The sequence below is a fragment of the Crinia signifera genome, chromosome 4 (assembly GCF_055691185.1).
Source record: "Crinia signifera chromosome 4, ASM5569118v1, whole genome shotgun sequence".
Classification (NCBI taxonomy): Eukaryota; Metazoa; Chordata; class Amphibia; order Anura; family Myobatrachidae; genus Crinia; species Crinia signifera.
In genome coordinates, this window is record NC_139220.1 from 248,094,253 (window position 1) to 248,166,341 (window position 72,089).

A 72,089-nucleotide genomic window follows, 5' to 3' on the forward strand; every position below is an offset into this window, starting at 1 on the left:
TTTTCTCCTGCTAGAAGACCTGTCTGTGGCCCTTATTCTGATTGACGCGGACTTTACCGCGTACTTACGGATCGCGTCTTTATGGCGTCTGCGCATGCGTGGAGAACGCTACGCGCATGTGCCACGCCTTGACTCGGTACCAGTTCGGCCAAATCCCGTCCAAAACTGTTCACCGCTATCAGTCGGGAAATAGGGGCGTATTATGGGCGTCATGCGGAATGACACATGGGCGTAGTTTCAAAGTGGGCAAAACGGGGCGGAAACATGGGCGGACACGGGGGAGTACACTTATGTTGGGGGGCGTACATTCGGAAACCACTCCGAATGCACGCGATCAAAAAGGGCAGAAATGTGCGGTGTCCACAAGTGTACTATTGCTTTGCGGACACCACTCGTTCATGCGGTAGGCGAACGTACGCCTAATGACTACAACCATTAACACCTGAACCCAATAGAATCGACTCCTTTACTCATTACTCACTAATAGGACGCTTGTCAGTGCTTTAATTGAAACCATTGCACTTCAATTGCTGTAAGGGGTAATGTGTGCAATGCATGTGTTAGGCATGCTTGTAAGGATATATTGGCATCTAATTGATTCCAATTCAAAATAAGAAGTTTTTTATGAGGATAGGTAATTGAATAAGTGGGTCATGTGATGTATAGCAGAAGATACTTCATAGTGGGTTGTTTGGCGTAAATACTCCGCTTACGTGCGGTAGCACCGCTTGGCTCCCGTTCGGATGCGGTATTCCCGAGCATACTCTGTAATACTCTGTAATACCGTGCCGAATCGGAGTGTTTCTCCCGCACACGCATGCTTTGTATGTCGTCCGTAAACACGCCCTGTTCTTAAAGAGTGAGTCCGTCCGAATGCGGAGGACCCGTGGGCGTTTCTACGGACGATGGCCGCACGCGGCAAAACACCGTGGCGTGCGGACCGCACCGTAAGAATGCGGGAATATCCGCACCGATCAGAATAAGGGCCTGTGTTGGGTACTGTACCTTAGATTTTCTGGGAAGATGTCAGTACAAGGCAGGCCTATTGTTGAGTAAGCTGAGCACCTACAGAATGTAAGGTAATAAAAATGATGTGATCAAATTTTAGTAGTGACTGTGAGTCTGGTGGTGTAGCACCCACACAGCTTGTCATGCCAGTCAGAGTACACCTCGCCAGGAACTACACAAAGGGAATGTAAATCTAGACCTTTGACATCTGGTTAAACCATGCAGTTTGCCCTAAAGAGCCTGTGATTTATGGCATGGCAAAACACCATGCGTGGTTAGAGGTTTCACCTTACAAACTGCAGTATGATTAATTCCTGTGTTTTGTATCTGAAGACCACGTACCAACCTTGTCCTTTCTACACATACTTCTGGAGGGTATGGGTCATTGGTTCGGCCCACCAAAGGTCAAATTGCATTGGGTCGGCCACATTCGGGACAAAAAAAGTAAAAAGCCCATTTCAACCCTTTCACTGTCAACCTAATGCATGTGTTGACCCATGTCGACCTTAAGCATGTCGACATATTCAGTGTCCCCAGGGACCCCTGTGACGTTTGGCACCAAAATATTCTGATGAAGTCCAGTGCAGGGCCGTTTCTAGACAATTTAGCTCCCAGGGCAAATAAATAAAAATGCGCCCCCCCCCCCCCCCAAATACATAACATGAAATACAAGAAATTGCGCGCGTCGAAGGCGCGCGCGCTGAAATAGGGGGCGTGGTTTATTTTAAAAGGGGGTGTGGCTTAAAATAAGGGCGTGGTCTAGCAGCAAAACAATTACCTTACATCTCACTTTTGCAACCTGCATGTCCAGACATTGGTTACCGCAGGAATTGTCATTGTCCTCCCGCACTTAAGTTGGCGGGCTGAAGCCCACACGGTGACATAAAAATATAAAGCCCCACACAGTTACCTAGTACGCCTCACAGATCAAGACCAAACAATGACAGGCTACTTAAATCATACACTTTTTTATCCGTGATGCCAATTACACATTACATATTACGCCGCACACCATGATGGCAAGCACACAATACTCCCCACAACGTAATGCCTATTACACATTATGCCCAACGCTCCGCTGCCGCACAACTGATGCCGTTTACTAATATGCCCCCACAGTGCCACACATATATGCCCCACAGTCCCAGCTATGCCCCCACAGTGCCACACATATATGCCCCCACAGTGACAGCTATGCCCCCACAGTGCCACACATATATGCCCCCACAGTGATAGCTATGCCCCCACAGTGCCACCCATATATGCCCCCACAGTGACAGCTTTGCCCCCACAGTGCCACAGATATGCCCCCACAGTGCCAGATATGCCCCCACAGTGCCACACATATGCCCCTACAGTGCCAAATATGCCCCCACGGTGCCACATATATGCCCCCACGGTGCCACATATATGCCCCCATAGTGCCACACATATGCCCCCACAGTGCCAAATATGCTCCACAGTGCCACACATATGCGCCCACAGTGCCACACATATGCCCCCACAATGCCACATATATGCCCCCACAGTGCCACATATATGCCCCCACAGTGGAAAATATGCCCCCATAGTGCCACACATCTGCCCCCCTCAGTGCCAGACCTATATGCCCCCACAGTGACAGAGGATAATATCCCAGCAGCAGCACAACTCACCGTTGCTGCTGCTGCTGGGGAGAGCAGAGTCCGGGTCTCCGACTCCGAGTCCCGTTGCCGCCGCTGCTTCTGTTTCCCAAGGGAGGAGAGGGGAGCGCATACCGCATCTCTCCTTCACTGTGACTGGGCTGACAGGAGACAATCATATCTCGCGGGCTGGCTCCTTATTGGCTGCCGGCCCGCGAGCTGATTGGCTAACAGCCCAGTGACACAGCGAGGGGAAGGAGAGACTTATGCGCTCCTCTCTCCCCTCCAAGATCATCTTTTTGGTGCGGCGTACGGGGCGTGCGGGGGGGACAGCGGCGTGGGGGAAGCTGGCGGGCGCCCTGGCTGCTAAACAGAGGTGGACAAGCCGTGCGGCGCCCCGGGCTGCTGCACGGCTTGTCCGCCTCTAGAAACGGCCCTGGTCCAGTCGACCGTGTGTCTGTAAACTATGGTCCTGCCGATCATCCACCGTTGTCTAAATAGCATTACTGCCGCTCTAGAGGCTGCCAACTACCTTTAAAAAATGCAAAATACAATCACTGGTGCTGTGAAGGGCAGCGCTTTCCTATCCCGGAGTTACCTTCCCGGAAACAAATAAATATATACAAAAAATTAAAACAGGAAAAAGCGCCCACTGTGCTTGCAATGCTTACGTTCCACAAGGGTTTATACAGTCAGAGATGCTCTCATCCAATTTCCTCCAATTCAGATAAGAGAAATACAATGAAACAAAAAAAGCCAATGTGTAGTCCTGTTTGTATATCAAAGTTAAAAGTTTGGGGATTCCAGGGACCCAACACAATATTTCTCCTCTTCCCTTGTGTTTTTTTTTTGAAGTTTTTAAAGGTTCACCACGTATCATCAAACATCCGAAATTAAGCATACATGTATGCTTACATATGACAAACGGTTCTAAAACACATCAAGGTATCTTTCAAGCACCGCACCGACGCATTTCAACCTAAACAGGTCTTTTTCAAGGTGGTGAAAAAGACCTGTTTAGGTCGAAACGCGTTGGTGCGGTGTTGCCTTTTTACATTGCATGTCCATACTATGGGCCTTATTCTGGTTGGAGCGGCTGGGCCGTACGCGTACGTCCCGGGATTTTTTATGATCTGCGCATGCGTACATTCGCTAATGCGCAGGCGCGAGCACTCCAAAACGCTTACGGACGGGCCTCTACGTGCGAAAAAACCTATACGCGAGTGTACGGGCATTGGGGGCGGCATAGGGGCGTGAAGAGGGGAGCGGCCGAAATAATGAGGGAAAATGGGCGTAAATATGGGCGTACACGGGGGTGTGCACCAAAAATGAGCGGTGCTACTACCGCACGATCGACTAAGGCACCGTTCATTTCGGACACAAAACAGGCGGCCGCCAACCGCCATCTCAAACCACCCCTACAGATACCGCATGCCAGCGTGCGCCTGGGTTAGCTAATTAACGCTGATTACTACCAAACACATACACCTGAATGTAATAACCAATGCTGCCGTCTATTAAGTCCAAACCATGATTTCACTACCTGCAAGCCACACACATCACTCAAACACATTGGAAGCTTATCTTTCTATACTTCTCGACATTTAAAGGTTTGTTTAATTTAAGGTAAGAATCTTTGTAAGACATGCTTATATATGCTAAGGTAGGTATTTGTTAAACAGTTAGACACATTCACTACGTGCTTTCATAGACTTTACACAGTAGCACACTCAATCTACACAAGTCGACATGTGTCAACGTGTTCACTCTAATACAAACATAGGTTTTGTATTTATGATACAATAACATAAACCACATCTAACACCTACAACGGATGTTTCAGCAATGTTTTAAGCCCATGGCCACTATTTTGCACATTAATTAATTCAATCAATTAATTAATTTTCATAATTATAGTTGAAAGGCAAGATTTGCAGGTCCATATATGTGAAGGGTATGTCAGCGTACACGGACGTACGCTCACTCTCACGAGCGGTGACATAAGCTGAATTTTCTATTGAAAACAATAGGGACCCGTCCGTGCAAGCTGGCGTACGCTCAGATAGCCGCAAGAAGTCGGTGGGAAGACGGCCGAGAGACGTCCGTAAACGGTGGTGTACGCTCAATTGTACGCCAGTTGTCGGAGTGTAAGGGCTGGCCCGTCCGTGTACGTTGGCGTACGCTCAATTGTACGCCACTCCCCTTTGCCGATGTTTCTGGCCGTACGAATGCGGCTGAGTTGTGGGTGGACTTAACCCCAACGGCCGCGTACGGATAGCGTACGTTAATAGCGAACGTACGCACGTTTGGCCGCTACGATCAGAATAAGGCACTATGTCCCTTACTATTGACCTTCAGAACTGTTGAGCATTCCCGGGCTTATACAACATCTATAGTCTCCCAGGGAGGGGTCCCGTGTAATACATAGAGACTGAGACATACAGCTTTTTTACCATTGGAATTGTGCTTTTATAATAAAGAAATATGTTTTATGGAAATCATCCGGGAGTACGTCCATCTTTAAAGAAACCTTTACGTGAGGACCCCCATGCATACGAATGTAAGCATACAAGTAAGATCAATTGCTTGAAAGATACCTTGATGTGTTTTCGAACCGTTTGTCATATGTAAGCATACATGTACGCTTAATTTCGGATGTTTGATGACACGTGGTGAACCTTTAAAAACTTAAAAAAAAAACATAAGGGAAGAGGAGAAATATTGTGTTGGGTCCCTGGAATCCCCAAACTTTGAACTTTGATATACAAACAGGACTACACATTGGATCTTTTTTGTTTCATTGTATTTCTCTTATATATCTGTATTAGAGGAAATTGGATGAGAGCATCTCTGACTGTATAAACCCTTGTGGAACGTAAGCATTGTTCCTGTTTTAATTTTTTGTATATGCCAACTACCTTTATCTATGTCGCAGGCAGACACACAGAAACAAGAGACATGGACAACAATTGCGCTTCTATTCAGGGTGCATATGGATCTGAATTATCATCCAACACAGTTCAATGTAATAATAAAAAGGTTTTTATTAAATAAAAATGAACAGATTTTTAATATTAATTCCAGGTGGTCACCTAACTTTAAAATAACAATACTACAGTATTTCATGAACAGCAGATACAAATTGATTGAACAACTGATATCCTGTATTGGGTTTTACCGACAGTCGGAATCCCAGATTGAATATACCCCCATATATATAAATCGCATTTCGGGATAAATACCACCAAACACATTCTGAGGCTTAGTAAATCTAACTGTTTGGCAATCACCGTAGAAATTGATTCTGCGGTGAGAAATGGAGTGCCTGCAGCAGATATAACAGACATCTTGTGTGGTCCCTTTTATTCCACCTTAGTAATGCCAAGATTGTTCAGGATATGGCACTCCCAAATTAAAGGTTTAGTGAATGAATATGGATATTCATAGGGGATATCTTGCCCCCCCCCCCTAGCCCTTAACATTCTAATAGGCAAGTATGCAAATACACACAAAAAAATACAAATTAAAACAATTTTGAAACAAAATCCGTTCCTGTGTCAAAAACAATCTAGCTTCTAAAGTATGTCACTTAAGTAAACTAGTCTTATGGAGCTGGAGTAAAGGCTAAAGCGTTTGCACGGACTAAAAGAAAACTGTGAAGTCTAGAAAAAGGAGGAAAGCCTAGAAGAAGATTCTATTTAAAGATCCAGAGTGGGAACTTTAACACCTTGTCCAAGTAACATCTAATCCATTGGGAGAAGTATACACAGCTGATGGGGATCATGTAACCTTAAAGATCTCACTGTACAATGTTAGGTATTGCTTATCTGTCAAGGGCTCTGCTAAGTCAGTGAAAATTCCCCAGGTTCGCACAAATATGTTCAATCGACTAAATCTTATTCTTAATATGGAATACTTAAAAAAGTAATACATTATAAAAATGTTGATTTGTCCAAAATGCTAAATGCTAATCATTTATATAATAAATGAATAAAATGTGTGTCCGTGGGCCAGCTGCAGATGTACAAAGTACAGTAAATAAAGGATTCACTTTTCAGTGGAGCTTTATCTGACATGATTATAGGGTTATAATTGTCCAATGCTTGAGGTTATTTTGGATCCATCTTGTACCAAAGGAGGACAAGACGCCAAATTGGCAGCTATTGCAGGCTCAGTAAATTTGGTGTGTGATAGTGAGTGTGGCTGGAGGAATTGTGATGAACCAGCGACTGTATGATCCCAAATTTGGATTTTGTTTTACTTAATGAAATAAATACATTATAGGGAGTTTCATCATATTGGGTATATTCCTTATTTTCCAAAAATAAAATGAGATATAGTACTGTTCCTGTGTGTGACATTTGATAAGACATTTGTATTGTGTGGTGTTCCCAAAACTGCTTTCTGTGTTCTAAGATTTTCAAAGGGGATGCGGTCAATTTGCCGGCGGTCGGGATCCCGGCGTTCGGAATCCCGACCGCCGAAATCCCGAATCTTTCTCCCTCCGTGGGTGTCCACGACACCCATAGAGGGAGAATAAAATAGCGTGCCGAGCGTATCGAGGCACCGGGCCTGCTGCGTGGCGAGCGCAGCGAGCCCGCAAGGGAGGGCGATCCACGTCCCCCCCATGTCGGGATTTCGGCGGTCGGGATTCCAGTGTCGGGATTCCGACCGCCGGGATCCCGACCGCCGGGATTTCGTATCGGATCCTTTCAAAGATGCCCACTGTATTGTGTGGTGATAAAAAAGGATGCCTACTGTATTGTGTATCATTCAAAAAAATGCTGAATACTTCTCAGACAGGGCTGGTAGATGCTAGAGGCAATTTTAATTATAAGTTTCCAGCCCATCAAAATAATGGAATAAGATAATACACACACACACCAAATGTGGACAGTACATGATGGATACTATCAACAAAGAAAAGTAGTTTCAGAGACTTTCTAGATTCTTCCTGCTGAGCTGCCTCACTCATGGTTCTGTAAATGTGGAGAGGGCATCTAATGGAGACTGCAGGTGTGGTCGCTGAAAACATTCCCTTGATGAGAGGAACGTGGGGGGCGAACAGACGTTCCATCAGCATGACTGCATGCATCAGCAGCTACCTGTATTCTGCTGCTGCCTACCTCTCCTCATGATGTCACGCAGCAACATCAAAAGGTGGCTCAGGGCCCGGACAATATCGGAGCCAGAAAATGAGCCTGCCCTGGCCATAAAATGAATGGAAAAATTAGTACAGAACAGAAATTGTAAAAAAAAAAAAAAATGAACTTTTCATCTCTTACAAAGAAAAACATATTTAATAAGTGCTCATCTCTCATAAGAAAAAAATAGGAGAAGCAGATGGTCATATTAGCAACAAACAAAATAAAACATCTGCAAATTACATTCAGCACCTTAAGAATTATTACTCAGCATGCAGAACTGCAGTGAACAGTTTTGCTTGAGGTTCCAATTTTCTTCTCACCGTGATACACACCATAAATCTCTGCGAGCAGGAGGCCACAATGTGCAATAGTAATGTCTACAGTGACCTTACAGAACATGGCAAGGTCCTTTTGTGCTTTATCTGTGGTTGTCTATACAGTATGTGACCCCTGCCATTAGTACAATTATTGTGTTAGCCAATATACTTAGTCACAAAAGTGTATACAACATATTGTAAAAGGGGGAAAAATATATATTTTGGGGGGGTTAATCCATTTTTGGTGGGTTAAACCTTTTTTTTTTATTATTATTTGCATTTCTGTGGCACGGTTTACGCTGCACGCAGGGGCATGGGGCGGCGCTTGTAGATGATGTCATATCCAAGTGCCGGAACCGCCGATCACCACGCTGGGGGCAAGCCCAGCACCAAGGTAAGCTGCTGGGCTTCTTCCAGCCTCCGTGCATGAGGTGAGGTTCGTGAGGTGAATAGATGCTGCACACAGGCATCCATTCACCTCCTCCCTGGCTCAACTGCTGTCTGCACAATACAGCAAACAGCAGAGGAGGCTATGTGTGCCCCCACCCAACCTCCATACTGACCGCATGACGCTGCGGTCCAGAGGTTGGACTCCCCAAGTGGTGTAAAGAGGCCCCAGGTTGAACAACCAGGTATACCCATTAACACTGCCTCACCACCCGGGTCCTCCCCGGGTTCCACCCTGGTCAGGACCTGGGTAGGATTCCTGGGAAAATGGACACTTTTTTTTCAGGTATCCCATTTACACCGCCGCTGACCCGGGTCGATGAGGCAAAACCCTGTGGAATCTGGGGATGCTAAGAATTGTGAGGCTGTAGGTTACAGCTACAATATGTACATTTGACATCAGAAGCACATACAGAATACATGCTGAAGCATAACAAAGTATTTTTTAATGTGCGATCAGGCTCTTAGAGAACTCAAATTAGCCATTACTTTTAGTGTAGAAAAGTTTCTTCATACTGCAGAATTACATATAATTTGAAGGAGCCACTTAGGACAAGCAAACAGATCACAAACGCCTCCGTCAGCCAATCTACCCATGAAATGAGTATCTCTGTATTGGACCCCAGCCAATGAAAACAAATTGATTCTGCTGTTGGGAATTCATAGCGACTTTATGTAAACAGGTGCACATTGAGAATCTATGAGTCAAACCATGTTTTAAAGACTCAGGCTAAAGACTTCAAGTGTTTGTCTGTGCACAGATAATCCTAAGAGACTCTGGTGCCTCTGTGATTCACTGATCCTAAATCACAAACTAAAGAGTACAAAAAAAAAAAATGTGCAATTCAGACATACTGCCATTACATCATATGCTGAACATGGCAGACTTATGTGAGCTCACAAGGTAAGAGGCACCAAGAGGGCTCCAATTGCACGTATAGAACACTGCATTATACTTTACTTTTACCATTCTACCAACACTTCTTAATTAGTGACTTTCTACACAGGAAAGGAAATTGCTAAAGAGTAACATATTGTGACTTCTATGGAAAATATAATTTTAAACAGATCGGCCATACCTCCCAACTTTGGTAAGAGGGAAAGAGGGATGCGGGCAAACGCCTAAGGTGCACACCCAAAATTTGGGCTTGTGGCCTCACAGCCAGGGGGCAATGCCCAACTCCCCTTTTCGTTGCTGTGGAGGCATGGCCAGCACTCTGTGAGCATCTGGCCATGCCCCTCTGTATCCCTGAATAGAGGCTGTGCGCAAGCGCACAGCCTCTATTCATCACTGCTGAGCAGCAATGGGCAGGGGAAGCTGGAAGCTGGACAGTCCCAAAAAAACTGGACTGTTCCGCAAAAATTGGGACTTTTGGAAGGTAAGGATTGACCTCTTTAAATCCCTTTTAATTGGTCATTGTAGAAACAGGATATTTTTGAAAATGTATTACTGTATACTGTATTTAAAGAGGTTTAAGTGAATATATAGTATAGCAATTCTGTTGTCAGCCACATGTGCCACATAATCCCCAGGGTAGTACTGTATGATGTAATAGAAATTGTCTCAGCAGATTGTTGTATCTCATTACACAAATTATCATTCCTCTTTCTGTTTGCTGATTGGTATATCCTTTAATTTTCCCAGACTTCTATAATAAGACCTATAATTGCCAGACATCATCAGCCCCATTCTGATTCTGACACATCACTTAGCACGGGCACCAGAGGCAGTTTGAGAGAGGAGAGGGTCCATGTGCTCTGGGTATCTTCTTCTCTAGCAGATTTGTGCCAGAGTCTACTGCGCATGCATAGGTCTCCAAGAACATGGTGTCCCTGCCACAGTCCTGGAACATGGTGTCCCTGTGATTTAATTTTTTTTAGAATTGCCTGCTGATGTGGGATTATGGACGCAGGTTGTGGTCCCCCTGGACCCAGGGGCCTATGGGCTCCTCTCACCCTGCACCCTCATAGATGCAAAAGGGGGAGGCTCACTCATTATCCTTTTCATATTAAAACATATATGCCCATTTGTTGATCACACAATGCACAGCCCACTGCCTTCTAAAAAATAATCAACATAAGAGCAGATATTTTTACTAATGTGTATATATATATACCAATATCTCATCCTAAGGTCACCATTGAGAGAACGTAAATAGCAACCACCATCTCTTACCGCCTTAAAAGATACAAGATGGTTCAATCACTGAATAGATCATACTGTATAACACGAGTGTTGTTAATACTGCTGATAACCTCCACATGACTCTCCTCTTTTGTATGTTATTGAATATATATTAAGATGTGATAACCCTTATACTTACTTTTTGTTATTGAGGCTGCAGGGAGACACAGCTGCCAGAAACTACACATGCAATGCAGGAGCTGAGGCAAACAGGTAATAAGTGACAGTTATAGGGAGGGCAGGAGAGTCAGTGGTAGGAGAGAGCAGAAGCAATGCAGCTGGAAGTGTGGAGTAAGTCACTGAGAGATAAAGGGGTAACAGGGAAAAGCCCTTTATCAGTGATGCTGTAAAGGGCTTTTCATTGCTTCATCTATTCAAAGAAGGGCTTACCATGGAGTAATTAACATTCAGTATCACTTCCCCCCCATACACTAGAATATGGAGAGCGATTCAGAGCAGCATTTCAGCTTTCCATTTTGCTTATAAAATAAAATCACCATCTCAGGATGAGCTAATGAGACACTTGATGGGGAAAAAGCAGAAAATACATCATTCTTCCTACTGTACCTCATGGCCTTCATCCCCACTCACTTCTCTGACTCTGGGCAATCAGAGGAGCCCAAACAGAAGGTGGAAGAGAAAAATCTACCATTGCATGTGACGAGACACTGACAGGAGAGTATTGGAGGAAGTATATATTAGTGAAGTGACCCGACAGTAAGGATATTGTCAGAGAGATGCTGCCACCTGGGGCTGTAACAAACTACTTTACATGTGACATCATGCACAAGGGCAGGGTCTCCAGCACCCAGAAAATACAGCAGCCTGCAGGGTCCTGGCCTCTGTACCTGCAATACTGCCATGCTACTGTCTACAGAGTGCCATTCCCTGCACACTACAAGCCAGAAGCCTGGGCAATGGGGCGGGTGACGGTGCACCCACAGAACCTCTGATCTCAGAGTAGCATACCGCCCACCCATACCTAGTTATGGCACTACAGCCACCAGCAGTATAGAGGGGAAGGGTCACTGCCTCTGCACAGCGTAAGTCCTTTCATGGACCCATGGGCTGCATTCTAGCACTCATTAATATGTTACTGTATGGGTAGCCCTGGAGTATCTCATAACAGACCAACAACTTCCCATTCTCCTGAGACTGCAACACGCACTGTGGTGAGAGAAATGACAGGAATTTCCCACATACCTTGTTTGAGTATATTTAATAAAATTGTTAAACTAGTACAAAAAAAGGTGATAACACTATGACCACTATTACTAATAATAAGGTGATGAAATACTAAATACTATTTTCCAGACCATTAAAATGACAAAATTGCAACATAACAGTATTGTCCCTCAGTGCAGGCAGGGTTGTGTCTAGATCCAATTCAATTTTTTGACTAGTAAGGAAGCGGTTTTTATGTTACCTCTAATTTCCTTGGGTGTAGGCAGTGGCGTAACTATAAATGTTGCTCCCCCCTGCCAAAACATTTGTGGTGTGCCACACCCCCCCCCCCCCACACACACACCCCCCGGACTCCTCTCCAGCGTGTTTCCCCAGTGTGTGACGTGATGACGTAACACACATAACGGAGAAGCTGAAGCAGGATAGAGGAAGAGAGACCAGCAGACACTGCTGCTTCCCTTGGCTCCAATGCATCCCAGGCTGCCCTAGCATGACCATCCGCCTGCCCATCCTGTACACAGTAGCCAATAGTCGGGTCTGTATACAGTTAATTGAATCAGTGGAGGGATTTGTCATCTCTGCCATGGCCTCCGGTGCTCAGCCAGTGGGCAGCAACAGACAGCAGCATATCAGTGCATCGAGCGGGTGCCGGCGCCCACACAGACCCCACTGTGGCTTGCTCCCCCAAGTGGCAGCTGGGGCTGCCTTACAGTAGTTACGCCACTGGGTGTAGGTTATTTCATTTCAATGCAGCTGGATTGCTCGCCACGCTTCAGGCACGTTGGCTCCCTTCGCTCACCTCATTATTATATTCCCGCTCCAGGTGTACGTGGACCCAGGTATGATGGGAAATGTCGCAATACTGAAGTGGTTCTAGCCACTACCGTGCCACCAGCTGTGCGCACCTGAACAGAGCCACACCTGAATTGCTGCTCAGGGGCGCCATCTAGTGGCAGCTGGCATGCAAAACACTTGAATTCAGCACATAGAGGTGTGAGCGGCATTAGCTGTTTATTATATAGGATTGCCAAGTTTTCAGTCTTTGAAAACGTAAGATGTAGGCTAAATGCCCAAGCTGTTAACAGCATGGTCAGATCTAATTTCACTAGGCCCACAGCATTCCAAATATTTTACAAGACCACAGGGACATTTAAGACCAGTGCAAAAGTTAAATCAACCGACAGAAACTGTATCACCTTTTTACAGACTTGGGCTTCTATACACTGCCTGGTGGCTAAGGCTTGTAAATAACTCACCGCAGAAAACACACTAGAATTACTAACACAAAAACAGCTCCATAAACTGAAAAGCGTAGTTCAATAATTCAAGTGCCAGACAGTTTCATCAAGTGCAAATAAATGCACTGCTGCGTTCGTGCCCTGGCGACATCAGTACTGGTTGTAAGAGCGATTTTATCATGAGTCCGTGAATTTACCTCTTGTTTAGATTTAATAATAGAAGTAACTTTTCTCAGAATAAGAAATGCAGCAGAAAAATAGGTCAGGGGGCAAATGCTAACATGTTGTAATTATTCATATAGACTGGGTTCTTGCCACTCTACTAATTGGAGGGATAGTTGTGAAATAAATAGTGAAATAAATAGCTGCATCGCAGCTCATCTGTTTACATGCCAGCATTAAGTTATCCATCTTCTGGGAAGCTTTAAATATTCAGAAATATTAATGAGTGTGAATATTACAGGATGAACTGGCAATGCATGCTTATTAAGCTGCGGACAGACATCAAGCTGCCAACTATCATTACATTGGATTGGTTCTGAATGATCACATGAGAGCTGTATCAAAGTAATGTCTGCCCTCACCAACAGCTAACGTACATTTTGCTTAGTTAATGCTGTCTGCACAGAGAAAGATATCATTGTCACTCACATGGGCATTTCCATGTTTTCCATGTTTTCCTTAACTTTATCATCTCCCTGTTTTCCTTAACTTTAGTCACATGCCCAGTGCTCCTGCAACTGCTGTGTTGCATAGCAGACTATTGAGCGAGTACCTAGCCTAAACCTACACCCCTCCACCTGCAAAAGCTGTGAAGGCAAGACATTGCCCAAAAAGCAGGACTGTCCTGACAATTAGGGAGAGTTAGGGGGCTAAGTACACAACCGAGATTCTATCGCAGACAAATACTTGCACATCCATTATTTATTCCCCCCCCCCCCCCCAAAAAAAAAAAAATATGTAACAGCTGCATGATATGGGATAGATTAAATCAAGGAGATTGCTAGACTCTTTAGGGAGAGAAGGAGATTTCTGCTATTTCGGGGAGTCTCCTGCAGGAGGGAAGACAGCTATGGATACAGGGCCTTATTCAGATCTGTTCTCTAGGCAGCACATGTTCACAGTGATATTTTAATGCTAGCAATAGGGAGCAAAAGCGTTTTAAGTCTATGGAGCAGTGAACAGTTTTGCGTTAATATCAGGTGCCGTAAACTGTGGCCGCTGCCGCTGTGACTACCACCCATGAGTTCTGTATGTAGAACAGGATTGACCTCTAGGGCTCCTTGACATTATGGCAGGGGAACCACACTGCATGTCTTCCTGCAAGTGTTACCTAATCAGCCTAGTGCTGTTTATACCCCTTTTCCACAGACCTGAAAATCCTGTTTTTCACTTGAACGTGCACCTATCTGGGGTTTTTGTCAGTGGAAATGGCTACAAGTGACCTGGGATTTTTGTTTTGGTCACCAGCAGGTTTTTGCAGGTCTTTCTTGAGTGAACTGCAGTGGAAACAGCTCTTACCTGGGATTTTCGACCCAGGAATATAAAATAAGCTACTGATTGATCTTTCCTGGCCTCTGGTAATGAAGGTGATCGCTGAGAGACCAGAGGAGATGCTGGTAGAGGCTGTTTCATACTGGTCACTGTTGGGCACAGAAAGCTGGCACACACAGGCCACAGATTGGACAATGGGTACAGGTGACAGAGCCCAGAGAGAGTGCTGGTCATGCAATACAAGAGAAGGCAGAAGGAAAGTTGGCACCATGACAACAGTTTTTATTGTGCTTTTTTTGGGTTTTCTCTTATTCAGGGGTGTCTACCTGGGAACAACCCCGGACTACAGAGCAGTGGAAATGGGGACATTGGAGAGTGAGACCCAACAAAATCCCAGGTAACAAATCCTTTGTCTGAACCAATGTTTTGATGGAAAAATGGTTTAAGTGAATCATTGGAAGTTTGAAGGCTGAAGGCTTTTGTGTGATTTTACACATTTTCTGTTGTGTGTAGAGTTTAATAGGTTGACATTAATCTATCTCTACACCATTATTTCCCTGCTTTTTATCTTCTGTATTGTTAAAATTACCTAATTTAAATGACAAAGCAGTTGTGTTGTGTATTTATTTAGGGTCAAGTGTTGGCCAGGGGGCTGATTAAGATAACAAGTAAGGCATTAAGATGTTTATCAATAATTTGGATGGCATGAGCTAGTAAAATTTGTTATTAAGATACAAAAAGTATAAATATATTTCACATCAATGATCATTGGATGATAATCTCCTGGACAACAACAGAGACAAATACATCAATAACAAGAAAAATGAAGAGTTACAAATCCCAAAAATCAATACATTGTTTCTTAGCCCACATACAGATCATAGATATAATATAATTAATAAAATAAAGGATCTCGTCTGCTGCTGGTATCATAATTAGGAAACAGAGACGAGTACTTATCATACATTCACACTTCTATGTCTGGTGAAAACACAGCTGTGAATATGCCGGGAACCACTCTTGTCTCACTGTCCCAAGTTAAAAAAAAGGATGAGAAAAATAATAATAATAAAAAAAAAACTAGAGGGTTTCATGCCCCATCAGGAATAAGGCGTATCTGGGAAGACAAGCTCGCCATGATCGAGAAACTTTCAGTACATATGGCTGAATACTCTATCATTCTGGAGGTTATTAGGAGCTCTCTACAGCTGGGCTTGCTAGTGCATACACACAGCAAGGCAACAGAGAATGAGGTATATTACAGCACCTGCTGGAATAACCTAGAGGCCAAGGAGAAGGCAAGGAGGTCACAGGTTCAATCACAGGCAGAGCCCTCCAAAAGGCTGCTTGCAATCTGCAGCTGGTCAGAGGTCAGAAAGCCAATGTGATCATATCAGATGACATCATACAATAGTACAGTACATGTGCAACACATTAAATCAATACTATATATATATATATATATATATATATATATATATATATATATATATATATATACAGTGTAGAGAAGGATAATACAACCATTATGCACTGTGTATATACTCTGTTATTTATATAAAATTTTAGGATTTAGAAAATAATACAGTATCTCTTAAATATCATTTGTCTACCACATATAGATGTACATGTAATACATACATGTAATAAAACTGTTATGGTGGTCATACACTACTGAGAGACTTCGCAGCAGTGTATGGCCAGCTGATCCCCTATGAGCCACCTGGGACCTTCTCGGGCAGCAGGATCGCATGCAATACATCGCATGTGGTCCTTCTGCATGTGACGTATCGAATGTGATCCGTTCCCCGCTGCCAGGAGGGGGGCAAAGTCGGAGGTCAGACGTGCAGTAGGTCTGACCTCCGACTACAATCCAATGCAGATGGGACTGCCCATCAAATTCCATGTCAAACCCATCCTATTTGCCCACTTTTCACCTAATTTTTCAGCCCGATCCATCGAAATAAGGCGAAAAGTGGCCAAATCAGGCAATATGGGGGCTGCAATAGTTGTACTACTGGAAGAATCTGGATAGCGTTTGTATAAGTGACCTAGAAATTAATAATGTAATGTTAATTAATTAAATTAATAATGTTAATATTAATGAAATTAATAAGAGTAATGTAAAATCTCGATGTGGCATCAGGGAGAGGCATTATTAAAAAAAATCCACATGCTTTCACATGGCACGTAGTACAGATGGAGCGCCTCTCTTCTAGCGTGGTCATCCTCTTCTAACGGAGCTCGCCCCAGGTCTCCGCCACCTCACCGTCGGTCCCCGACGTGGTACCCCACCTCCCCGCTCCCCCCCTAACCCTGTCCATCTCCCTGAAGCGGAGACGGGCAGAGTTTGCGTCCCCCGCCACACGGTAACTGGGACGCCCATGCATGTGGCACGTCCCAATCAGATGGAGTGCCATCTCGCCACCAGGGGCAATCTGGCGAGCCCCGGCGCTGGCTGAGAGGCGCTCCATCTGTAGTTCTGCTTAGCAGAAACAGACATACATTAAAACAAAACTGCAAGTAAAGACTAGTAACTGATAATTGTGAGCGTGATCTTAGCATGAGCTACTATTCTAAGAAAATATTCATATTTTCTTTATATTAAGAACTGGAATGACTCAAGTATATTATGGAACTGTATGACAATTCTCAGTATCAGCAATATGCTTGTCTGTTAGACCCAAAACAAATAACTGCATTTAGTTTCATTCCTAATTAAGTGGTATGCCCCAGATGACTATGATGTACCACATAATGGCCACATGCTTAAAACCAGAAACCATTGGAGAGTTTGTTATTAAAGTTAATAAATGATGCAGTAGAAAATGTTTTATACAATTGGGTTAAATCAATTATGGGCGACATTCACACCCTGCCAGAATATGTGTCTATTTGCTGCATATTGTCCGTACAGCAGAATTAGCTGATTTTAGCTAAATCAGTGAGACAGGGTTAACCCTTTGAGTTCCAAGTGAATTTGTCAAAATAGGTGTAAAAATTGCCAAGCAAACATGTTTATTCATCGTAATGACCTGTAATGTTTACCTTATACGGGAAATAGAATCTTTTTTTACACCGCATTTTTTATTTGAATATGTGAGCGACGCTGGCATTTTTAGCCAATATTTAGAACATCTCTCAGTGATGTTGGCACTCAAAGGGTTAAGAAGGGGATATTGGGGGGTGAGGGGGGTTATTACGCTGTTACCAGCATTTATATGATGTTGCAACTCACCCCTTTCGCCACTAACTTGTTTGACCCCCAAATGTTAGTGTTATTTTGGGGGTTATTCTAGTTCACTCTTTTTGACAAAATCCTTCTTAGATGGCCAAAACCATGTGCACTGCAGGTGGGGCAGATGTAACATGTGCAGAGAGAATTAGATTTGGGTGGGGTTTTACTTCAAAGTGAGATCTATATCAGTGTAAAAATAAAGCAGCCAGTATTTACCCTGCACAGAAACAAAATAACTCACCCAAATCTAAATCTCTCTGCACATGTTACATCTGCCCCCCTGCAGTGCACATGGTTTTGTCCATCTAAGAAGGAATTTGTCAGAAAGAGTGAACTAGAATAAGGCCCTTTATATCGTTTTCAGTGAACTCTATCTTACGGTATAGTTGGAGTAGTTTTGTCACTTCGGTCACATGACACATGTACAGCTTTCCGTATTGCAATGCATAGCTATAAGTAAAGGCACAAAAAAAAATGGTAATGTGGATGCCCTCACTTAAACAAAAGTCTTTGTTTCAGAAACCCTTATTGCCATCAAAAGAAGTTATTCAACTGTTTCCACTATATACATACAGCTCTATACACAAGTTGACACCACTGGGTATAAAAGCATAAAAGTCATGTAAACGTCCTTTGGGACTTCCTGTTTCTATATAGCTGTGAAGGTGGCATTATCCACTACTTATTCCTGCCATAATATAGTGTACCTCCACCAAATTCTGCACGTATACACCGACATGCAATATGACACAGCCATGATATCTTACTTTACTGATTTGTGCAACAGGCAAATGAGTGTCAAACAAACAGAACAGAACTTTGGGAGTAGGCCAGAATAGTTTAAATTAGCGGCAGCAGCAAATGTTACAGTAAGATGACTTGTGAGGAAACCTCTTCACTTCTACAAGTCAAGTGCATTCCTTTTCCAGTAGTAAAATTAGCCCAATGGATGGGTCTGGAGTGATTGAACCATATCAATGATGCAAAAAAGTGAACAAAAAACCTTCAAACAATTCAATAGCGCAAAATGGAGAAATATACTGCACTTCCTTAATATGACATTATTCTGTATTGTTAATAACCTCAGCCCTGATATTTTTGCAATAAAAATGATCCGTCTTTTATATTTTTATGTTATAAAAAATTATAAATGGTACTTGTTTCCTAGCACGGCGCCCATGATTTTCATCTTATGCCATTGTTTTGATCGCGTCAATCGCATCGCATGCGACCCGACCGCATGCGATCGATGCGATCAAAACGATTTTTTTCATTGTACAGGCACCCTGATGGGTGATTACTATGTTAAATGCACCCCCATTGTTAATGCACCCCCATTGTTAACCCGAAGCGTGGTGAGAGCAGCGAGCGCGCATGGGGGGGGGGGGGGGGGCGGTACGCGTCCTCCGACCTTTTCATACCCCCACTATCCACGTTGGCGTGGAGTTGATTTTATATAGTGTGGCGTGCGTAGCGCGCCACCGAGCCCGAAGCGTGGCGAGCACAGCGAGCCCCGCAAGGGGACGCGGATTACGCGTCCCCTCGCTGGGCTCACTTTGCTCGCCACGCTTCCAGCTCGGTGGCTCGTTGCGCTCGCCACACTATATAAAATCAACACCACGCCGATGTGAATAGTGGGAGTATGAAAAGGTCGGAGGACATGAACCGCCGCCCCTCGGGGGCTCGCTGCGCTTGCCACGCTTCGGGTTGGCGTTGCTAGTGGGGGTGGCATTAACAATGGGGGTGCATTTAACATAGTAATCACCCATCAGGGTGCCTGTACAATTACAAATCTCATTGCATGCCATTGTAATGGCATGTGATGTGACGCGACATTAAAATTGTACAGTTTGCCTCTTAGAACCCGAAAATCAGGGTCCCATCGCATACCTTAATTAGTGGTTTGCGATGGCATACAATGGGCACCATGCTAGGAAACAAGTACCATATAAATACCTTACTCAAAAAAATTCACATTTTAATATTTACTTTAGTCCTGGATAATCACAGGCTTCCCCTTTCTCCAAAATATAACTACTGTATGTTTGCATTATATATTCTTTGTGTAAGCCAACTTTAAATACCACGTTTAAGAAAACTACAATGAATGTGAATTTTCAGTTTCATAACTTCAAATTTTTTGCTGATTGTATCTATTTCTGGTGGCGGAACAAAATGTGCATACTATACATTTTTATTCCCAGGATGGCTACAGGAAATAAAATACATGACTGACAATGCCATAAGAAAGCAAAAAGTAGTAAATTGTTATGTAATACATATTAGTTAAATTTAGGTGTTGTAAAATAATGAGGGGTACAAAACGGGGTCAGAACCACAGTTCTCGTCCAATGTTTTACGGGTAGTCACATGGGAACACAGGAAGTGAGGTAAGAGGTGCAGACAGATTCATTACACTGGGTGCTAAACTGTTTTCTCAGACTACTGAAATGTCTTTAAAGCCTTTAGCTATAAATTATTAGTTACAATTCTAGTCACACTTAACAAAAAGTTCTAAAAAGTTCTGAAAGTAAGACGTGAGCATTTGTTGGGCTGTAGTGCACAATAAGATGGCAAAAACAGGTTTGTATTCACTTATAGTATTTTCCCAGCAAACAATATAATGATCCTAACTAACATATATATATAGAGAGACATGTCTTTAGAAATAACTGGATAGAACAATTAGCCCACAGAGCTTGCAATCATTTATTTACATGTAAGGGGTTAAACAGCCATTACTAAATTACATTCACATATCTTCAAAACATCTCTTACCTGTAGAGTAGAGAGAAGAACTTGCAAACCACTAGACCCTTCAGTTGCCATGTTTGTGCCAATGCCAGCTATGTCCAGCTCACACTGTGGGCAAACAGACAACCAGCAGACACAATGCTTAACCCGTCTCTGCCAAGTCCCTGATGCTTTCTGTCCCAAGGGCAGATCAAGTCACACATGCACAGGCAAGCGTTGCAAGTGCAACTCTAGACCACAGCTGTGTGAAATAAAGGTCAGCTTGCCACCGTGACAATTACATTTATTTCCTATATAAAGAATCTCAGAGATTAAGAAGCAGAGTCTCATTGCAAGATGTACATGAGTGGTTAGGAATAGAACTCCTTGTTGGGAAAAGGGGGAGGCAGCCAGGAACTTCTAGTCAGCATACAAACAGGCTGGTAAGAGGGGAAGAAAATGACGGACACTGGCAGCCTGTGTGAGTGTGTGTACTGTACAAATATCTTGGGAAGACAAGAGAGGTGGAGAGGATTTCAAACCAGCTTTCTTGTCCACATGTAACCAGACACTGTGTTTCACATACTGGACACTGATCACCAAAAGGGACACACCAGGGTAAAGAAAATAACTGCAATCCTAAAATAACAACAAACTTATTTGCAGAAACAGTCTCTAATGTAAGTTAAAAATAAATACGGGATTGTGCGTAATAAAAGTTTTGCTATAATTGTAACAACATCATGATATATATATATATATATATATATATATATATATATATATTTTTGTTTTACGGCGATCACTGCTATTGTAAGTAATTTAATTAGCAGAACAGAGGAAACTTTACTTCTGAAAGTTACAGTAAGTCACACAGGATGTATTCAGTACAGGTTGGTTGTATACCGGATCCAGAATAATCGAGACCAAAAGATTTTTTGGATAACGGATTATACCGTATTTTGGAATATTTTTATATTTCAATGATGTATCTTGAGGTATCTTGCATTTATGTTGTATAAATACAGTAAACATATGAAATACACACAAATATGTTTTATTTGTACATGAAACAAGGTTGTTTACTATCTCAGACCCTGCATTTGAATGCCAAGCAATCATGTTCTTAAGCATATTTAGTGCCAGTTACATATCATGTATCCAGTTGTGCCAGTCAGAGATGTACCCAGTTGTGCCAGTCACAGATGTACCCAGTAGATTTTTAGCAAAAAAAAAAAAAGTACATTTTGGAAACTGTTTTTCAGAATAATTTGGATAACGGATATTTGGATATAGGATACTCAACCTGTATAATATCTCAACAAACCTATTTTCACTTGAATTTTGAATTTCTTAGACTAAAGCCCAGACAAAGGGGCAGATGCACTAAGCTTCAAAAGTGATAAAATGGAGAGTGATAAACAACTAACCAATCAGCTCCTACCTGCCATGTCACAGACTGTGTTTGAAAAATGTCAGGCACTTTTGAAGCTTAGTGCATCTGGCCCAAAGTCAGCAACTAACACATTATTTTGTTTTCTAATAGTTTCTAGAGAAAATATTTCTATATGCATTATGCTCTATTATATAAAGAATAGATTTCATAATTGAGATTAAATATTTTTTCTGTAAGATATATGATGGTAGATTCATTACACTTCTTTTATTAGGTTTTATTTTTCATATGATCCTATCCCAGTGTCTACAGCTGACAGACCGGTACCATTACACTGTAGTTTTATTATTATTATTATTATTATTATCCTTTATTTATATGGTGCCACAAGGTATCCACAGTGCCCAATTACAAAGTGCATATGAATATAAACATATCTACATCAGCAGAGGACACTGGAATAAGTATCAGCGTGGCAGAAAACAGCAGGATTTGGTTAAACCAAAATGGTTTAAATAAGAGAAGGAAGAGCACATGAGAGAAGAAGACCCTGCTCGTGACAGCTTTCATTCTAGTAAAAGTAAAAGTTTATCTTGTCATATAAACACTAGTATTTGCCGCCCCTAAAATGTGCGTAGCATTCTACATACAAAGAGCATATGATTGTATATAGAACATAAGATTTTAAAGCATAAAGTGAGCAAGCTGCCTGTATACCTAGCACACATAATGTATGTATTTGCTTTCATATGTAGGAGCACTTTGATAAAATCAAAACAAAGAGTAATGTAATGTAAGGCATATAAATTACTCTTATAATAATTTAGAATTGTTTCTACACTGCAACTTAAAAGGAAAAAGCATACTGTATATACTCGAGTATAAGTCGACCCGAATATAAGCCGAGGCACCTAATTATACAACAAAAAAACTGGGAAAACTTATTGACTCAAGTGGAACCCTCAATCGAGTATAAGCCATGGGGGGGCGTTTTCAGCATAAAAAATGTTCTGAAAAAGTAGGCTTATACTCAGGTATATATGGTAATACAGTGTTGTGTATGTGGCTGATTTCATGCCTGATTCTGTACACCATCAGTGCACCGACTTGCACCGGTACAGGACGCAGGGTCCAATTCAAATATGGAATGTGGTTGGAGGTGTAAAACTTTTGGTATGTTTAGGACCGTACTAAACATATACAGTGCAGGAATGTGACGATGTACAGTAGCATTTCAAGGGGAATGATGAGACCAAGGTCTCCTTTGGAAAATAGAGATTTGCTGGTGTCTTGGTAGGAACTGCAGTGACAGACTTGCACAACCCTACGGGTGAAATTTACTAATATGTGAAATACACTTCACAGGTCATGTTGCTATTAGAGATGTGCGGTCCGGATTCTTCAGAATCCGAACCGCAACGAACAACGGGATCCAAGTATTGCCGAGCCGCAGCTCAGCAATTTCCGGCAGACTCGGATCCCAAAGTGAGGCCGAACGGCACCTTCTCGCCGTCAGATTCTCACGAGACCTGGATTACATATAAGGCAATGAGCCTGCGGCTCGTCGCCATTATATGGGATCCAAGTGGGGGAAAAGCACGCTCCGCTGGCGCGCTCTGCAAACAAGTAGTTTAATTAAAAACTACATTGGGGTGATTGGGCAGCTCTAAGCTTTTGTAGTGGGCAGCTTTAGTTCAGCATTACAGTGGGCAGCTTTGTTTAAAAGCACTGGCAGTGGGCAGAGGCACCAGCTTTGTATCACTTTCAAAGGCAGTGGGCAGCTTTGTTTCATAGGCACTTTAGGCAGTTACCACAAGTTTTTATTTTATTTAAGTTTAGTAGCACCACCAGCAGTATTGTTTTATAGTGTATAACTCCACATAACCCAGTGTGTGAACACCCACTGTGTGTAGTATATGCCGATACTGTGACTGCCATCTATATCTCCGTACCTCATCTGTTTATACTTTACTGTGACTGCTGGTACCCCATCTGTTTATATGGTACTGTGACTACTGTCCGCAGCGCCGTACCTCATCTGTTTATACGTTACTGTGACTGCTGTCCTCAGCTCCCTACAAGTTTATAAGGTACTGCTGTGACCACAGGCCGTACCCTACTGTTTATTTAAAATTAATAAAATTACTAAAAGGTAAAAATAATAATAATTTTCTCTGTCCCACGTACTGTGACTGCTCTCCGTAGCTCCGTACCCCATCTGTTCATAAGGTACTGTGAGTGCTGTCCATACCCCATCTGTTTATAAGGTACTGTGACATCTGTCCATACCCCATCTGTTTATACGGTAGTGTGACTGTTGTCCACAGCTCCGTACCAGTTTATAAGGTACTGCTGTGACCGCAGGCCGTACCCTACTGTTTATTTAAAATTAATAAAATCATCAAAAACAATAAAAAAAAATATCTCTGTTCCACGTACTGTGACTGCTCTCTGTAGCTCCTTATCCCATCTGTTTATAAGGTACTGTGAGTGCTGTCTGTACTCCATCTTTTTATACGGTACTGTGGCTGCTCTCCATACCCCATCTGTTTATACGGTACTGTGACTGCTGTCCATACCCTAGCTGTTTTATTACAATACTGTGAGACTGTGGTGACCGTTACGCGCTGTTTGGAGCATTGCTTCTTTTATTTTTGTGGGGACCCAAACACAGCCACAGTCGTGTGGCTGACCCTGTGGCTGAAATGATTGGTTTGTTAAAGTGCGCATGTCCTGTTTATACAATGTAAGGGTGGGAGGGCCCAAGGACAGTGTCACACGCAGCCGCGGTGGTGCGCGGCGGGCATACTACTCACCCGTCCGCGCCCGCCGTCGGCTAGCGTGTAGTGGTCTCCAGGTCAGCGGCAGCAGGCAGCGGCAGTCTGGTGGGCAGCAGGCAGCGTGGGACGCCGGCAAATGTAGCGGTGTGTGCTGTAGGGGCGCCGGAAGGCCGGCGCCGCCATCTTGGTTAAGGGCAAATAGCAGATTGGCTCATGTCTGAGGTTTCCGCCCATACTGACCTGACAGCCAATGGCAGCCGCCCTCTAGGGATATAGGGGATCTGCCTAGGCCTGTTCAGTGTCAGTACAAAGAGTCTCCAGAGGCGTTCACAGCTCCCAGCTGACTCCGGCTCTCTGACTCACCTCTCCTGACTTGGTGCCTTGCTTCCAGTGCTCTGTGGTTGATCCAGGTTCTGCTTAACCCCATCGCTGCCAGTTCTCTCCACAGTCTGGTTCCTGCCTGCATCCCTGAGCTCCCTGGCCTCGCTCTTCAAGTCTTCTGCTTCCAAGCAAATTCTTCTTTCTTCAGTCATCATCCATCTTCTTTCAGTCTTCAAGGATCCTTCATACCATCAAGTACATTCTCTTTCCGGATCCTCTCATTCTTCAAGACCCTAGCCTGCCGTCCTCAGTGCCTTGAACTGTCATTATTTAAATGAACTTTTCTTCTTTCAAAGTGCCGTGCTGGCTCAATTATTATTTACCACTAACTGCCACTTAAAGAAAGTATTCAAGTGTGTATTGTTCCATTTATGAATTCTATTATTAAACCTGCACGATTTAATCCTTCCTCCTCTGGTCCGTCTCCGGTTGCTACACACCACACGACTTCATCCAGCCCTTCAGTTGTGACAGTTTGTACTGACCCGATGGAGTCGGGTGAAGAACAGGCTTCCATGGCGGACGCATTTCACAGCATCGTGGCTCGTCTGGAGCAAGTAGAGGCTACCCAACGCCAAGTGGCTCAATTTCTTCAGGCCTTGTCTCCGCCCCAGGCGGCTCCCTCAGTTTCTGTGACTGCAGCACCAGAGGTTCCAGTTCCTGTTCCTATACCTGGACCCGTAGTTCCTCATCATATGCAATTACCAACCCCCAGCAAATATGATGGTTCACCGAAGGGATGCCGTGGGTTTCTGAACCAATGCGATGTTCATTTCACCTTACAGTCATCTCACTTCCCTACCTCCAAGGCAAAAGTGGCATATATTGTGTCTCTCCTGGCAGGGTCAGCTCTGGACTGGGTGTCCCCTCTCTGGGAACGCGCTGATCCCCTGCTCAATGACTATGAAGCTTTCATTACCTCTTTCCGTCGCATCTTCGACGAACCTGGCAGAGTGTCTTCTGCCGCTACTGAGATCCTGAGGATTCGCCAGGGTAGTCGATCAGTGGGACAATATGTTGTGCAGTTCCAGACTCTGGCTTCGGAATTAAAATGGAACGAAGAGGCTCTCGTCTCCGCCTTCTGGAATGGGCTGGCAGGTCGTATCAAGGACGAATTAACTACCCGTGACTCTCCTGCTACTTTGGTTGAACTCATCTCCTTGTGCAACAAAGTAGATCTACGGATGCAGGAGCGTCAACTAGAGAGAAATCGCTACGATCGTCTCCGCTCTCGTTTCACCACCAACGCTGTTCCTGTTCCTAGACCAGGTTCCTCCACAACTACACCCCCAGATGAACCCATGCAGATCAACCGCTCCCGGCTCTCCTTAGAAGAAAAATCCCGTAGACGTCGAGAGAATCTTTGCATGTACTGCGGTTCTTCCGCTCATCTGCTGTCTTCCTGTCCACTGCGTCCGGGAAACGACCGCTCCTAACCTCCCCGAGGGAGGTCAGGTTAGGAGTCCTGCTTTCATCTCCCTCCTCAACTGTTTCCACCATTCCGGTTACCCTTGTGTGCCCTCAGGGGAAAATCAAGATTCAGGCCTTACTAGATTCCGGAGCGGCTGGAAACTTCCTTTCTTCTTCTTTCGTCTTTCAACATTCATTGGCGGTGCAACCTTTGGCCCATCCCTTGGTCCTCACTGCAGTAGATGGGAGTCACATCAGCAGTGGGCAAATCACTCTTCAAACCAATCCTGTGACGGTTCTCGTGGGTGCTTTACATCAAGAGACTCTAGAGTTTTTGGTCCTTCCTCAGTCGTCACACCAGGTAGTCCTGGGCCTACCATGGCTTGCTAAACACAATCCTCATATTGATTGGTCCAGTATGGAGATCAAAGCCTGGGGTACGAACTGCCTAACTACTTGCATGCCTCGTGTCATTCCACTCCATCAAACTAATCCTCAAGAAGAGGGAGGCCCCAGTCTTTCGTCTTCACCAGCTTCACCCTTGTCGATACCCACACCATATTCTTCTTTTTCTGACGTCTTCAGCAAGGGAGGTGCCGATACCCTGCCGCCTCATCGTCCCTGGGACTGTCCGATTGAGTTGATGCCTGGGAAGTTTCCACCTCGGGGCCGCATCTACCCCTTGTCTCTACCTGAGACCAAGGTTATGTCTGACTACATTCATGAGAACTTGAATAAAGGGTTCATTCGCCCATCTACTTCACCAGCCGGAGCAGGGTTTTTCTTCGTAAAGAAAAAAGATGGAACTCTCCGGCCGTGTATCGACTACAGGGGTCTGAACGATATCACGATCAAGAACCGCTATCCTTTGCCCCTTATCACCGAACTTTTTGACAAGATCCGAGGGGCTTCTATTTTTACTAAACTGGATCTAAGAGGGGCGTACAACTTGATCCGGATCCGTTCTGGAGATGAGTGGAAGACGGCTTTCAACACCCGAGACGGCCACTACGAATACCTGGTGATGCCATTTGGTCTTTGCAACGCTCCAGCCGTCTTCCAACAATTTGTAAACGACATATTTCGAGATTTGCTGTATCATTCCATTGTGGTGTATCTCGATGACATCCTCATCTTCTCGTCTAACCTCCATCTCCATCGTCAAACAGTATCTGAAGTCCTGCGGCGTCTTCGCCAAAATAAACTATACTGCAAGCTAGACAAGTGCGTCTTTGAGGTCACCTTCATTCCATTCCTCGGCCACATCCTCTCCAGCACTGGGATAGAGATGTATCCAGAAAAAGTAAAAGCCATCTTAGACTGGACAGCCCCCACCACGCTCAAAGGCATCCAGAGGTTCCTGGGCTTTTCAAATTATTATCGTCGCTTCATCCGGAACTTCTCCACCCTTGCTGCACCTCTTACTGCTCTAACCCGTAAGGGGTCAGATCCAAGTCCGTGGTCACCTGAGGCCTCTCAAGCCTTCCAGCAACTAAAGAATGCTTTTATCTCCGCCCCAATCCTTCTCCAGCCAAACCTAGACAAACCCTTCATTCTCGAGGTGGACGCATCCTCAGAAGGGGTAGGGGCAATCTTGTCGCAGAGAGGGGAGGACCAGGAACTTCACCCATGTGCCTTCTTCTCCAAGAAGTTTCTTCCAGCGGAAAAGAATTACCCCATTGGGGAGCAGGAGTTACTGGCAGTCAAATCAGCATTGGAGGAGTGGCGGTACCTCCTGGAGGGGGCACAACATAAAATCACTGTATATTCCGACCATAAGAATCTCTCATTCCTCAAGCACGCCCAATGTCTTACAGCTCGTCAAGCCCGCTGGGCCATGTTCTTCGAACGTTTCAATTTTCAAATCAGATTCAGACCCGGGACAATGAATGCCAAGGCCGATGCTCTTTCACGCTCTTTCGAAACCCCAGCAGACCTTGAGACTCCGCCTCGACCAATCCTCGATCCGCTGGTCTTTGCTCAAGTAACAGTCCAGCCTTCACCCCCACCAGGCAAAACCTTCGTTCCTCTCAATCTCCGCAAGAGAGTGCTGTCCTGGGCACACGCTTCCCGTTTTGCAGGGCATACGGGGGCACAGAAGACCTTAATGTTCCTGTTGCGTTCATACTGGTGGCCTACCATTCGTCGCGATGTAACCAGCTTTGTTGCCTCCTGTGTAAAATGCGCTCAGCATAAGTCCTCCAGAACGTCCCCTGCCGGTCCTCTTCTACCTCTAGCCATACCAACAGAACCATGGTCCCACCTGTCTATGGACTTTATCTGCGAACTTCCTCCCTCCAAAGGGCATACAGTAATCTGGGTGGTAGTTGACCGGTTTTCTAAAATGGTGCACTTCTTCCCATTGAAAGGCCTTCCATCCGCTCCAGTTTTGGCTCAGCTCTTCATTTCCACCATCTTCAAACTCCATGGGTTGCCCAAAGAGATTATATCTGACCGTGGAGTACAGTTCGTCGCAAAGTTTTGGAGGGCCCTCTGTTCCGCTGTACAAGTCAAGCTCAAGTTCTCCACTGCTTTCCACCCACAAACCAACGGACAGACAGAACGTGTCAACCAGGACTTGGAAGCCTTCATTCGTTTGTTCGTCTCTTCCTCTCAAGACGACTGGGTAGACCTTCTGCCTTGGGCGGAATTTGCGCACAACAATTCCTATCATTCATCCTCCGGCACCACTCCCTTTTTTACTGTCTTTGGCAAACATCCCCGATCTCCAGAGTTCTCAGATTTATCGTTGTCCGATGTCCCTGCAGCTGCTTCTTCTCTACAACGGTTTGCAAAAATCTGGTCAGACGTTCATACCGCTCTCCTCAAAGCATCCGCTCGATATAAAAGGATGGCGGACAGAAAAAGAAGAGCGGCTCCTAGATTGAAGGTTGGAGATCGAGTATGGCTGTCTACCCGCCATATACGCCTTCGGTTACCCTCCATGAAGCTGGCTCCCCGGTTCATCGGGCCATACCCAATCACTCAAGTGATTAATCCGGTGGCCTACAGACTACAGCTCCCTTCTTCCTTGAAGATATCGAATTCTTTCCATGTGTCTCTTCTGAAGCCTTTGAGATTGAATTTATATCAGAAGAAGGTGCCTAAGCCGCCCAAGATTGGCTCAGAGAGAGAGACAGAGTTCGAGGTGAGGCGCATTATCGACTCACGTTGTCGCAATACCCATCTTCAGTATCTGGTAGAGTGGTTTGGATTCGGTCCTGAAGAGAATTCCTGGGTTGATGCTGCAGACCTCCATGCTCCCCGTCTGGTGAGACAATTCTTTCAAAGGAATCCACACAAGGTGCGTAGGTGCCCTGGGGTCACCCAGAAAGGGGGGGATACTGTCACACGCAGCCGCGGGCATACTACTCACCCGTCCGCGCCCGCCGTCGGCTAGCGTGTAGTGGTCTCCAGGTCAGCGGCAGCAGGCAGGGGCAGTCTGGTGGGCAGCAGGCAGCGTGGGACGCCGGCAAGTGTAGCGGTGTGTGCTGTAGGGGCGCCGGGAGGCCGGCGCCGCCATCTTGGTTAAGGGCAAATAGCAGATTGGCTCATGTCTGAGGTTTCCGCCCATACTGACCTGACAGCCAATGGCAGCCGCCCTCTAGGGATATAGGGGATCTGCCTAGGCCTGTTCAGTGTCAGTACAAAGAGTCTCCAGAGGCGTTCACAGCTCCCAGCTGACTCCGGCTCTCTGACTCACCTCTCCTGACTTGGTGCCTTGCTTCCAGTGCTCTGTGGTTGATCCAGGTTCTGCTTAACCCCATCGCTGCCAGTTCTCTCCACAGTCTGGTTCCTGCCTGCATCCCTGAGCTCCCTGGCCTCGCTCTTCAAGTCTTCTGCTTCCAAGCAAATTCTTCTTTCTTCAGTCATCATCCATCTTCTTTCAGTCTTAAAGGATCCTTCATACCATCAAGTACATTCTCTTTCCGGATCCTCTCATTCTTCAAGACCCTAGCCTGCCGTCCTCAGTGCCTTGAACTGTCATTATTTAAATGAACTTTTCTTCTTTCAAAGTGCCGTGCTGGCTCAATTATTATTTACCACTAGCTGCCACTTAAAGAAAGTATTCAAGTGTGTATTGTTCCATTTATGAATTCTATTATTAAACCTGCACGATTTAATCCTTCCTCCTCTGGTCCGTCTCCGGTTGCTACACACCACACGACTTCATCCAGCCCTTCAGTTGTGACAGACAGTTCCATCTTGCTCCTCTTTTCTTTAGGCGCTGGTACAAGAGGGATTACGGGACATACATACATTTCATTAGTTGCGCATACAAATATCAATTCACATGTTATAATTCTCAAGGTTAGACAGAGCAGTTAGGTGTTAAGATTAGCAGGATCTTAGAGTACATTGTTCAATAGTTGAATAGCTATCGGGAAGAAGCTTTTTGAGGTTCTTGACGACTTGGCAAGGATGGACCTGAAGCGTCTACCTGATATTATTATTATTATTATTATATATTTTTATTTATAAGGCGCCACAAGTGGTACGCAGCGCCGTACATATAGAACACATTAGAACAGTACAGGGTAAACAGAACTAGAAATAACAGTGACAGAAGATCAAAAGAGAGCACAATTAACAATTAACAGCACACATCTTAGTACACAATACAGCTATAGAGATATAGGGAAGTGAGTGAGAATAGATGCAGTTGTAGATTGCAGGTGAGTAAGAGAGCTGTAGTTGAAATGCAAGACGGGTGCTGTGAGAACAGGAAGGAAGAGGGCCCTGCTCTAAGGAGCTTACAATCTAGAAGGTCTGATATGATGATAGCCTAGTAGGTTAGCAGGTGTACGTCTTTGTTCTAGAGCTGTACTGAGACACATTTGGGTGCACAGCCTTTATCTTCCTCCACTTCTTGGCTCGTAATTATATCTGACCAACCAAAGTAATGCAGTGACTGCAACCAAAATTCTTTTATTTAAGAGATGGGGGCCAGCCCATTAATACTCTCCAGCACATGATGTTTCAGACTTTGGGTGGAACATGCATGACTAAAATGACAAAGCTTGCTATGCAAGGGTTTATGATCTGGCAACCTTTATGTGCATGTGTCGTATGAAGCATGCAGCAGGTGGTGCTGGGAGGGATCTGATTGTATCCCTCTCAGTGCAAAGGTTGTATAGAAGGCCATAGGCTAATATTGGACAATTCCATATAAAAATGGCATTATACACTGTATCCAAGTCCTGGAATCTGTCGCATTCCAGTTCTTAATGCATTCTGTTAGTGGCCAAACCTCCATAATGGCGTTTTTGGAGGTTTATACACATTTTTTGGTGTACTGCAACCCAGAATTATGGTCCAAAGCAGAGATTTGTTTGGCAATGCCATGTATATGTTCCCCGCTCTGCTCTCAGAAGGCTCAAATGGATTTCAATTTGCATGCAGTGGACTTGGAAAGGAGCAGCATCTCCAGGTCTCTCATAAATTTGGCTTCTGGAAAATAACTAGTGCAGAACGGTACTTGTTTCCTGGCAGGGCGCCCATCGCATGCCTTAATTAGTGGTATGCGATGGTATGCGATGGTATGCGATGGTATGCGATGGTATGCGATGGACCCGATTTTCGGGTTCTAAGAGCCGCACTGTACAATTTTAAAATCGCATTGTGATAAAATTTTAAGATCGCGATGCGATCAATGCGATCAAAACGATGATTTAATTGTACATGCACCCTGATGGGTGATTAGTATGTTATATGCACCCCATCGTAAACGCCACCACCACTATTAACACCAACCCGAAGTGTGGCGAGCGCAGTGAGCCCGCGAGGGGCGGCGGTACGAGTCCTCAGACCTTTTCATACCACCACTATCCACGTCGGTGTGGAGTTGATTTTATATAGTGTGGTGAGCGCAGCGCAGCGAGCCCCGCGAGGGGACGCATAATACATGTGAAGTTATCCGCGTCCCCTCGCGGGCCTCGCTGCGCTCGTTGCGCTTCGGGCTCGGTGGCTCGCTGTGCTCGCCACACATTTTATAAAGTCAATTCCACGCCGACATGCATAGTGGGGGTATGAAAAGGTTGGAGGACGCATACCGCCGCCCCTCGCAGGCTCGCTGCGCTCACTGCGCTTCGGGTTGGCGTTAATAGTGGTGGTGGCGTTAACGATGGGGTGCATATAACATACTAATCACCCATCAGGGTGATTGTACAATGAAATCATAGTTTTGATCGCATTGATCGCATCACATGCGATCTGGTCGCATGCGATGTGATCAAAACTATGTAACAAGATTAAAATCGTGGGCGTCGTGCTAGGAAACAAGTACCTGCAGAACAGTTCAGTGCAGCATCTATTTAGTGAGTGGAATATGACATTCACCTACAGTTAAACTTAAGACATTTGTTTGCTGTGTGACTAATCAGTGGATGTTCATTACTGCTGCTTGGCTCAGAGGTGTCAGTAATCTGAGTCTGTCTATGAGAAAATAATTGTTCACACTGTAGTTCCTATGAATATCACTTATTACTATGCACTGAAAGATAAATGTTAAAGAAGTTAATAGATGGTCATGTTTATGACACATAAGTGACGTTTCAAAGTTACAAAACGCTTTCTTTAACAAAATACAATAAATAAATAGAGAGAAATATACTGTAAATGATAGATAGATACTATAGATGATGATGATAAATAATGATAATGATGATGATGATAAAGAGATACTGTACAGTAGATCAGTGTTTTTCAACCACTGTGCCGTGGCACACTAGTGTGCCTTGAGCTGTTCTAAAGTGTGCCCCAGATCTAGAGATGTCCAAACCAGTTTACAGCCACCACCAGTTCAACTGTTATTTAGTGATCTCTTGTTTCAATGTAAAGGGCCAATGGAGAAAATTTACTAAGCTAAATATGGCTAAAATAGGCGTATTTGTATTAGAAAACATGCCTATTTTATTCGTATTCGTATTTTCGGCATTCACTACCGAAAATACATGCATTTGTATTTGTATTAATGGCACATTCGTATTAGTATTTGCGAATACGAATGTATAAGCCATCGATAGAATATGAATAGGAATCACCATTCAAAAGAATGGTGATTCCTAATTTACTAAGCGGACGTGTGTTATATACTTGGAAATAAGAGGACGCAAGCTGCACCGGAGAACCCCCGTGAATATGGTTTCCTTCCACAGGTACCCATATGGATTTGTTCAGGACCAGTGGATGGACGGATACCTACCTATCAAGGTAGGTAAGTATCAGTACCTATGGGCTCAGTGTGTAATAAAGTTCTACTTTCATGGTGTGTGTGTGTTTTTATTTAACTATTTGTACTGTTGTGGGACTACAAGTCCCAGCGGGCCCTTTAATGTCCCGCATGCACGGACTTGTTGTTCTCCAAGTCCCTGCATGCAGTGCAGGCTTGCCGGCACTCATAGTTCCGCAGCAATACACAAAAGTTAGCTTTTTTTTTTTACTACACAATCAGCCCGATGTCCAATGCCCAGGGTCACCGGGGACAGTCCCAGGCTTCAGTCTGGGCCGGTAAATTCTAGAAGGAGTGGACCCCCTCACCATATTTTGGGAACCAGGATCGGCCCTTGGGCCTGGTGCTGGTTTTAAAAAAAAAAACAGGGAACCCCTATTTGTTTTGTTCCCTGGTTTTTAAAAACATGCCGGGGGGGGGGGGGGGGGACCTCACGCCATTTTTTAAATTATTTCTTTATTTTTTCATTTATTTTACACTGCAGCCTGCACGGAGCCATGCAGGCTGTGGAATCATATTTGTATTTAGCGACCACATATACGGCCGCTATATACAAAATCATATCGGACAGAGGTCCTTATTCAGATCTGATTGCAGTACAAATTTGTTCTCAAAATGGGCAAAACCATGTGCACTGCAGGTGGGGTAGATGTAACATGGACAGGGAGGGGTAAATTTACTAAGAATACGAATACGATATTTTGTATTCATATTCTTAATACGAATGAATACGACTGCATACGGCTGTTTCAGCTGTATGCAAAATCGTGTTCCGGAGGGTAATTTACAAAGCAGTCAAATACTACTGCTTTGTAAACCTCCGATGGCGTATCCATTCGTATTAGCGGCGGTATATACGGCTGCTAATACGAATTCGTATAGCCAGTCTGCATCAGTCAGATCAGTGTAGGCTGCAGTGTGTAAAAAAAAATAGAAAAATAAATAAATAATTTTAAAAAACGGTGTGGGGTCCCCCCCAAGGCCGTAGCCAGCCCCAGGCTCAAGGCCGCCTAGTGGCCAATCAGGAGCCGTAAAATGTGGCTCCTGTTTGGCCGCTAGGCGTCCAATAGAATCATTCGGAGGAGAGGCGCTGAAGATGAACCTTCAGCTCTTCTCATGTTCGCTGGTGCCGGGATGTCTTTTTTTTTGTTGTTGTCAAGTACCGGAGGACTACTGCATGAAAGAAGAGGACAGATCTACTCCGGAGGAGACCCGTGAGTAGAATTTCCTTCCACAGGTCCCATATGGATTTCGTCAGATATCTGGACCCCGGAGCCGGACCCCTGGACCCCATAGCCCCAGACCCCGGACCCTGGGACCTACCTACGGGCTCAAGATAGGTACAGTAGGAGCCCATCTCATCTATCTTAGGCCATGGCACAGGATGGCTAGCCATGGCTATCCTATTGTTCTCAGCTCCAATACAATACATAGAACAGAGTAGGGGATTAGCAGAGTAATCCAATTACTCACTTAATCCTATTATAGAGATAGATGGCAGTGGCTCCATCTGTACAGTAAGTAACAGTATGAAAGGGCATTGGATGTATTAAAGTTTTATTTTTCATGTGTCAGTGTGTGTTTATTTGACTATTTTTAATACTGTGGAACTACAAGTGCCATAGGGCCCTTTAATGCCCTGCATGCTGGGACTTGTGGTTCTCCAAGTCCCAGCATGCGGGGGGAAGCTTGCTGGGACTCATAGTTCCACAGTATTAAACATTAGTTTTTTTTTTTTTACACCATGTTATCAGCCCGGTGACCACAGCCCAGGGTCACCGGGGACAGCACCAGGCTTCAGCCTGGTCAGGTAAGTCCTGGAGGGGGGGACCCCTTTGTTGGGGGGTCCCCACTCCCCCAGGGCCCCTGGCCAAGCTGACTGGTCGGTAGGGATGAATGCTTTGGCTGGGGGGACTTGTTTAAAAAGTCTCCCCCCGGCTGTGGCATTACCCTGCTGGCTGGTTGGGCCTGGGGCTGGTTCTTGAAATACGGGGGACCCCTACTCATTTTATCCATATTTTGGGAACCAGCCCCGGCCCTGTAGCCTGGGGCTGGTTTTAAAAAATCGGGGAACATCTATTTGCCGGGTTTCCTGATTTTTTATTACCATCCCCGGCTCTTTCAGCCTGGTGCTGGTTACGGCAGTGGGAGGAACCCCACGCCGTTTTTTTTTATTTTATTATATATTTTTTTACACTGAAGCCTGCATGGATCTGACTGATCCGAGTAGGCTAAAGCCAAATACGACAGGAAAATGAAGTGTATTTTCCTGCCGTATTTGTCTGGCCATTCGCGGCCGTTTTATGCCAATTAGCAGCCGTATTTTTAATACGGCCGCTTAGTAAATCAGGAATCACCATTCTTTTGAATAGTGATTCCTGTCATATTCTATCGATTGTGTATGCATACGTATTTGTAAATACAAATACGAATGTCTCATCAATACGAATACGAAAATTTATATTTTTGGCATAGTAAATGCCAAAAATACGAATACGCCCAAAAAATTGTATTTTCCTATGAAAATGCGAATTTTTTCTACAAATTCATCTTAGTAAATTTCCCCCAGAGAGTTAAATTTGGGTGGGGTCTGTTGAAACTGAAATCTAAATTGCAGTGTAAAAATAATGCAGCCAGTAACTCTCTCTATACATGTTACACCCTGCATGCAGTGCAGGCTTGCCGGCACTCATAGTTCCGCAGCAATACACAAAAGTTAGCTTTATTTTTTACTACACAATCAGCCCGATGTCCAATGCCCAGGGTCACCGGGGACAGTCCCAGGCTTCAGTCTGGGCCGGTAAATTCTAGAAGGAGTGGACCCCCTCACCATATTTTGGGAACCAGGATCGGCCCTTGGGCCTGGTGCTGGTTTTAAAAAAAAAAACAGGGAACCCCTATTTGTTTTGTTCCCTGGTTTTTAAAAACATGCCGGGGGGGGGGGGGGGGGGGGACCTCACGCCATTTTTTAAATTATTTCTTTATTTTTTCATTTATTTTACACTGCAGCCTGCACGGAGCCATGCAGGCTGTGGAATCATATTTGTATTTAGCGACCACATATACGGCCGCTATATACAAAATCATATCGGACAGAGGTCCTTATTCAGATCTGATTGCAGTACAAATTTGTTCTCAAAATGGGCAAAACCATGTGCACTGCAGGTGGGGTAGATGTAACATGGACAGGGAGGGGTAAATTTACTAAGAATACGAATACGATATTTTGTATTCATATTCTTAATACGAATGAATACGACTGCATACGGCTGTTTCAGCTGTATGCAAAATCGTGTTCCGGAGGGTAATTTACAAAGCAGTCAAATACTACTGCTTTGTAAACCTCCGATGGCGTATCCATTCGTATTAGCGGCGGTATATACGGCTGCTAATACAAATTCGTATAGCCAGTCTGCATCAGTCAGATCAGTGTAGGCTGCAGTGTGTAAAAAAAAATAGAAAAATAAATAAATAATTTTAAAAAACGGTGTGGGGTCCCCCTCAAGGCCGTAGCCAGCCCCAGGCTCAAGGCCGCCTAGTGGCCAATCAGGAGCCGTAAAATGTGGCTCCTGTTTGGCCGCTAGGCGTCCAATAGAATTATTCGGAGGAGAGGCGCTGAAGATGAACCTTCAGCTCTTCTCATGTTCGCTGGTGCCGGGATGTCTTTTTTTTTGTTGTTGTCAAGTACCGGAGGACTACTGCATGAAAGAAGAGGACAGATCTACTCCGGAGGAGACCCGTGAGTAGAATTTCCTTCCACAGGTCCCATATGGATTTCGTCAGATATCTGGACCCCGGAGCCGGACCCCTGGACCCCATAGCCCCAGACCCCGGACCCTGGGACCTACCTACGGGCTCAAGATAGGTACAGTAGGAGCCCATCTCATCTATCTTAGGCCATGGCACAGGATGGCTAGCCATGGCTATCCTATTGTTCTCAGCTCCAATACAATACATAGAACAGAGTAGGGGATTAGCAGAGTAATCCAATTACTCACTTAATCCTATTATAGAGATAGATGGCAGTGGCTCCATCTGTACAGTAAGTAACAGTATGAAAGGGCATTGGATGTATTAAAGTTTTATTTTTCATGTGTCAGTGTGTGTTTATTTGACTATTTTTAATACTGTGGAACTACAAGTGCCATAGGGCCCTTTAATGCCCTGCATGCTGGGACTTGTGGTTCTCCAAGTCCCAGCATGCGGGGGGAAGCTTGCTGGGACTCATAGTTCCACAGTATTAAACATTAGTTTTTTTTTTTTTTACACCATGTTATCAGCCCGGTGACCACAGCCCAGGGTCACCGGGGACAGCACCAGGCTTCAGCCTGGTCAGGTAAGTCCTGGAGGGGGGGACCCCTTTGTTGGGGGGTCCCCACTCCCCCAGGGCCCCTGGCCAAGCTGACTGGTCGGTAGGGATGAATGCTTTGGCTGGGGGGACTTGTTTAAAAAGTCTCCCCCCGGCTGTGGCATTACCCTGCTGGCTGGTTGGGCCTGGGGCTGGTTCTTGAAATACGGGGGACCCCTACTCATTTTATCCATATTTTGGGAACCAGCCCCGGCCCTGTCGCCTGGGGCTGGTTTTAAAAAATCGGGGAACATCTATTTGCCGGGTTTCCTGATTTTTTATTACCATCCCCGGCTCTTTCAGCCTGGTGCTGGTTACGGCAGTGGGAGGAACCCCACGCCGTTTTTTTTTATTTTATTATATTTTTTTTTACACTGAAGCCTGCATGGATCTGACTGATCCGAGTAGGCTAAAGCCAAATACGACAGGAAAATGAAGTGTATTTTCCTGCCGTATTTGTCTGGCCATTCGCAGCCGTTTTATGCCAATTAGCAGCCGTATTTTTAATACGGCCGCTTAGTAAATCAGGAATCACCATTCTTTTGAATAGTGATTCCTGTCATATTCTATCGATTGTGTATTCATACGTATTTGTAAATACAAATACGAATGTCTCATCAATATGAATACGAAAATTTATATTTTTGGCATAGTAAATGCCAAAAATACGAATACGCCCAAAAAATTGTATTTTCCTATGAAAATGCGAATTTTTTTCTACAAATTCATCTTAGCAAATTTCCCCCAGAGAGTTAAATTTGGGTGGGGTCTGTTGAAACTGAAATCTAAATTGCAGTGTAAAAATAATGCAGCCAGTAACTCTCTCTATACATGTTACATCTGCCCCACCTGCAGTGCACATGGTTTTGCCCATTTTGAGAACAAATTTGTACTGCATTCAGATCTGAATAAGGGCCAGAATATGACTGTCTACACCACCGCCCAAATATGAAAGCATTAATAGGGCATCTTAGTAAATCTGCCCTATTTACGAATCGTATTTTATAAAAAATACGGCCATTGCCAGTCTATTCACATTCTTAGTAAATTTCCCCCAATGCATTTTATTTGTGTCACCTGGTGATTCTGTCACCATCGGTTCCAATCTAATAGTTAAACCAAGATCAATCTGGGTAGACACAGGCAAAACTTTTTTGCAAGATTGTGAACAACCGAATGGCAATATTTTTGTCAATTTGACTTTATCTCCAGATGTTACTCTTATTCATATTGCTCAAATGAAATCCTTACTGACTAGTGGTGGTCATTGCAGAAAAGGCGTTGATAGGGTGTCTTGGCCTTTTTTACCGCAAACTTCTGTTTATGGGATCTGAGGGAGCATTCAGTAGGGGCATTACCTCTTTCTGGAATAACCCCTCAGCATCTGTGCTTGTCAACATTATCCATTCTTCTCCTTTTTCCATTATGAATGGCATACACAAGATGGGATACGGTCATTGGGTCACCAGCAAGTTGTTAGACAGTCATTAGGTCGACACCTTTAGGTCGACATGTATTTAGGTTGACATGTGTCTAGGTCAACATGCTAGAAGGTTGACATGAGTCTATGTCGACATGGGTTAGGTCAACAGCGTCATAAAGTCGACACGGTCATTAGGTCGACATGGGTTAGGTTGACAGTCAAAAGGTCGACATGGTTTTTTTTTTTACTGTTTTTTGAGCTGACATGTGCTGACAGGCGGTATTTCATGCCCTACCATCCACTAGGGCGTGGTGGGAGAACAAAATAGTTTGCTCCCAACGTAGCGAGGCATCGAGCCCGGAGCATGGCGAGTGTAGCGAGCCATGCGAGGGGACTCAGTCCACTTTAACCTGTGTTTATGTCGACTGTGTCGACATTTGGGTAAAAAACTGTGAAAAACCCCATGTCGACCTTTTGACTGTCGACCTAATGACCCTGTCGACCTTATGACCCTGTCGACCTAACCCTTGTCCACCTAGACTCATGTTGACCTTCCTGCATGTCGACCTAGACACAACCTAATGGTGTCGACCTAATGACTGTCTAACAACTTGCTGGTGACCAACTGATCCACATAAGACTTCCCCTCTATCTCTACATCTGTTTGCGTTAGTATTGGAGCCATTAGCTGCACATATTAGATTGAACCATAGTATATCTCATGTCTCTGTTGGTCATACAGACTATCAAATAGTGCTGTACTGTATGTAGATGACTTGATTTTGACTTCCACCAATCCACACCTCTCTCTCACAATTTTTAAAAAATAAAACACAACTTACAACTCCCTTTCCAACTACAGAATTAATTCTGATGAATGATACATTTTCAATCTGAACATCCCGCCTGGTGAACCCGCCTCTTTGCAGGCAAACTAAATGGCAAGCCAACAAGTATTTAGGTATATTCCTGACCAAAATATACTGCATTTACAACGTATGATATTGCTGTCTTCTCTACATTCAGAATTGCCTGTCTGTGATAAATTGTTGAACTCTTGGTTTGGTGACATCATAGCAGTTAAATGGAATATTTTACATTGCCTATTTTATGTTTTGCAGACACGTACCGTAATATTGCTTTTGCTCTGGGGGGTTAGATCCTTGAACCTTCCATTCTTGGACACAATATAGTATCCTATTTCCTTTAGATGTTGCACTTTCCCCAACTTTGTTAGTATCCATTCACACTTTATCTTTCTACATAGCGCTTTCTGACAATATTTACTAGCCCTGTACATTGTTACCTCCAGCTCTCCTATGGAATAACTATGTTGTTATTGTCATCCACCAAAGACCTTATTTCAACCGTGCATTAATTATTACTATATCAATAAGCAACCCCTATAAAAGAGATGCATAAATTGGCTTGGAAAGGAGATGTAGGTGAGACTTTTATTCTCATAATATTAGAACAGTGATATAAAAAGATCTCTATTTCCTTCAAGCTTTACTACCGCTGGTATTTGTGTTCCCCAGCAACTTAATAGTCAAGTGCTGAGCTCCTTGCTTTACTTTATCCCCCATATCTCACCTCCTACTCCAAAATAGTTTAAGTACATGCTCAATACAATTAAATGCAAAATGTCCTATCATGTCAGCTACTATAAATGCTACCTGGTCCACATACCTAATGGAACGCATCACCTCTGTCCTTCATGACATCACAGAACACTTTGGCCCTTATTCTCATTGAGTCGAACGGCTCCGCGTGCGGTCGGACAGCCGATGTTTGGTATTTGCGCATGTGCAGAGGCGTATCTGCGCATGTGCGAACACATCGCACGTCTGAACACGGAGTGAGTTCCGTGCAGAAAATGATCGGTCAGAACCATCCGAGCAGGGGGAGGAGAGGGGCGTGAAGGGCTGTTTGGGCTCATTACCATATGCGTACGCCCCACGTTTCATGGGCGTTCCCATGAAAACGCTGGGGGTACGTATTGTAATGTAGCCCTGACGCATGTGGGGGGGGGGGGCAGACAGCCGGATGTCAGCTGCCCATCCATATCCCTGCTTTCATATACGGAAACATGTCCGAGTGGTCTGGAGCACTCGGTGCTGCCTGACTGCTTGGTCCATCATTCGATGGTCGGCGACCATCGGAGGATGGGGGAGGTTCCCACAGATGGAGGAGGTGTTCACACGAAACATCCACTTGCGGTCTGCTTGCTCGGCATCTTACCGCGTTCGGATGGTGTGAGCGATCCATAGGCGCCAAAACCTTGGGTGCTCCAGGGCCCGAGCACCCACTGAAAGTGAGGGGCACCCACAGGCCACGGCAGCGGGGTCCCAGCAGCAGATATGCTGCCAGCAGCAGGGGTCCCTGCAGCGGATGGGAACTAGTAGCGGTATTAATACCGCTGCTAGTTCCCATATTCCGCAGGGAGCCTGCTGCTGATGGCATATCCGCTGCTGGGACCCCGCTGCGGCACTGCCACTGCCAGGATCCACAACGGCAAGCAGCGGGTGAGTCCCAGGGGGGGGGCAGTCTGTGTGGGGGTCTGTGGGAGTACCCACCGGACAGAAAGTAACTCGGCGCCCCTGGAGCGATCCGTACGGTAGGCGGGGCTACCATATTTTCGGTTCCTGTTGAAAAATACACATCCGTCCGAGTCAACTAGAATAAGGGCCTTTGTGCGGAATAGGACAACCTAGACCGTATATTTTAAGGCTGAGCCTACCTTAGGTACTATCTAACTTCTTCCTGCATACCTACCCAGTAGCGCACGCAGGGAGGGGTTTCTGGGTACTCAGAAGCCTAAGGATCATAGGCTCAAAGCTAAGGGTCCCCTCTTTCCATGGGTACAAGAATTTTAAAAATCGGCCCTTGGGAACCGGAGATATCTGACTTCAAAGCAGTGGACCCCATCCAAGCCTGTTAATTGCTCTTCCCAGTCAGATATTTTAGGTTCTGTCTGACTTAGAGTTTTTTCTGAGGATATATTCCAAAAGCTTTGACTCTCCCCCTTTGATGGACACTAGTAGCTTGTCTCTACTTTTCCCAGAGCCAGATATATCAGCCTTCCAGCAGCTGGTTACTGCTCCAGCTCCACACACCTGGTATGTAGTTTTATATGCTCATTGGCAGATTGCTCTGCCTCCTGAACTCTAATCCCCTAGTCCCCAATACCATTTGGTAGGTGGGATTCTCTAGTTTTTATTTCCAGTAAAATCTAAGAAATCATTTTCCGGAAACTGGAGATATCTGCAGTCGAGCAAGCTGTCCTCCCACCAGAAAATTATGAATAATAAGCCCACTCCACTATACACCCCTCCTCTGCATATTAAGCATCCTCTACCACCCTGGAAGTTATGTATCAGGGCCCCATAATTCAGCCCAATGCCCCCTTCTCCCACCCCATCTCCCACCATCTGAGCAGTAAAGGGGTAATTAGTGGAAATTACTGATCCAGGCCCTACATGCTCAGCGGTTGATATACTGTAATACCCCCTACCACCCGCGGGACATCAAGCTTCCCCCACCCCTACCGCTGGAGGATCAGTAGGGGCCCCAATACATTGCTATGCCCAGGGGTCTACACTGCTGTTGACGCCCCTGTATGTATATATATATATGTGTGTGTGTGTATATATATATATATTATTATTATTTATATACATTTGGTCTATCTATAATACTTTAACTGACCCGGCATATACTGGGTCACCTAAGTGTCCATCTTTGTGCTTTGCTCCGCCCCTCTGGAAACCCCCTTCTGAAAATCCTGCGTTTGCCCCTGCTACCTATTGCTCACAGCCTACAGAGACTGGTTCCTTTCTTCTCTTTGTACCTTCCCCTTCTTTCTGTAGTATTTATTAGCCATATACTGTAAGTCAAATATAATTTTGATATATCATCATTTTTTGTGAATATTTCCCATTTAATTATTACCACAAAATAATCAACAGATTAAAAAAACTATACTTCACAAAAAGTAATCTTCAAATCATCAGTCCATAGATCCTTCTACCTATAATGTGTAAATCAAACCACTGTCTTTAGGTGAATACACATTTTTATTGTGTAATAAATTTGAAGAAGGAAACTCATAACATTGCTGGGGTCTTCTTACAAACACAGTTCCAGACTCCCACAGAGATCTGTGTGTGGTTAGAACATTCGTCAAACACCATCACCAGCATAGGCAGATGCTCAGGCATAACCTTTAATACTCATAGAACAGGTTGAAGGTCATTAAGTACACTGCTGAAAATGAACATTAACATGAATGCTGACAAGGGTGTATGACTAGTCACAAGTGTACAGTTACAATTCCGTAAGTGGAAATCTGACTTAGAAGTTCAAAGCAGAGAATTACATGTCTCTTTACATTGCACCTTTTCCACATATCGTGCATTGCTGCTGAGTACAGTTCCGCATGACTTTCAAACTGCCAAAAAGGTTCAAAGGATTACCCAATGTGCGTGTGTTGGGCACATCGACTTTGACAAAGTCAATCCGATGACTTGAAATAGTGAATTAAATAAATTGCTATCTTCTTTAGCTTTTGCATATATGATCATACAATATAATTACACATCTATTACTTTTCCTTTAAAACAAAAAATCTTGTTGTTGTTGATTCAATTTTATTTTATTTAAACAAATAAAGGAAAACTATCAGCAAGTGTACAAAATAATTGAATTGAAAGAATAACATGTACAGCATTATTCAGAGGCATGCAGGGAGAATAAGGTTGATAACTCATAGAACTCACAATTTATGAGATGACAACTGTATCTGGCATATTCTTTTTATAATAAAAATTATTATTATTATCCTTTATTTATATGGTGCCACAAAGATACCGCAGCAACTAACAAAGTACATATGAGCAAAACAAGAAAACAGCAACTTACTTAACAAGATGCACAATGCAAGACAAGTACATACTACAGTATATAAACATTACTGCATCAGAAATAAGTATCAGAGTGGCAGAAACCAAGGGTCAGTATGGAGTAGATGAAGTAAGAGAAGAAAAAGCACATGAGGGGAGAGTGCCCTGCTCATAACAGCTTACATTCTTAAGGGGAGGGGCAGACAGAAAGGGATGACACCGATAGGGTAGACGATGAGCATGGAACAGAAGGTTAGGATGAGAGATGGCTGGTTTGATATACAAGAAAGATCAGCCACTTATGATCACAGGACACCAATGCACAAGAGATACTTATATGCAACAGTTACAAAATATCTATGTTGAATATAATCACAAACACAGTGATACTAATGTTGCAACTGTTAAACAGCACACACTAGAGATATGAGAGGATAATCCCACCCAAGAATTCTATAAATATTTGAGGATTTGGGACAAGACTGACTTGCACTCTTCATGAGCAAGGCAACATAGTGCCTATACAAGAGTACTTACATTTGGCACATTTGATGTGATAAGGCATCTATAAAGCCTTCAATCAAATACAACTGTGAACGGATTGCAGAGACCAATTTTAATCTTTAAAAAAAATTTTTTCTCTATATCTATCATCTTTTTTTAATATTTTCGCCATTCCAATCCCTGTTACAGGGAATAGACTACCAGGTCATGTATAATTAATAAAATTATTAAACACAAATATAAGTAATGGCCTGCTAGCTATAGTTATTTGTATTAATAAAGTATACACCTTCGGGTTTGACATTATCTTGTTTTTAAGTCAATTTAAGACTATGTGGATGAGGAGTGTGTCTAATTAAACTGATTTCTTTTCTTCTCTCTTCTCCTTCATTGTGTTGATATACAAGTGGGTCTTGAGAGCTCGTTTTAAGTTTTGTAGAGGGTCTGATGGGGGTAAATAGAGAATTCCAGAGACAGGGAGCAGCATTCACCTTCCGCCCGATTATCTCCTCCCATTCTTGAAGGCAGAATTGGGAGGAAGTGATTGGCAGGAAGGAGAGTTATCATGTATTTGTTTAGTGAATAGGGCGGACGGGAATGTGAAGAGAGATAAGGTCAAAGATGTGATTTTCAAATCTTGGACCAGATGGTGGATCAAAATTACTTCCTTTTCTGCTCCTTAACATTAGCATGTAAAGGGGGTATCCAATTATATGTGGTAATTGATGTCGCCACTTCTTGGGTATTATTATTATTATTTGATGTATTTATAAACAGTTTCTTATATAGTGCAGCAAAGCATAATCTGCCATAACAGCCCAATTTTTCTGCCATAACACATTGGTCTGAATACTGATGCAGAAACTCATGTGTTATCGCCCCGAAACAGGACATTTTCCACCCAATGAAAATTACCTATAACACTAGGAAACAGCCAAAAAGGATCCTACGTAAAAACAAGCAATTCCTACTGATTTCAATGCGATGATGACAGCTGATGTCTAAAATTAAGTTTTGAAGATCCTTAGCCATGAACTAAATCGTAAATCAATGCTGTGGTCACGCATTGCAGACAATTTCTTATTTTTAAAATATTATCTTTATTGACATTTCTTATTTCAATTATGTAAATCGTTATCATTGTTTAACTTTCTGGTTAATATTTTTTCAAAAAGTCAAATTGGTATGATTTGTAGCTAGGATAGGGATGTGCAAGCATTTCAGTACCTTAGGCAAAAGTTCCCAAGGCTCAGTGAAGCGAAAATCAAGGAGGGCATCTTTGTTGGACCACAAATACAAAATCTCTTCAAGGACAAAGATTTTGATAGTATCTTGAAAGGTGATGAGAAGACTGCTTGGAACGATTTTTGTCTGGTACAGTAGCACATAACATTTTTGGAATTAAGAAGGCAGCAAACTACGTTGAATTGGTTGAAAATATGATTTCAATTCTGTATTTTCTTCATTCTCAGTTAGATTTTTTTCCCAGCTAACTGTGGCACCATTAGTGATGACCACGGTGAATGTTTTCACCAGGATATTTTTGAGATGGAGAAGAGATACATGGGGAAATGGAATGCTTCAATGCTAGCAGACTATTGTTGGACACTTATCACAGATGCCCCGGAAATAGTGTACAAGTGACTTGAAAAACGAAAGTGGCATTAAAAGCAATGATTTGTATTATTAATTATTGTTGTTGATGTTGTGTATGTATATTAATCTATTTGTTTTGGAAAACAACAAATGTGAATAACTAGAAAACGCCAACAAATCTTTCAATTTCATTGTCATTTTCGTTTTCAGCACCCTAAATTCTATTAATAAACATATGTCAATATTAAGATCCCAAAAAAATTTAAAAGTTTGTTGTCCAGTGTAATTGGACAGCCTGATAATGACCATCAAAAATCAGCTGAAAAATTAGCATGTGTAAAAGGGCAAAGCTCTATCAGACTTCAGATAGCTTATCTATATATTAGTTTTTAAGGGGAAAGGGGATCAGGAGATGGACCAGCGCACAGGTCAAGTTCTAAGGATAATTTTAAAATAAAGTAGAGGTATCCACAATTGACCTATGAAGGGAGATGAAGCATAGCCTCTCTAATGGTTGAGGAGGTGCACCCTTGAGAGTAAAGTAAGTATTTGAGGGGAAGAAGAAAAAGACTCTCTTTTTTGGGGGGGCACTCTTTAAAGAAGATTACGTTATGTAATCTTTTGTTGTTGGTATAGTGTAATGTTGTATAGTTCAATGTTGTGTGAGGGGACGTAGCTGGGGATCAACTTAATGAAAGCCTCCCCATAAGTAAAGAAGGGTACAAGTATCACAGTTTTAGGGACTGGGAAAGTGCCCCAGTTTCAGTAAAGTGTACTAAAATTTAACTTTTAATTGTACATTTAAAATAAGTACTAGACAGACATATAGACATAGACACTAGGGATGTGCACTGGGCACTTTTCGTGTTCCGTGAAACACGTTTTGGGTCTGTATCTCGGGCAGTGTTTTGGATCTGGATCTGTTCTAAAACACCACCATTTTTGTGTTTCGTGTTTTAGGTTCTGATTTTTTTTTTAAAAAAGGCATACAAACTGCAGAATTTTGGGGTTTTTTTGCTCCTACACTATTATTAACCTCAATATCATTCATTTCCACTCATTTCCAGTCTATTTTGAACACCTCACACCTCGCAATATTGTTTTTAGGGCAAAAGGTTGCACCAAGGTAGCTGGATAACTATGCTAAGGCACACAAGTGGGTGGCACAAACATGTGGCTCATCTAGGAGTGGCACTGCAGCGGCAGACAGGATGGCTGTTTGAAAAACTAGGTCCCAAAAAGCACATAATGGCAAAAAAAGTGCAAGATGGAATTGTCCTTGGGCCCTTCCACCCACCCTTATGTTGCGTAAATAGGACATGCACACTTTAACAAATCAATCATTTCAGCGACAGAGTCTGCCACACAACTGTGGCTGAAATGTTTGGTTTGTTTGGCTCTATAGAGGCAAGATGTGCATCCTCATCCTTATCCAATTCATTTTGATGAACATCATCTTCTCCACATTTTGCGGAAGCAACCTTCTACACTGCTCACTGACTAAGTTCCCCGCTGCACTAAAAACTCTTTCAGAGTACACACTGGAGGGGGGACAACTCAGGTAAAATAGAGCCAGTTTGACTTTGTACAGGAGCTTCCAAACTGCTTTTTTTTGTCCTGCCAGTACAGGTAAGGACTGTCTGACATATCTACTTGGATGCTGTCACCAAAGTAATCCTCCACCACAGTGATGGAAAGGTCTGGCATCGCAACCACCAACACCCTTTGACTCTCCTTGGGGATTTGTGATAAAATGTCTTTAGGAGGGTGCGGTTGTTTGCAGTTGCTGCCGGCGGTGTGTGCTGTGCTCGGTTCTGTGGCCATAATACACATTTAGCATGGACGTAGTAACTGATACCAGCTTCTTAACCTGCTGGGGAAGTGAGAGAGCTTGATCTACCTGCACTGCATGGGATGCATGACAGTATCCTACAGGCTATTGTGTGATAGACCAGTTTCAGCCTATGCTTGGTCCGGCAATTCGACATCTACAGAGCCAGAACGTCCTGAGCTTAGGTGCAGTGGGACTGAACTTGTGTCACCATGGAAAGTTGTGCTGGTGGCAGGTGGCTACGAAAAGATGTGTTTATCTTTTTGATGTCCTACTCTTGGGGCCTGGATTTTTCAGAAACGGGCTACAAATGGTGCTTAAAGACAAAAGCATTCTAAATGTGGTCCATGACTGTCGCTGGCTGGGGAATGTCTCGTCCCACCAATATGGGGTGGTTCTGCAATGTCTTTGATGCACAGGTAGAAGATGTATACCTGTTCTTCATGGAAACCAGGGGCTTTCTTCCTAATCGTACGTGTTCACTTAAGGAATGTTTGACTCGACATCTCAACATGCCGTCTTCACAAGTTTCATTCCTGACTTACAAGCCAACTTTAATAAAGGATAACCCCAATATATGGCTTGATCATCCAATGTCTACACATTTGCTGAATAAATTGGCTCTGGAAGTCTTACACCACTTGGCTCTGCGCCTAGCACTGTTTGATGCCATGTTAGCTGATTTTACATAATTGGTTTATGGGTATTTAAATACATATAGCCAAGGAGCAGCAGATGGTTTGGGCTGCACTGAGATCTGCTCGGAGCTTCTAAATGAAATTGTTTTCCAACAAGTTAGGCTAGCGGAAGCAATACACGAATACATTGTCAATGGCCAAGGGTTTCTTACACGGGTCAAAAAGAGAAGCCAATGAATGGAATAGCTACACTGCAGAAGTCAGATGCATCCCCGCTCCTTTGCCTATGTCATTGGTGGCTGTGTAGGCTTGAATGGCCTTTTGCTGCGCCTCCATCCTCTGCAGAATATAGTGGGTGGAGTTCCAGCGTGTCACAACCTCTTGTTTGAGGTGATGGCAGTGCAGGTTGAGGAGTTTTTGCTGCCGCTCCAGCCTTCGGCAGGCAGTTGCAGAATGGCAAAAGTGTCCAGCAATTTTGTGGGCCATCACATGCATCTCCTGCACGCTCCTCTCACTTTTTTAGGTTGTCTTCCGACAGCGTCTGGTTGTGTGATGCAGGGTGAGAGCGGCAGCGGCAGGCTCCCAGAATAATATTTGGAATATCTTTATCTGCATTACAGTGTGTCTGTGAACATGACACAGTCATGTACATGTTATCTGTGCTTAAGGTACAGTGCTTCTATTAACACTGCAGAATGGCTTCCCGGAGACACCTGTAACACCCTATCTAAGTGTAATTCAGAAGCAGGACAGGTGTGAGAAGCAGCCACCATTTTTAATCCTTTTCTGGCACTTGTGATTTCAGTATATGGTGCAATATTTAGATTGGCGCAGGGTTTTATTAAATAAAATTGGCCTTGCCTTAGTTTAAATCTGGTTCTGCTATTGTGATATGTCATCACCATCAGCAGCATCCTCCTCCTCATCAACTTCCTCCTCAGCATCAGCTACATCAATTGCCTCCTCCTGATGTACAACATTGACAACTTCAAAATCAGGAACTGGACTGTGGGTGATCCTTCCAGCATATGCAGAGGGCGTGCTGCAAATGGTGGAAGGAGCCACCTCTTCCCGTACAGTGATGGGAAGGTCAGGCTTTGCAACCACCAACACCCTTTGACTCTCCTTGGGGATTTGTGATACCATGTCTTTTAGAAGGCTGAGTTGTTTGCTGTCTTTAAATTTAAAAGGATTATTATTTATGTCAGTAACCCTTATTGTAAAAAAAAGAATGATTTATTATTTTGCAGCACCGATGGTCCTGCAATTTGACAACTCACACAGGTGAGTTGAGACTTGTACTACCCTGGCCTGTCCCAGATAATAGTCACACAGAAAAATTGAAACGGATTTTAAGGAATTTATTTAAGTCAGTAACCCTTATTGTCCAAAAATATTAGATTGATTATTTTGCAGCACCGATTATTTTGCAGCACCGGTGTGCACACAAGTGAGATGAAACTTGTAGTACCCTGTCCCAGCTAACAGTCACACAGCAGCAGACACAGAAAAATGTAAAAGGATTTTAAGGAATTTATTTAAGTCAGTAACCCTTATTGTCCAAAAAAATTAGATTGATTATTTTGCAGCACCGATTATTTTGCAGCACCGGTGTGCACACAGGTGAGGTGAGGTTTGTAATACCCTCTCCCAGCTAACAGTCATACAGCAGCAGACACAGAAAAATTGAAAAGGATTATTAAGAAGTTAGTAACGCCTTTATTATTGTAAAATAAAAATAATATTTTGTATTTGCACTGACATGTGGCCTGCACAGATGAGGTGAGACTTGTAGTACTCTCTCCTGGCTCACACACACAGCAGCAGACACAGAATTTTTTTTAAAGGATTATTAATAAGTCAGTATTATTTATTTACCCTTTATTCTAAAATAAAAATTATATTTTGGAATTTATTTTGCACTGACATGTGGCCTGTACAGGTGTGGTGAGATTTGTAGTACCCTGTTCCAGCTTAGTCACACAGCAGCAGACACAGAAACATTTAAAAGGATTATTATTAAGGAATTTGGTGGTAGGGAGTGGGACTGGACACTGAGGACAGGTAAATCAATCTATATAAGGCACAGGCACAGACTACAGGAATAAATATATAATACACAGCACAGACTCTGTCAGTGTACCACCACACTACACTACATTACCCTACACTACACTAACACAGTCAGATTGTCACTATCAGGAGTGTAGTAGTTAAAACTACTACACCACGCAGGTTGTCACTATCAGCAGTGTAGAATTACTACACCACGCAGGTTGTCACTATCAGCAGTATAGAACTACTACACCACGCAGGTTGTCACTATCAGCAGTGTAGAACTATTACACCACGCAGGATGTCACTATCAGCAGTGTAGAACTACTACACCACGCAGGTTGTCACTATCAGCAGTATAGAACTACTACAAGACGCAGGTTGTCACTATCAGCAGTGTAGAACTACTACACCACGCAGGTTGTCACTATCAGCAGTGTAGAATTACTACACCACGCAGGTTGTCACTATCAGCAGTGTAGAATTACTACACCACGCAGGTTGTTACTATCAGCAGTGTAGAACTACTACACCACGCAGGATGTCACTATCAGCAGTGTAGAATTACTACACCACGCAGGATGTCACTATCAGCAGTGTAGAACTACTACACCACGCAGGTTGTCACTATCAGCAGTGCAGAACTACTACACCACGCAGGATGTCACTATCAGCAGTGTAGAACTACTACACCACACAGGTTGTCACTATCAGCAGTGTAGAACTACTACACCACGCAGGTTGTCACTATTAGCAGTGTAGAACTACTACACCACACAGGTTGTCACTATCAGCAGTATAGAACTACTACACCACGCAGGTTGTCACTATCAGCAGTGCAGAACTACTACACCACGCAGGATGTCACTATCAGCAGTGTAGAACTACTACACCACGCAGGTTGTCACTATCAGCAGTATAGAACTACTACACCACGCAGGTTGTCACTATCAGCAGTGCAGAACTACTACACCATGCAGGATGTCACTATCAGCAGTATAGAACTACTACACCACGCAGGTTGTCACTATCAGCAGTGCAGAACTACTACACCACGCAGGTTGTCACTATCAGCAGTGTAGAACTACTACACCACGCAGGTTGTCACTATCAGCAGTGTACACCACACAGGTTGCACAGGGAAGACAGCCAGGCGTGCACACTGTTCAATCTCCTAGACTGGAGTGAACATGGCGCCCGCCTGGCCATCCTTATATACATATAGTGACATTGTAGTGACGTTGTCCGGATCTCGCGAGATCTGACAGCGGGAACTCACGAGCGCCGGAAAGGCGTGCTCCGAGTCTGGAAGGGAAAACCCGAACAGGCTCCTGAAAGCGTTCGGATAGGGGGGTGTTCGGGGTGTCCGGATTCCCGGAATCTGGAAGCGCTCATCTCTAATAGACACGCATGAAAATTCAAGAGCAAAAAATAAAACAAATAACACTTGTTACATTGGTGCCCTGTATAAAAAGTTCTCGATGCTTATAAGTTCAGATACAGATGAATAATAACAACAATTGCCTCTAATCTCTAGTTGGAGAAAAGTAATAATTTGTTTCAAAAACCAGTTCTCACACAGTTTATGTAAAGGAAACAGTGGGTGACATTCTATGGGATGAGATAAATGCGCGTTTTTTTTATCGCACCACTTCGCCCTTTTTCAAATCGCAAGATTGGTCCGTTTTTCGCATATTTAATGAGATGCGAAAAACGGGCCAAATAGTGCGAATAGGTGCGAGGTGGTGCGATGTCTTTAGTCCTGAAAATGTGCGATTTTCATGTCTGAAAATCGCACGTTTGCAGGAAAGCGCAAATTTAAAAAAAAAACGAGCGCGGGGTCCCCCGCCAGAGCATAACCAGCCCCGGGCTCATTGAGCCGGTGTTGGTGACATAAAATCGGGGTCCCCGACAAATAGGGGTCCTCTTGATTTAATGAAACCAGCACCAGGCTCAAGGTCCGGCGCTGGTTCCCAAAATACGGGGACAAAATGACTAGAGGTCCCCCGTATTTTAAGAACCAGCACCGGACCCAACCAGCCAGCAGGGTAATGCCACAGCCGGGGGACACTTATTATATAAGGTCCCGCGGCCAAAGCATTAACCCCCTGGCTGGTCAGCATGGGCAGGGGTCCTGGGGAAGTGGGGACCCCCCCAAAGAAGGGGTCCCCCCCCTCCAGGACTTACCAGCCCATGCTGAAAGTCCGGGGCTGTCCCCGATGCCCCTGGGCGGTGGGCATCGGGCTGATGTAAAGTGTAAAAAATAGAAATAAAACTATTGTCTTATGCTGAAGAACTATGAGTCCCAGCAAGCCTACCCCGCATGCTGGGACTTGGAGAACCACAAGTCCCAGCATGCGGGGCATTAAAGGGCCCGCTGGTACTTGTAGTTCCATAGTACAAGAAATAGTTAAATAAAACACACTGACACCATGAAAAATAAAAGTTTAATACATAGACAGCCCACACACACTGATACTTACCTACCTTGAGCCCGTAGGTCGGTCCCTGGATCCTGGGTCCGGGCTCCGGGGCTCCAGGGCAGAAGAGTCCGGTTCCGGAGCCTTGGTCCTGGTTCCGGGGCTGGTCCTGGGGTTCCAGGGCTGGTCCGGGGTCCAGGATCCGATGAAGTCCACAGGGGTACCTGAGAAAGGAAATCCTACTCACCTGGTCCCCGGCGACGACATCGGCATCCTCTCCGGCAGACGCGCTGCTCCCGGCTGCTGTGGTACCCGCTCTCGGACTGAAGAGGCGTAGAGATTTTCATCTTCCGCGCCTTTCCTCCGGATGATTCTATTGGCCGCCTAGCGGCCAATCAGGAGCTGACTTTCTCAGCTCTTGATTGGCCGCTAGCCGGCCAATGGAATCATTCTGAGAAGAGGCGCGGAAGATAAACATCTCTGCGCCTCTTCAGTCCGAGAGCGGGTACCACAGCAGCCGGGAGCAGCGCGTCTGCCGGAGAGGATGCCGATGTCATCGCCGGGGACCAGGTGAGTAGGATTTCCTTCCTGGTTATGCTCGTTTTTTTTTTTATTTTAACTGTTTTTTTCACCAGAAACCTGCAAAGAACATTGCGATCTGTGCAGGGTTCTGGCTAATTCGCCCATCAGAACCTGGTCTGATTTTTGGGCGAATTATAGTCACACTTTATACAAATCGCATAGCATTAAATATGCGATTTGTATACTTTTCCATGTGAAAACATCTGGATGCGATGTGCTGCGAAAAGCAGCCATCGCATTTCCAGTGTGTCCAACTTGTTGGCAAAAATCGCATTTTTTTCACATTTTTGGAGCTCATTAAATATGTGAAAATGGAAAAAAATGCGATTTCGGCCGTTTTTGCGAAAAAAATTGCAAAAGTCTATTTATCTCACCCCATAGAATGTCACCCAGTGTGTTTGATATAAAGTAGCCAGTTCAGACTGACTTTTATTTCCGAAGGGGAGAAAAATCATTTGATGGTCGGCGATGATTTCTCTCCCCTTCGGACACATGCGAGGGGATGAGTTCTCGTACACATCCCCTTGCATGCTAGTGAGGGGATGTGGGTGGCATAGGCAACAGGGAGGGGGGCATTCAGCAGGATGGTGCTGACCTGTTCGCTAGGCTGCAAGTATACGCAACCTAGCAAATAGATCTGAGTGGACTTATATATACCCCTATTCATTAAGATCACTTACAATACAGCTGCCGCTAATCGGCGTACAACATCCGGCCTCCCTGGGGAGACACAAATTACATGTAAAGTAATACGCATCCCCTCGGGGGGCTCGTTTTGCTCGCCACGTCTCGGGCTCGGTGCACTCGCCACACTCTATTACATCAACTTCACGCCGACGTGGATAGTGGGGGTATGAAAAGGTTGGAGGACGCGTACTGCCGCCCCTCGCGGGCTCGCTGCACTCACCTTGCTTCAGGTTGGCGTTGATAGTGGGGTGGCGTTAACAATGGGGGGCATTTAGCCATCAGGGTGGGTATACAATTAAAAATGGCGTCTGGGGGGCCATTTCACATATTTTACAGGCATCTGGGTGCCTGTACATATAGAAATGGGGGGCATTTAGCCCAAATCGCGTTGCATCGCATCGCGTCGCATTGTATACCATACAATAGCATACAATGTGATGCGATCTTGACTTCAAGGGAATTTCAAGGGAAATCGCATCAAATCGCGTCGGATTGCATGCTTTAGGTACTGTCATTCAATTTCAACATTGGGCACCCAGATAATACACAAGTACCAAATCAACTAGGTGTGCAAACTACTAAAAGCTGAACACTGAAAATATCCGGTCCATCAACTAAGTGCCGCTATGTACCACAGTGCTTGTATTGATCAATAGTGACTGCAATCAGAGGCCAGGGGCGTAACTAGAATATTGTGGGTTCCATAGCAAAATCTTAAAAGGGCCCCCCCACCACCATTGTCACTACAACAGGAAAGATAGAAATGGAAAGAGGAGTCAGGGAGAGTAAGTGCTTCATGGAAAAAGAGGGAATTAGAGAAAGTAGCAAGAGAGAGAAGTGGGCGGAGCAAGAGAGAAGGGGGTTTACGAGCAAGAGAGAATTTCAGGGAGGGAGACAGAGAGAGGTAAAGGGTAGCAAGAGGGTTTAAGCGCCAGGGTGAGAGAGGAGATGACAGTGAGAGAAAGGGGGAGAGACAGAGAGAGAGACAGCACCAGGTAGGGAGAGAGGAGGGGAAAGAGAGGAAAGAGAGAAAGAGGAGAAAGTGTGGTGAGGAGAAAGAGAGAGATTTAGGGCAGAGAGATGGATAGGAAGTGAGGGAGAGGGTTGAAAGAGAAGATGGAAAAGGGAGAGAGCAGGCAGAAAGAAAGAGGATAGAGAGTGGGGGAAGATATAGCAGGAGAGAAAGAGAAAGGGGCAGGCTTGAGAGCAAAATAGAGAGGAGAGACAGGGAGAAAATAGAAATGGGAGGGGAAGTGAGAGCAAACTATGAGGTTGGCTAGGGGGTAGAGAGATGGGGAGTGAGTGAGAAAAAAGATAGAGGGTTTAGAGAAATAAGGGTAAGAGGGAGAGAAAAAGAGGGGAGAGAGGTGAGATAGAGGGGAATGGGGAGGGGTGAAAGAGGCAGGTAGAGAGAGAAAGAGGATAGGGAGTAACAGTTAGAGAGCTAAGAAGAGAGTAGAGACATGTGGGGAGAGAAAAAGAAAAAATAGGCGAGAGAGGATGTCTGGGAGAGATAGGAGGGGGGGGGCAGGAGTTTTAAAGGTTTAAAACATAAACAACTTTAGACCTTTTAAAAATCCCCCCACCCCTCCAAGTACAGGTATCAATTCATTGTGTGTGTGTCCCCTTCCGCTTCTGTATATCGATCCTTGCTGAAAACAAGCCACCCTCACCACAGAAACCACCTCTCTGGTGGCATTGAATACCACCCATTGTGTTAAAATGGGAGTGGCTAACCTTGAATCAAAGTAAAATTAGAATACATTGAATTAACATTTCTGTGAAATTAAAACCTGAATTCACTTTCCATTTAAAACTGTAAAATTATCCTGGGTATAATTTACTAGAAAGCACTGAGATCAATTGCTTGTAAAAAATGGTAAATTATAGTAGTAAAATTGTATATTTCTGCCAATATTTCTAGAGTCCTCTACATTTTTTTTTTAGAATATTTCCCTATAATTATGTCAGTAATATATGGTGTGTTTTATTGTGATTAGGAGTAATTAAACTCATATTACTTCACTGAAAGTGCTGACTTCAATACCTGTATGTGTGATCTGTCCCCTGAATACAAGTCCATGATAGTAATAAACATATTCAGTATGTATACATCTTATTTAATTTTCCTGTATCATAGCTACTGTGTAAACAGGCGGCCTTCCTAATCACTCAGTGAGTAAATTAAGTTGCTTCTACCTCTTTAACTTCAAACCATATGAGTTTCAGCTGTCACTTTGGTAAAGTAAATAATATCAAATCCTTAAGCTTGTGGAATTTCAGAAGTTCACTAAGGAACAGCTGCAATAATCATTGGCAATCACAGACCAAAAGGTGACATAAAGGCACATAACAAAATAGTTCTGTCAGGACAGCAGAGGGCATATATACAGTATCATCACATTTGTGCTGTATGCATTATAGCAGTGGTCTCCAACCTTAATCGGGTGTGAGCTTATGAAGAGCTACTACTAAAAAAATAGCCTTTAACCAAAAAATGCCCCTTACACATATGCCACACACCGTAACACTTATTACATATTATACCACACTGCAATGCTCCTGACACAATATTACACACACCTCAATGCCCCTGACACAATATAGCGCACAACATAATGCCCAAAACTCAATATCCCACACACCACAATCCCCCGACATAATATGCCCCACACCACAATGCAGCGACACAATATGCCCCACACCTCAATGCCTCCAGCACAATATGCCCCACATCGCAATGCCCCAGACACAATATGCCCCACACCACAATGCCCCAACAATAAACCCTACACCACAATGCCTCAAAAATATGCCCTACACCCAGGGGTTAAAGTGAGGGGGGATGGGGTGGAACTGAGTTCCACCACCTCTAGTGGTGAGGTGGAACATTTCAACCTCCACATTGGTCCTGCACAGTAATTCTTATAGAAAAGCATTTTAGATTGCACGAGGATGCCAAAAACCCTACCACTGGCCCTGCCTAATGGGAGATGGGAGGAGGTGTAATTAGGTGGCATAGAGAAATGAGTTCCCCCACCTCTGCATGACCACTTTATGCCCTGCCCACACCACTATGCACCATCAGACGCCAGAGGTGAAAATGCACTCTTGATTCTGCCTCTTCCAAGTGGTACAAGCTGGAAGGGGGAATGCACATTGTGCTGTACAGTCGGGCAGGTGTAGGAGTGGTACGAGCGAAGGTGCAGGAGAGGAGGAGAAGTATGGGCTGGTGGGCAGAGCAGTACGGGCAGACGGAGGAGCAGTCATCAGGGGTCGAGCTACCTGGATCGCTGCGGCGAGCTACTAGTAGCTTGCAAGCAACGAGTTGGCGTCCCCTGCATTATAGCAACTTTCATGCACAAAAACCCTTAGCAGTATCCAATTAATTTAAATATATTAAAGCTGAATTAAAAATAGTTTTCCTTCATGTTAATCCTGTCTTGCAAAGTTATATTATAAGAGAGTTCTTCATATTGTTCTGGTTGATCACTATCTTTCTTTCAGCTGCAGACTGCACGGAATAAGTGCACTGCAAGTAAAGGGGCCCATACATCAGCGGGGGTGATTCTCCGATCCACAGAAGGCCATGATCCACTGTCCGGATGTGCCGATCGGCAGATCTGGGAAATCAAGCATGTAAAAAAAGTCTTGATATTGAGATCCTTGTCAAGACAAGGAATCAGGATTTTTACATCCTTAATATCTCTGATCCCCCAACACATCTGTCAGGTGGTTGGCGGATTACACTAGTGAGCATTTATATGCAAAGTGATTGACAATCAGGCACTGTTTGACACTAATATTTGCACGGCCATTGATGGGCATCGCAATACATATTCAGGACCTACAGCATTAGCAGTTTAGCATATAGTCACACATAAGGCGCCTAGAGAATTATGCTGCTTTATCTTATACTATTACTTAACCCTTAAGCCTAGAAATAAATTACACTGACACCTTAACTAATAAATAAGACACGGACACCAACTGCGTAAGTTTAAAGGTCATCTGGGATATTTATTTAAAGATGGTATGACCCTAAATTGTTTAGGGATGGCAAGAAGAAGCACTTGAGACCAGCACCCTCAAACCGCGGATGCCCCTCATAGCGGCGACCAGGTCGCCCCACTCGCTGGCATCACTCAAAACAACTTGTGTGTACAGCCCGCTCCGCAGCGGCATGCCACGCCCCTCCTAGGGTCAGACGCGGGCACTTCCAGGAAGTGTCCAGCGCCCCACCGCGTTGAGTCGGGACTCGCCTACCTTCTTGGCAGAGGGGCGGGCCATACCCCACGGAGACCACCTGACACCACACTTGAGTGCTGGTCGAGAGCGCTCAACCGCCGATTGTAAATGAAAACTAAATTCAAATTTGGTGAAGGCTCAAAAAGCCCAGGTAGCACTTTAAAAGGGGAGGGAGGGTGGGAATCCAGACTCAAAGAGGAAGTCCTTCCTGCTTGCTTGCCTATAAGTACCCCTCTCTAAGCTGACGCCCCCCAGCTACCCGATAGGGCAGATCTAACTGCCACTCATTATTTGCCTCCGGCCTTATCTTGATGTTTACAACTTTATTTAACCTCTGCAAATTCACAGGCTCTTAATTACACTCGGGCCTATGCGGCCCTCGTTACATCTAAGGCGCCTAGAGAATTATGCTGCTTTATCTTATACTATTACTTAACCCTTAAGCCTAGAAATAAATGACACTGACACCTTAACTAATAAATAAGACACGGACACCAACTGCGTAAGTTTAAAGGTCATCTGGGATATTTATTTAAAGATGGTATGACCCTAAATTGTTTAGGGATGGCAAGAAGAAGCACTTGAGACCAGCACCCTCAAAACGCGGATGCCCCTCATGGCGGCGACCAGGTCGCCCCACTCGCTGGCATCACTCAAAACAACTTGTGTGTACAGCCCGCTCCGCAGCGGCATGCCACGCCCCTCCTAGGGTCAGACGCGGGCACTTCCAGGAAGTGTCCAGCGCCCCACCGCGTTGAGTCGGGACTCGCCTACCTTCTTGGCAGAGGGGCGGGCCATACCCCACAGAGACCACCTGACACCACACTTGAGTGCTGGTCGAGAGTGCTCAACCGCCACTGCCTTGGCACTCTTACCCCGCCGGGTTAACCTGTGCTACAAGGCCCGCCACCCCAAAACAACTACCTACGCCCTAACTACACTAAACTAGCAAGAATGTCCTGCAGAAAAATAGCCATACCGGGGTCCGATAGGTGAACACCGTCTGGCCTATAAAACTGGGGGTTGGTTTTCACAATGGTGGGATGCCTGACTGCTTTACCACCCTTTGCCGCTATGTATCTGGACACGGCGTGGTTCACTTTCTTTCTGGCCTTCTCAACAGCCTCTATACTCCGACACCCCCGCCATGTGAAACGGGGCACTATGTCTGACCAAACCAGTAATACTCCTGGCCAACGCTCCTGTATCCTCGCCATGTCCTTCTCAATTTGAATGGTTAATGCAATGCCCGTCCGCTTGACCAAGTCATTGCCTCCCAGGTGTATAACTAAGACATCAGGTCTGCCTAATCTCCGGGCTTTGGAGACTAGCAGGTCCCACAGGCCATCCCACTGAAAACCCCTAATGCCCAGCCAGTGCACCTCCCTTGCCTGAGACCGCACCGTGGTCGCAGCTGCCAATGGGTGCCTAGCAGCCCAATATATGTATGAGTGCCCCACTAACCAAACCCTGCCCAGAGTCATTGAGGAAGGGGAAGGGGCTGAAAAAGAGAAAACCTAAGGTTAGCATATAACATTATACTGTAAGACACAACTGGAATGCATTGACTATAGACCCGAGTGAAGGGGAAAAATCTTAAAAAACCTCTGGTGGACTGTTGGGGGAGGCCAATTGTAATTAAGTCCCCTGCAGAGGAAAAAGTAAAAAAATTCCCTTCACACCGTCGATTCCGGAACGCTAAAGTTCCCAAACCGATTGTAAACAGTCTGTTTTCGGGTCAGCGCAACAGGCGCTACTTACAACTTATCTAACCTTATATATTTCTTATATGCGGCTGACTTCCACCTCCCCACCGCTTGAACTGAGGATGGTGGAAGCCCCGCTGTGGCTGCGCAAGTTGCCGCCCCAATTCTGAACGAATGCGTTCCATACTCTTTCTCGGGGAGACCCAAGGCCGCGACACACCTCCGAAACACAGCCGCAAACTGGAATCGGGTAAGTGGCCCCACCTCTTTGTGTGCCAGGAACTGTGCCGCGGTACCCGGTCCGCCCGAGACATACTCTTCTGCCAGGGATACAGGACATATCGCCTTATTGCAGTGCGCTCTCAATGTAATCCAGGCGCCCTTACCTGCTTGGTCTGTCTTAGACCTCCCTATCTTGCAGAGTATCTTTCCCTCACGGAAAACTACATTTTCTTTGAGGAGCCCTGAAAGCGCGCGCTTGTTAGCCGCCACTAACTCGCTTACCCTAAAGGCCCCAAAAAATGCAAAGGAAAATGCCACCTTGAAAAGCGCCGCCTCATATCTATTCTCCGCTACTCTGTTTAAACACTGCATAAGGTCCCCCAGCATGCCCTCATCCACTGGGCGACGGGAGTCTGGAACTCCTGGCTGTGCCCTAGCCCACCCTTTTAGAGCTTTAGTCAGTACAAAAGACCTAGTAGGATCTGGCTCGCCTAGCAACTTGGAATGGAAAGCTATTCCTGCCAAAGCCGCCGCCATAGCCGACTTTGACCTGCCGTTTTTATAATGTTCCCAGACGAAGGCTAGTAACCGGTCCTCGACCGACTTACCCTCTGCCTCCGGTGAGACCTGAAAGGCTGACCAATCCCTCCAAGCCGCCCCATAAGCTCTACGTGTGGACGGGGCCAAAGATAGCAGGGCCAGTGATTTCATGCCGACTCTATGACCTGCCATACAAAAGGGGGACAGCTGAGCCCTGTGCTAGCAGCCTCTGGTGCCAGCTCGCGAAATCTATCGAACTGGAACCTCGAGAGTGCGTCTGCTATGCTGTTGTCGACACCCGGGACGTGTCGGGCCCTAAAGTGGATATTGTGCTGCAGACAATGCAAGACTAGGTGCCTTAGTAAGCGTAATGCCTCTGGCGATGTGGCCCTCTGGTTGTTAATCGCGTGAACAACTCCCATGTTGTCGCACCAGAACACTATGCTCCTGTCTGCCAAATGGCTGGCCCACAACTCGACCGCCACAATTATGGGAAAGAGCTCCAGCAGCAACAGATTGACCGTGAACCCCCGGTCGATCCATGACTGCGGCCATGGCACGCAGCACCACTCCCCCTGTAAGTAGGCCCCGAATCCCGTAGAGCCTGCCGCGTCCGTGTAGAGCTGTAGCTCCACGCTGGAGGCTGGTTCCGCCGGCCACAGCAGCTCCCTGTTAAAATGTTCCAGGAAACTGGACCAGACCGTTAGGTCACCCTTTATCTCCTGCCCTAGCCTGACTGTATGGTGTGGGTCTCTCACCCCTGCTGTGGCCCTCTCCAGCTTCCTGCAGAACACCCTCCCCATGGGGATGATGCGGCAAGCGAAATTTAAAGATCCCAGCAGCGACTGAATCAGTCGCAACCGGACCCTCCCCTTTCGCCGGCACTCCTCGATTAGCGCCTGCAGCTTCGCCACCTTATCCTCCGGCAGCCTGCAACACCCGCCCTCGGAGTCTATTTCGATACCCAAATATGATATCACCCTGGTGGGGCCCTCTGTTTTGTCAGCTGCTATGGGCACCCCCATGGCTGTCAATATGTCTTTGGCCCCTTCCAGAATGTGCTTACATGTGCCGTCATCTCCTGGTCCCACGAAAAGAAAATCATCTAAATAATGAGCCACCCCTTTGCAGCTCGCACCTTCCTGTATGCACCAATGCAGGAAAGTGCTGAATCTCTCAAAGTAGGAACAGGAGACCGAGCACCCCATGGGCAGGCATTTGTCTATATATATGCCCCCTTCTAGCCTAAAACCCATAAAGCGCAATAAAGCGGGGTGCAAAGGGAGCAGCCGGAAAGCGGACTCTATGTCCAGCTTCGCCATTAGTGCCCCTTGCCCAAAGCCCTTCACAATCTCCAGAACTTCATCGAAGAGCTGGTATTGCACGCTACACTGCGATTCCGGTATGGCATCGTTGATCGACCTTCCGGGGGGGTAAGACAAGTGTTGTATTAACCTGTACTTCCCCGGCGTCTTCTTAGGGACTACGCCTAAAGGGGAGAAGCACATGCGGGGCAAGGGTACGGCAGCAAACGGGCCTGCCATCCTTCCCAGGTCTATCTCTGCATACACTTTCTGTCTCACTACCCCCGGAAAATCCCTCGCCGATTTGAGGTTTTTATGGGATCTCACTAGGACTGATTCAGGTATGGGTAACTGAAAACCGTACTTAAAACCACTAAATAGGAAATGTGCCGCCTCCCTATCGGGGTAAGAGGCTAGGCGGCGAGCCAACTCTTCCAGGACTATGGGAGAGTGTGCCTTACTTATTGCTAGGCCCTGCGTCACCCTGGTCCTGGGCCCTTCCAGACTTGCAGACCTTTCCTGAGTGTCCTGCCCCGCACCAACGGCATTCGTGCCTATATCGGCACTTTGCTCCTCTCTCGCATTTGCCGTCGTTAAAGGCGAAACATCTACCCTTGCCCGGGGCCTTCCCCCCGGGTTTCCCCCCGAGAAAGGGCTTCTTGCCCGCTTGCTCAGTGGATGGCTGACCTTTCCCAATGACCTCTAGCCATATCTCTACATGCTTGCACCCCATGGGCATGTTTGTGGACCCCTCGTGAGCCCGGCGGAACTTCTCGTCATAGTCCCGCCAAGCCCCTGTCCTGTAGCTGATGAATGTTTCGTTTACCAAAAATAGGTAGCGGAGAACATTCAAGTGCTCATCTGGCCTGGTGCTAAGGTAGCACAAGGAGAAGATGAGGAAACCCCTGAGCCAATTGTGGAAGCTCTTGAATGCGAGCTCCCCGTTGGCTGAGGACTTCTTGGCCTTGTCAAATTCCTTTTTCATATCGGCCGTCAAAGTGAAGAAATCCACAAACTTCCCCTTCTTAATCCTCTCTTTCACTCCCCTACGGAGCCCTCTGGATATGGCTGTGTTGGAGCAGTGTACCTTGTCCCCAGCCGTATCTGTAACGGGGGGGGCGCGTCCCTCTGTTTGCGCTTTGTGCCTCTGACCCTCTTAGCCACGGCTCGCGCAACCAACTTTGCAAGCTTGCGCGGGCGCCCAGACTGACCCTCTTCCCCGCTACTAGCTGTGGAGTGATAAGATGAGGATTCACATAACGAATTGTCAGTGTTCTCACCATCCGTGGATTCAGCCCCTTCCTCAGGTTCTGCCTCTGCCTCTTGTGTCCCAGGTTGCTCTGAAGGCCTGGGCCTTGACGACCTGCCAGATTGCCCTTCATCCCCGGAGGCGCCCCCGGGGTCCCTGCCGCTCGTGACTGCTGTGGCGGCCGGAGTAGATGACCTCTGACCCGACCCCGAAACTTGCAGGATTCCTTGTGTGGCACTCTGTGTCGAGCTCATGGCCCTCCTGGCCCCGTCCGAACCTGTAGATGTTTCAGGAGACAAATGCAAGGCATTACCCATGGAGCCTGACGTTGTGGAAAAAGCTGCATCGCCCCTGGGTGCCCTACCCCTTTCTGCACTCCCCGTGGGTGTATAGTGCGAACGTGGAGGGGTGTAGTTTGGCTGTTGCCCATATGGGTGTGGCTGAACCCCGCTCTGATATGGATGTTGCAGCCCTGACCCTCAGCTAGCCGTGGGTTGTTGTTGGAACAACGGCCAAGCCGACCCGTAGGGCCCCTGTGGAGTCCCACTGTGCTGGTGGAAATATGGGAAAGAGGGCTGCTGTCCCCAGGTAGGCTGGTGTGACATGTGTTGCTGCGCTGGTGTGTACCCTGGTTGGCCGGTTGACACCGCCGTAGGAAAAGGCCAGACCCCCTGCTGGTGTGGATTGCCCGGGGGCTGCTGAAATTGCTGGAAACCCGGGTAGAATGCTGACTGACCCAGTCCCTGGTGCCCATGCTGTAAGGGCGCCGAGGGAGGGAACATCCCCTGTGGTGCCTGGTTTTGCCCCAGGCCCTGGTGCCACGCTGCTTGCTGCCCCGGGTAAAACTGTGCTGTGGTAGGCCCCGTGCTATCCCCGCTGCCGCGGGTTAAGGCTGGTGGCCCTCCAGTAAACGCCCCCATCTGCGTGGCAAAACCGCCTTGCAGTAGAGGCTCCACGGTGTGTGCCAGGGAGGCCTGCAGCGTGACCAGTGGCGGCCCCCTTATTATTGCAGGCGGCCTTGCTGGGCCTCCTGTGATCACCTGCATGGGGCTGGCGCTGGTTGCGGGCGGGGTGTATGCCCCCCCCTGCCCTCATAAGGCAGCGCGTAAACGGGGGCCCCAGTAGCCGGAGGAGGTGTACTCATCCCCCCCTGGTCCTCCTCGCGGTGCACCTGCACTCTGTGCACCCCTACCCTGGTCCCTGGCGACCTATGCTGAGCTGCGTGGGCAGCCAGCGCCTCAGCCGAGGTGCCTGGCATACCCCCGCGTGTTGGTGTGCTGACCTCACCAGCCGCGCTAGACGCGGCCTGGTGCTGGAAACGGGCAGCCGCCGGGGACCGCGTGATCCCCGCGACGGAAGCTCCGCTGCTGCTGGGACTGGCTGCTGACAGGGGAACAATTCCGCGCTGCAGCGCCGGGGAGAGAGGGCGCACAGAGTCGCGCTGGCGCTCTGTGGCCGCCATATACTGTGCTGCAGCTGGTGATTTACCACCCCCACGCCCTGCTACAGTGCTCAGGGGGCGGGCGGCGTCCGCCAGCCAACGGGGGGGGGGAGCGCTGCGCTTAGGACGCCCTGACATGTTTGATGTAAGGTAACTAGCTGATGTACCCAAAAAGTAAGAATACTTAGCTTCGTTTGTCCTTGCGCTTGGTCACACAGGATTGTCCCAGCAGAAATCCAGACTCAAAGAGGAAGTCCTTCCTGCTTGCTTGCCTATAAGTACCCCTCTCTAAGCTGACGCCCCCCAGCTACCCGATAGGGCAGATCTAACTGCCACTCATTATTTGCCTCCGGCCTTATCTTGATGTTTACAACTTTATTTAACCTCTGCAAATTCACAGGCTCTTAATTACACTCGGGCCTATGCGGCCCTCGTTACATCTTAGCTTTGTACTATTTTGCTGCTGCAAATGCATTACTGTACAATTCTGCACCGGGCCAATAACCAAGATAAAAATAAATACAATGTGTAACGCAAGTTAGAAATGTATCTGTGTCTCTAGAGACCCTTAAAAATAATCTAGATGCACAATCTGCAAAAGTGTAAAATATTGTTTGCATTTTAATAAAATAAATGTTTCAATTTCTCTCCTAAAATTCTCATGAGAGTGAGAGGACGTCAGGTCTGTCTATGTTACACGTGGTAATATGGTGCATGAAGCTTGTTATTACAGTGCTCGAAGCGTGCCTGGAATTGTGCCTCTCTACTGAAGTGCAACAAGGATTCACAAATCTGGTCCCAGTAATTGTATAGGACAAGACCTGTCAGTATGAAAATCAGATTGCTACTCTATGTCGAGAGAAAATGGCCAAGCCATAGAACTTTCAAGAATGCAAATAAGAATGTCCCATCAAAACCCTCTTCCGGTACTTTAAAGCAATAATCTTAATATGTTAAACATTTTTCTGCTCCAAAAGCCTAGGAGCAGTTGTGTGTCTACTCAATAATGTGTAAGTATTAGGGGTGTGCACTGGGCATTTTTTGTGCACTTTAAAGCAAGGATCGTGACCAAAATGTATTCCTCTGACTGTTACAGACTGACCACCCTTGTATCCTGGCAAAGCATATGGAGGACTTCATCCACAAGAGCTACATGCTTTGCGGAATTGCCACGCAGTAGCTCTCCCTTCATTATCTCCAGCTGCTTCTGATCAAGGGAATGACCTGACTCAAGCTGGCAGTGTCGGAATTGATAGGTGCATCCCTACTCCTTTTCCTATGTCATAGATGGCTGTGTAGGCTTGAATGGCATTTTGCAGCTCCTCCATCCTCTGCAGCATATAGAGGGTGGAGTTTTACCACATGAGAACCTTCTGCTTGAGGTGATGGCAGGGCAAGTTCAGGAGAGTTTGATGGTGCTCCAGTCTTCGGCAGGCAGTTGCAGAATGTCGAAAGTGTCCCGCAATTTTTTGGGCCACCACAAGCATTTCCTGCATGCTCCTGTCAATTTTTTAGGAAATGCTGCATCAACAAATTTATTGTGTGGGCAAAACATGGCACATGTTGGAATTTGCCTATATGTAATGCCTTCACAATGTTACTGTCATTGTCCGATACCCAAAATCCCTCGAAGAGTCTAATCTGGTAAACCATTGCGCAATGATTTCCTTCAGTTTATCTAAGAGGTTGTCGGCATTGTGCCTCTTACTGAAACCGGTGATGCACAGAGTAGCCTGCCTTGGAAGGAGCTGATATTTCTGAGATGCTGCTGCTGTTGCTGCGGAAGGCGATGCATCTACCCAATGGGCTGTCACAGTCATATAGTTCTTAGTTTACCCTGTACCACTTGTCCACCTATCAGTAGTTAAGTGGACAATGGGTATAACTGCATTTTCAGGACACTGAGGACACTTTTTTGGACGTCTCTGTACATCCCGTGTATCGCTTGCATAGTGAAGGGGAATCTAGATGTGATTTGGTACCTGGGACACAATATCTCAATCAATTGTCTAAATCCCACTCCACCAATGGTGGACACCGAACGCATGTCTAATACCAACATACCTGTCAAAGCCTGAGTTGTCCACTTTGCCATAGGATGACTGCTGTCATACTTCGTCCTCATCACTATCAACTGTTGGACGGTCAGTTGCTTAGTGAAAAAAGTTGTGGTGTTCGTGATGAATGACACCCAGCAGCAACAGCAGCAGTGGCAGCAGTAGGCGTAGCACTGTTGGATCCTACGGAGGAATCCCAGATAGAAGAGTAGTCAGTCATTCTGGTGACATGCCCTGCAGGACTACCTCCGATCCGGATCAAGGAGGAAATTGTGTGACTTGCTGGTGTGGGTTTCAGGTGCCATGTTTACAACAGGACAAAGGGATTTAGGTGTCCGTGGTCTGTTTATGGTTATGTCCACAGTTCCTGAACTAAACAGTGACTTATGAACGAGTATCAGGTGACGCATAAGAGCTGTATAACTGGACTGGGATTACACAGCTGTATTACTGAACTGGAATTATGCACCAGTATCACTGGACTGGAATTACATAGCAGTATCACTGGACTGGACCTATAAGCACCAATGGACTTTTGTTTTATGGCAACACAGGACACCAGCAGCACTAGGCAGCACAGGATACCAGCAGCACTAGGCAGCACAAGACTGGAATCATACACCAGGTCGCCACCCCCACAGACCACCACAGATCACCACAGCCCACCAGAGCACATCCACCCACTACCCTCTCCAATGCCAGAGTGAAGATGGTGGTGCCAGAGTGGGATTTATATAGAGTCCAGATCTCGTGAGATCCGACAGCGGGATGATGACATTTTGGCACATCCTGAGACCCGAGCTTGGCAGGAATCCCTGAACAGTGCTCAAGTTTGAACTCGGATTGGGGGTGTCCAGTCAGGGGCTGGCTGGCAACTTTTAGCCTGGGGGGCAAGTCCAGAGCACTGGCCCATAAGTAACAGTGCATCGTTAAATTTAGGTTTTGCGGTTTAAAAATATGTATTAATAAAAAAACAATAATAGGACACCACAGGCTGCTCCCCTATATAATATCAGGACACCGCAGGCTACTCCCCGTCTTATAATAATAACAGGACAACACAGGCTGCTCCCCTGTATAATAATAGTTCCCCCACAGGCTGTTCCTCCTGTATAATAAAAGGTACACCAAAGGCTGCTCCCCCTGTGTAATATCAGGACACCACAGGCTACTCCCTGTCTTATAATAATACCAGGACAACACAGGCTGCTCCCCTGTATAATAATAGTACCCCCACCGGCTGTTCCTCCTGTATAATATAAGTACACCACAGGCTGCTCCCAGGGGCAAACGCAGGATTTTCAGAAGGGGGTTTCCAGAGGGGCGGAGCAAAGCACGGAGATGGAAACTTAGGTGACCCAGTATATACCGGGTCAGTTAAAGTATTATAGATAGACCAAATGTATATAAATAATAATAATAAAAAAATATATATACAGATGGGGCCGGGCTCATCTTTGCAGGGGATGGCGATGGCGACGCCATCGCCATTCCCTGCTCACGCGCCATCTGTGTGTCGGAAGGGGACGCGCGCGCACGAGGTGCGCGCGCGTCCCCTTCCGACGGTGCTGCCGTCCCCTTCCGACGGTCGCCCGGTGCCCACACCGGGCGCCCGCACCCCCCCACAGCCTCCTCGGGTCCCCCCAGCCCCCCTCGAGCGGGAGGCGGACAGTATTGCGTCCGCCTCGCCGGCCGGCCGCCCGGATACTGAGACGCGCGTGCGTGGGGGACGCACGCGCGTCTCAGTCAGATGGCGCGCCGTGTTGCTGGCGGATCGCCAGCAGCATGCTGCTGGCGATTCGCCAGCAAGCATAAGGCCGGCGCCGTCTGTATATGTGTGTGTATACATATATATACACACACACACACATATACATACATACACATATATATAAATATATATATATATACAGTATATATATATATACACAAGGGTGTCAACAGCAGTGTAGACCCCTGGGCATAGCAATGTATTGGGGCCCCTACCGATCCTCCAGCGGTAGGGGTGGGGGAAGCTTTAATGTCCCGCAGGTGGTAGGGGGTATTATATCAACCGCTCAGCATGTAGGGCCTGGATCAGTAATTTCCACCAATAACCCCTTTACTGCACAGATTGTGGGAGATGGGGTGGGAGAAGGGGGCATTGGGCTGAATGAAGGGGCCCTGATACATAACTTCCAGGGTGGTAGAGGATGTTTAATATGCAGAGGTGTATAGTGGAGTGGGCTTATTATTCATCATTTTCTGGTGGGAGGACAGCTTGCTTGACTGCAGATCTCTCCAGTTCCCAGAAATATATTTCTTAGATTTTAATGGAATTAAAAACTAGAGAATCCCACCTACCAAATGGTATTCGGGACTAGGGGATCAGAGTTCAGGAGGCAGAGCAATCTGCCAACGAGAATATAAAACTACATACCAGGTGTGTGGAGCTGGAGCAGTAACCAGCTGCTGGAAGGCTGATATCTCTGAAGAACACTAGTAGCTTGTCTCTACTGTTCCAATAACCAAAGGGGGGAGAGTCCCAGCTTTTGGAATATACCCTCAGAAAAACTCTAAGTCAGACAGAACCTGAAATATCTGACTGGGAAGAGCAATTAACAGGCTTGGATGGGGACCACTGCTTTGAAGTCAGATATCTCCGGTTCCCAAGGGCCGATTTTTAAAATTCTTGTACCCCTGGAAAGAGGGGACCCTCAGCTTTCAGGCTAGGGCCCTTAGACTCCTGGGGGGGTTTCTGGGTACTCATGTATAACATGACCCCACAGGCAGCTCCCCCTGTATAATATTAATAATAATAATGGGAACCCCACCAGCTGCTCCCCCTGTATAATAATAACGGGACCCCCACAGGCTGCTCCCCCTAATTATATCAACTGGACCCCCACAGGCTGCTCCCCCTTAGAATTATAACTGGACCCCCACAGGCTGCTCCCCCTTAGAATAATAACTGGACCCCCACAGGCTGCTCTCCCTGTATAATAATTGTTACTGAACCTTACAGGCTGCTCAGCCTGTACAGTCCCTCTTACCTTGATGCCAGACTGTCAGAGGCAGGCTGCAGCATAGGGAAGTAGGTGAACGCACAGGCAGGAAGTAGGGGGAACACACAGAGTCTCTGTAGTGGCCTCCTGCACTAGACATGTCCTCAGTGCAGGAGGCCGGCGGCGATGTTTATGGAGACCAGTCGGAAACTGGTCAGCCTGGCTGCAGCAGCAGCCTCAGAACAATGGCGGCCCGCACACAAAACGATTCAGCGGCCCGGGGGGGGCACATGGCACCCTGCCCCCCGGCCCAGCCCGCCCCTGTGTCCAGTGTATTCGGATTCCCAAAATAGGAAACCCTCTCACCCCTAGTAAGCATTGCCCTGGCTCCGCCCAACTCCTCCCTGTGCCACTTGATGAAATCATGGCATAATTGAGCAAATGGAGGCAATACATGTCAGTAAGGCATCCAATGGATCTACTTTGTTGTGATAGGGCATATACAAACCAATATACTGAAGTCATGTGAAGTTGACCATTGGCTTTAAAGTTTAAGTGAACCACTACAAAATGGCCACTGTTCTTGGTCCCTTTAGTGTGTCTGACAGGAAGCATTTTTTCTAAACATGGTTCCAAGTTTTTTAGTCAGTTTATGGAATAGGTAACACATTCTCCTGACCAGAAATTTTGTGACATGTCACTCACAATGTTTGTAATAAATATATATTATATAATATTATTATATTCCACACATAGAGCTAATAATGAATGTCCACAACAGTGCGGGTGTGGTGCATTTCCAGCATGTACTAACGGCATCAACTTTAATGAACATTCCAATGAGCTTCTCAGCACATAACTATGTATTCCATATATAATCCCTTGTTTCAAAGCTCATAGACAGGATACAAAACCTCAATAAGGCTATATAAACAATTCAGGGGACAATATTTATTAAACCCATGGCTACCAATATCAGTCTGGAATGTTGATCTGAACAACTGGCGTGCTGGCTCCTCACTTTGTACAAGAGGTGAAGTGTCAGTGCACGTTTGCCTTCCTCATAATCTCTGTGTGCATGGTAATATCACATGGCCAATTAAATAAGGACTGTTGTCACACATTGTCAGAGAAATAGCACACATTAAATTAAACGGCCAAGCAAATGCTAATAGAGTCAAGTTTAATTACTAATGGTGATGAAAAGTGCCTGGACAAAAGCAAACTGTAACTCCTCTCATATACTACTGTGCATAATGTATATTTAACCCCTTCCTGACAGAGCCAGTTTTTGCGTTCCTGACAGAGCCCTTTTTTTCAAATCTGACATGTCTCACTTAAGTGGGGATAACTTTTTTTTGCTTTTACTTATCCCAGTGATTTTGAGATTGTTTTTTCGTGACACATTGTACTTCAAATTAGTGGTAAATTTGGGTCGATACAGTCTGTGTTTTTTTGTGAAAAATACCAAAATGTCGTGAAAAAATGGAAAATTTAGCGATTTGCAAAATGTTAAATTTTCTGCTTGTGAGACAAATAAT

The 72,089-nt window shown here is 45.5% G+C and overlaps 1 pseudogene; it reads left to right on the forward strand.

Moving 5' to 3' along the window:
• The first annotated feature begins 9,419 nt into the window (after positions 1–9,419).
• Positions 9,420–49,290, forward strand: LOC146073053 (piRNA biogenesis protein EXD1-like; annotated as a pseudogene).
• Positions 49,291–72,089: the final 22,799 nt, after the last annotated feature.